Source organism: Triticum dicoccoides, chromosome 1B, assembly GCF_002162155.2.
Source record: "Triticum dicoccoides isolate Atlit2015 ecotype Zavitan chromosome 1B, WEW_v2.0, whole genome shotgun sequence".
NCBI classification, from domain to species: domain Eukaryota; kingdom Viridiplantae; phylum Streptophyta; class Magnoliopsida; order Poales; family Poaceae; genus Triticum; species Triticum dicoccoides.
In genome coordinates this window covers 631,220,450-631,292,538 of record NC_041381.1, presented here as the reverse complement: position 1 = coordinate 631,292,538, position 72,089 = coordinate 631,220,450, and the positions used below count along the sequence as shown (strand labels likewise).

Below are 72,089 nucleotides of genomic sequence, written 5' to 3'. Positions count from 1 at the left end.
CTAAAAACATCAAAAATCAAGATAGATTGGGAGTTCCGCCACCGCAAGCCTCTGTAGCCACCAAAAACCTCTCGGGAGCCCGTTCCGGCACCCTGCCGGAGGGGGGTCCCATCACTGGTGGCCATCTTCATCATCCCGGCGCTCTCCATGATGAGGAGGGAGTAGTTCACCCTCGGGGCTGAGGGTATGTACCAGTAGCAATGTGTTTGATCTCTCTCTCGTGTTCTCGACTTCACACGATCTTGATGTATCACGAGCTTTGCTATTATAGTTGGATCTTATGATGTTTCTCCCCCTCTACTCTGTTATGATGAATTGAGTTTCCCTCTTGAAGTTATCTTATCGGATTGAGTCTTTATGATGAGAACACTTGATGTATGTCTTGCCGTGTTTATCTGTGGTGACAATGGGATTTCACGTGCCACTTGATGTATGTTTTGGTGACCAACTTGCGGGTTCCGCCCATGAACCTATGCATAGGGGTTGGCACACGTTTTCTTGACTCTCCGGTAGAATCTTTGGGGCACTCTTTGAAGTACTTTGTGTTGGTTGGATGAATCTGAGATTGTGTGATGCATATCGTATAATCATGCCCACGGATACTTGAGGTGACAATGGAGTACCTAGGTGACATTAGGGTTTTGGTTGATTTGTGTCTTAAGGTGTTATTCTAGTACGAACTCTTTAATAGATCGATCCGAAAGAATAACTTTGAGGTGGTTTCGTACCCTACCATAATCTCTATGTTTGTTATCCGCTATTAGTGGCTTTGGAGTGACTCTTTGTTGCATGTTGAGGGATTGTTATATGATCTATCTATGTTATTATTGTTGAGAGAACTTGCGCTAGTGAAAGTATGAACCCTAGGCCTTGTTTCCTATCATTGCAATACTGTTTACGCTCACTTTTACCACTTGTTACCTTGCTGTTTTTATAATTTCAGATTACAAATACCTTTATCTACTATCCATATTGCACTTGTATCACCATCTCTTCGCCGAACTAGTGCACCTATAAAATTTATTATTGTATTGGGTGTGTTGGGGACACAAGAGATCTTTGCTATTTGGTTGCAGGGTTGTTTGAGAGAGACCATCTTCATCCTACGCCTCCTATGGATTGATAAACCTTAGGTCATCCACTTGAGGGAAATTTGCTACTGTCCTACAAACCTGTGCACTTGCAGGCCCAACAACGTCTACAAGAAGAAGGTTGTGTAGTAGACATCAAGCTCTTTTCTGGCGCCGTTGCCGGGGAGGTGAGTGCTTGAAGGTATATCTTTAGATCCTGCAATCAAATCTTTTTGTTTCTTGTTTTATCACTAGTTTAGTTTATAAAAGAAAACTACAAAAAATGGAGTTAAGCTTGTCTCATACGCTTCGTCTTTTTAATATCTTTCGTGAGTTTGATGGAAAGGAAAATTGTGCTCAAGTGATAGAAGACGAAATCTATAGAATGTTTGATACTAAATCTTTGAATGATGAGCATGATTGCAATGTTGTTATTATGAATTCCTTGAATATCCATGATGCTAATTATATGCAAAGCCACAAGCTTGGGGAAGCTATGTTTGATGAATATGATATTTTTAGTCTCCCAAGTTTTGATGAGAATATTTATTATGATGAATGCATGCCTCCTATTTATGATGATTATATTGATGAAAGTGGGTTTGGAAGAGTGTCAACTTTAGGAAGTAGTGATCCCACCATTTTGGAGGATGTTGAATCTTAATGTGATGAATATGAAAGTGGATTTGGAAGAGTGTCAACTTTATTTAGTGATGATTCCACTATTTCGGAAGAGGTTCCAATTGATTATGAGAACAAAGTTGCTATCTATGATGATTATTGTGATGACTTGTATGCTATTAAGAATAATGATAACCATGAAACTTGTCATCATGATTTTAGTTTTCAATTGGATTATGCCTCACATGATAATTATTTTGTTGAGTTTGCTCCCACTACTATTAATGAGAAGAATTTTGCTTATGTGGAGAGTAGTAAATTTTCTATGCTTGTAGATTATGAAAATAATGATTTAGGTGCTGGTTATATTGTTGATTTCATTCATGATGCTACTGAAAATTATTATGAGGGAGCAATATATGCTTGTAGGAATTGCAATAATGTCAAGTTTCCTCTCTATGTGCTTAAATTTTTGAAGTTATGCTTGTTTTGCCTTCCTATGCTTGTTGGTTATTGTTCCCATAAGTTGTTTGCTCACAAAATCCCTATGCATAGGAAGTGGGTTAGGCTTAAATGTGATAGTCATATGCTTCATGATGCTCCCGTTATGTTTCAACTCTTATCTTTTATGTGAGCATCATTGTCATCATCATGCCTAGCTAAAAAGGCATTAAAGAAAAGCTCTTGTTGGGAGACAACCCAATATTTATCCTTACTGTTTTTGTGTGTTCACATGATTATGCTACTGTAGTAATCATATTTTATATCTTTTGTTTCAATAAAGTGCCAAGTAAGACCTTTAGGATAGCTTACGGTGATAGTTGTGTTGATCCTGCTGAAAATCAGAAACTTTTGCACCCAGTAAATTAGTTTTTTTAATTCACATAAACTTGCTTCTGATATGATTCTTTATTCTACGGATTGGTACACAAATTTCTTAGGACTTCCTAATTTGGTAGGATTTTTGTAGTACCAGAAGTATACGTTTGATACAGATTACTACAGACTGTTCTGTTTTTGACAGATTCTGTTTTCTATGTGTTGTTTGCTTATTTTGATGAATCTATGAGTAGTATCGGAGGGTATGAACCATAGATAAGTTGAAGTACAGTAGATATTACACAAATATGAATTTAGAATGAATTCATTACAGTACCTAAGTGGTGGTTTTATTTTCTTATACTAACGGAGCTTACGAGTTTTCTGTTGAGTTTTGTGTTGTGGAGTTTTCAAGTTTTGGGTAAGGATTCGATGGACTATGGAATAAGGAGTGGAAAGATCCTAAGCTTGGGGATGCCCAAAGCACCCCAAGATATTCAAGAATAGCCAAAAGCCTAAGCTTGGGGATGCCCCGGTAAGGCATCCCCTCTTTCGTCTTCGTTCATCGGTAACTTTAGTTGGAGCTATATTTTTATTCACCACATGATATGTGTTTTGCTTGGAGCGTCATTTTCTTTTGTTAGTATTAGCTTGTTGTTAGTTAGAATAATGTTTTGCGTCTTTAGTTTCAATAAAAATGTCAAGAATAGACTTTACCATGCTTATTTTGCTAGTATACATGTTGCTGTTTGAAAACAGAAAGTTTACCGCTGTTGCAAAAATTCCCTAGAAAAGTCAGAGAACGTTATAATGTTGAATATTTTTGCATAGTGAGCTCTGATAAATTTATTACAGTGGGAATTTTATTTCATAATTTTTGGAGTTAGGGAAGTTTGATGAATCTTGCTTTCTTTACAGACTGTACTGTTTTGGCAGATTGCTGTTATGTTTGCATTGTTTGCGTATGTTTGCTTGTTTAATGATTCTATTTGAGGATAGAAGTGTTAAATATGCAGAGGCATTTATTATGCAATGTTGAATAATAATTTTAGTGATTTTTTATAGTAGAAAATGATAAGGTTTTGCATTGGTTTATACTAACCTATCTCACGAGTTCTTGTTGAGTTTGTTGTGAATAAAGCTTTTGATAAAAAGAGAAACCATGATATGAAAGGAATTAAGGAGACACAAAAGTTCAAGCTTGGGGATGACCAAGGCACCCCAAGATAATATTTCAAGAAGTCTCAAGCATCTAAGCTTGGGGATGCCCCGGTAGGCATCCCACCTTTCTTCTTCAACAACTATCGGTTAGTATCGGTTGAGCCTAAGTTTTTGCTTCTTCACATGAGTTGTGCTATCCTTGAAATGTAATTTTATTTTGCTTTGCTTGCTGTTTGAATAAGATACCAAGATCTGAATTCTTTAATGAGAGAGAGTCTTCGCATAGTTACATAAATATTTAGCTACTCATTGATCTTTACTTATATCTTTCAGAGTAGTTTGTCTTTTTCTTTAGTACATCATTTATAGAGCAAGGCGGTGGTTTTATTTTCTAGAAATTAATGAACTCTCATGCTTCACTTATATTATTTTGAGAGTCTTAAACAGCATGGTAATTTGAATGAAAACTACCATAGGAGGTGAATTGGATGCTATGATCAATTTGATACTTGATAATTGTTTTGAGATATGGAGGTAGTGATATTAAAGTCATGCTAGTTGGGTGATTATGAATTTAAAGAATGCTTGTGTTGAAGTTAGCAAGTCCCGTAGCATGCACGTATGGTTAAAGTTGTGTAACAAATTTGAAACATGAAGTGTACCTGGCTTGTGCATCCTTATGAGTGGCGGTCGGGGACGAGCGATGGTCTTTTCCTACCAATCTATCCCCCTAGGAGCATGCGCGTAGTGCTTGATTTTTGATGACTTCTAAATTTTTGCAATAATTATATGAGTTCTTTTGACTAATGTTGAGTCCATGGATTATACGCACTTTTACCTTTCCACCATTGCTAGCCTCTTCGGTACCGTGCATTGCCCTTTCTCACCTTGAGAGTTGGTGCAAACTTCGCCGGTGCATCCAAACCCCGTGATATGATACGCTCTATCACACATAAACCTCCTTATATCTTCCTCAAAACAGCCACCATACCTACCTATTATGGCATTTCCATAGCCATTCCGAGATATATTGCCATGCAACTTTCCACCGTTCCGTTCATCATCATCATGACATACTTTACTTTTGTCATATTGCCATTGCATGATCATGTAGTTGACATCGTATTTGTGGCAAAGCTACCATGCATAATTTCATACATGTCACTCTTGATTTGTTGCACCATCCCGGTACACCGCCGGAGGCATTCATATAGAGTCATACCTTGTTCTAGTTTCGAGTTGTAGTTCATATGTTGTAACCAATAAAAGTGTGATGATCATCATTATTAGAGCATTGCCCAAAAAAAGAAAGGCCAAAAGAAAAAAAAAGGCCCAAAGAAAAAAAAGAAAAAAAGAAAAAAAGGAAAATATATAAAAAGGGCAATGCTACTATCTCTTTTTCCACACTTGTGCTTCAAAGTAGCACCATGTTTTTCATATAGTGAGTCTCATATGTTGTCACTTTCATATACTAGTGGGAATTTTTCATTATAGAACTTGGCTTGTATATTCCTACGATGGGCTTCCTCAAATACCCTAGGTCTTCGTGAGCAAGCAAGTTGGATGCACACTCACTAGTTTTCTTTTGTTGAGCATTCATTTGTAGCTCTAGTGCATCCGTTGCATGGCAATCCCTACTCCTCATGTTGACATCAACTGATGGGCATCTCCATAGCCTGTTGATTATCCTCGTCAATGTGAGACTTTCTCCTTTTTTGGCTTCTCCACACAATCCCCAATCATTATTCTATTCCACCCATAGTGCTATATCCATGGCTCACGCTCATGTATTGCGTGAAGGCTGAAAAAGTTTGAGATTATTTGAGTACGAAACAATTGCTTGGCTTGTCATCGGGGGTATAGAAGTTGGGAACATCTTTGTGTGACGAAAATGAAGCATAGCCTAACTATATGAATTTGTAGGGATGAACTTTCTTTTGCCATGTTATTTTGAGAAGACATGATTGCTTTGATTAGTATGCTTGAAGTGTTACTATTTCTTTTATCAATATGAACTTTTATTTGAATCATTTGGATCTGAACATTCATGCCACAATAAAGAGAAATTACTTTGAGAATCATGCTAGGTAGCATTCCACATCAAAAAATTCTGTTTTGATCATTTACCTACTCGAGGACGAGCAGGAATTAAGCTTGGGGATGCTTGATACGCCTCCAACGTATCTATAATTTTTGATTGTTCCATGCTATTATATTACTTGTTTTGAATGATTATGGGCTTTATTATACACTTTTATATTACTTTTGGGACTAACCTATTAATCGGAGGCCCAACCCATATTGTTGTTTTATTGCCTGTTTCAGTATTTCAAAGAAAAGGAATATCAAACGGAGACCAAACGGAATGAAACTTTCAGCATCGTGATTTTTTGGAAGAATATCATCCTGGAGGCTTGGAGATCAAGTCAGAAGACCCTCGAGGAGCCCAGGAGATAGGGGGCGCGCCCCCCCTACAGGGCGCGGCCCCCTGTCTCGTGGACCCCTCGAGCACCCCCCGACCGACTTCTTTCGCCTATATATACCTATGTACCCTAAAAACATCAAAAATCAAGATAGATTGGCAGTTCCACCGCCGCAAGCCTCTGTAGCCACCAAAAACCTCTCGGGAGCCTGTTCCGGCACCCTGCCGGAGGGGGGTCCCATCACCGGTGGCCATCTTCATCATCCCAGCGCTCTCCATGATGAGGAGGGAGTAGTTCACCCTCGGGGTTGAGGGTATGTACCAGTAGCTATGTGTTTGATCTCTCTCTCTCTCTCTTGTGTTCTCGACTTCACACGATCTTGATGTATCGCGAGCTTTGCTATTATAGTTGGATCTTATGATGTTTCTCCCCATCTACTCTCTTGTGATGAATTGAGTTTCCCTCTTGAAGTTATCTTATCAGACTGAGTCTTTATAATGAGAACACTTGATGTATGTCTTTGTAGGACCTTGAGAAGAGGTGTCTAGAGGGAGGGTGATTAGACACTAAGTACCAAAGTTGCAGTTTACTTCTTTAAGTTTAAGTGGAGTTTACGCACAAGTTTAACATTCACAATACATAACAAGCAAGCATGCAAAGAGTATATGAGCAGCGGAAAGTAAAGCACGCAACTTGCAAGAATGTAAAGGGAAGGGTTTTGGAGGATTCAAACGCAATTGGAGACACGGATGTTTTTGTCGTGGTTCTGATAGGTGGTGCTATCGTACATCCACGTTGATGGAGACTTCAACCCACGAAGGGTAACGGTTGCGCGAGTCCATGGAGGGCTCCACCCATGAAGGGTCCACGAAGAAGCAACCTTGTCTATCCCACCATGGCCGTCGCCCATGAAGGACTTGCCTCACTAGCGGTAGATCTTCACGAAGTAGGCGATCTTCTTGCCCTTACAAACTCCTTGGTTCAACTCCACAATCTTGTCGGAGGCTCCCAAGTGACACCTAGCCAATCTAGGAGACACCACTCTCCAAGAAGTAACAAATGGTGCGTTGATAATGAACTCCTTGCTCTTGTGTTTCAAATGATAGTCTCCCCAACACTCAACTCTCTCTCATAGGATTTGGATCTGGTGGAAAGAAGATTTGAGTGGAAAGCAACTTGGGGAAGGCTAGAGATCAAGATTCATATGGTAGGAATGGAATATCTTGGCCTCAACACATGAGTAGGTAGTTCTCTCTCAGAAATAGGATGCTGGAAGTGTAGGTTCTTTCTGATGGCTCTCTCCATGAATGAAGAGGAGGTGGAGGGGTATATATAGCCTCCACACAAAATCTAACCGTTACACACAACTTGCCAAACTCAGTGGGACCGAATTGATAAACTCAGTCGGACCGATTCAGCAAATCTAGTGACCGTTAGGATTTTCGGTGGGACTAAATTACAACTCGGTGGGACCGATATGGTTAGGGTTAGGGCATAACGTAATCTCGGTGAGACTGATTACACAAACTCGGTGAGACCGATTTTGGTAATAAGCTAACCAGAGAGTTGGTCAGGCAAACTCGGTGAGACCGATTACACAAACTCGGTCGGACCAATTTTGGTAATAAGTTAACTAGAGAGTTTGCATTGTAATCTCGGTAGTACCGATTGCTCAAACTCGGTGAGACCGATTTTGGTAATGGACATACACAGAGAGATTACAATTCCATCTCGGTGAGACCGAGATCCCTATCGGTGAGACCGATTTGCCTAGGGTTTGTGGCAGTGGCTATGTCATCTGAACTCGGTGGCGCCGGATAGAAAGAATCGGTGTGGCCGAGTTTGACTTTAGGTTTAGGACATATGTGTGGAAGTGGGAAAGTAGTTGAGGGTTTTGGAGCATATCACTAAGCACTGTGGAGCAAGAAACTCATTAAGCAACACATCATCCCTTCTTGATAGTATTGGATTTTCCTATAGACTCAATGTGATCTTGGATCACTAAAATATAAAATGAAGAGTCTTGAGCTTGAATCTTGAGCCAATCCTTTGTCCTTAGCATCTTGAAGGAATTCCCACATCTTTTAGTCCATGCCACTCCATTGTTGAACTTATCTGAAACATACTAGATAAAAGTGTTAGTCCAACAAGAGATATGTTGACATTAATTACCAAAACCACCTAGGGAGCACTTGTGCTTTCAATCTCCCCCTTTTTGGTAAATGATGACAACATACATCAAAGCTTTAGATAAAGATATAAAGAATAGCAAGTAAAGCTTTGTAAAGACATGTAACAAGCATAGCCTCCCCCTACATGTATGCAATCATGTGAATATGGAATATAGAAGCATGTGAGAGCATAACCATGATAGAGTAGGCAATGTGTTACATGTATCTTGGCCATATGCATCAGAGCAAAGAATATTAAAGGAAATACCTTCATGCCCATGAGTCCTTCTTGCAAAAAGTATGTACATCAGCAAGAATCCCTCATACACATGATTGTGATGCGTATACTTACCTTGTAGTCTTGAGTTGGCTTAGGATGGAATGAACCTGCATAAACAAGGTTAGATAACACAGGTACATCTACTAGCCAGAGCGAACAGAATAAACCACAAGAATACCAAGACTGGGATGACATGTAAAGAGTGAGTACTAAGTACCACATTGGATTAGACATGTCCCCAAGAGTAAAGATATGCAATGAATTTAAATGATTTCTTTCCCTTAGATGTCTTGCTCCCCCTGAATCTAGCATGGGATACTGGGAGAAGATAGGGAACAGAAAATCAGAGCTGAAAGATATAAATGAACAGAGCTAATGCAAACTAATGCAAATAAGCACATATGAACATGTCTTTCCCCTCAAGAAGACATGTGGCATCTCTCCTCTTGAACACCAAGCATCTAGGATCCTTGAGAAATACTTTCTACTTGAGTATTCTCTCCCCCTGGAGATCTCTTTCTCCCCATGAGGAGGTGATACTATCCCTCTCTGATGTGATCTCTCTAAGTGATAAGCTTTGATGTGATCTCTCTCTCCCCCTTTGACATAAATTTCCAAGAAGGGTTTGATCCTTGAGTCACAGCACAAAGCATTTATATAAATGTGATGCTTGTAGAGGACAAGATTCATTGAGTGGAGCTGGATCAGAAGAAACACAGAATAAGTGGCAAACTGTTTTTCCTGTTGTGAAATCGGTGGCACCGAGTGGTATGCTTCGGTTGCACCAAAAGGATTAGGCGGTGAAACCGAGTTCATCACAGAGAAAACACTTGTCACCTCACCTCACTAGACTAGTAGGATCTCACAAAGATTTGCAAGGAATTTACTGAATGATATGCAATGAATTGGATGCAGAAAATGCAGAGCAAACAGAAAGAAATCTAGATGAAGTTTTTTTTGAAAGGGGAAACGAATATGCATGAGACAAATGCAAAAACACAGAAAAGAACACAAGAGAACTTCATCTAGAGATGGTCGGCGACAAAGTCACCTATGTTAGAGTATATTGACTTAGGAGTCAAGTGAGATCACTTGATCATAGGTCATACTCATCGTTTAAGCTCAAAATGGGGTTGCCATTTTTCGTTTAAGCATCTTGATGTATTCACATCTTAATGTATTCACATCTTGTCGAGTTGCTTTAGCTCATGACTTGGAGTAAAGCTCCTCTAAGATGGAATAACATACCTTGGTTGGTGGTGTTGAACATGTAGTTGAACTTGTGTGGGTTGCTCAAAGGTTGATGTAGCTCATCAAGAGTTGGGAGCACCACTTGGAATTTGAGTCCATCTACCTACATGGGTTAGTTCTTGCAAGGAAGAGCACTTGTGTATCCAAAAATGACAATCATGAAGCTCAACATAGAAATTGTCAAAGGATATGTTTGAATGGTTCCGTGCTTCCTTGTCTTCAACCACCATAGTGTAGAGACTTGGTGATGTAGAGATTGCTCAAGATGTGAGTAGATTACAATCTCATGGAATTTGATCCAATCAAGTACCTACATGGGTCATATAACATGCAAGATGCAAATATATCCAAGACATAAGATTTTCATCATAAGAGAAAAAATCAAGGATTAGTCATAAGCTCATGTCTAGCATGTATCCAATGGAGTTTCTACTCCAAGTTTGAAGCATCTATGATGTTCAATTCTCCTCTCAACCTGCAAAAAACTTTCTCATCAAGAGGTTTAGTGAATATATCCGCTAATTGCTTTTCGGTGCGAACATGCTTAAGATTAATGTCACCCTTAGCAACATGATCTCGAATGAAATGATGACGAACTTCAATATGCTTAGTTCGAGAATGTTGTATGGGATTGTGACCAATTTTGATAGAACTTTCATTGTCACAAAGCAATGGAACATGTTTCACATATATCCCATAATCTTTAAGAGTTTGGGTCATCCAAAGTAATTAAGCACAACATGAACCAGCGGCAATGTATTCCGCTTCGGCGGTGGATAAGGATACCGAGTTTTGTTTCTTGGAGGACCAAGACACACGAGATCTACCAAGAAATTGACAAGTACCTGAAGTGGACTTTCTATCAACCTTGTCACCGGCATAGTCCGAGTCGGAGTAGCCAACAAGATCGAAAGAGGCCCTCTTAGGATACCAAATGCCAAAATTTGGTGTATGGATTAAGTATCTCACTATCCTTTTCACGGCCTTAAGATGACATTCTTTAGGAGCAGCTTGATATCGTGCACACATGCACACACTTAGCATGATATCGGGACGTGAAGCACATAGATATAACAATGAACCAATCATAGAGCGATAAACCTTTTGATCAACGGGTTCACCATCTTTGGTCAAGTCAAGATGTCCACTAGTAGGTATGGGTGTAGTCATACCTTTGCATTCTTGCATATTGAAATTCTTGAATAGGTCCTTCGTGTACTTCATTTGAGAGACAAAGGTACCTTCCTTAGTTTGCTTGATTTGCAAACCAAGAAAGAATTTGAGTTCACTCATCATAGACATCTCAAACTTCTCTGACATTAGCTTCCCAAACTTTTCACTAAAATGAGGGTTAGTTGATCCAAATATGATATCATCAACATAAATTTGGCATACAAATAATTCTCCATTAACCCTTTTAGTAAAAAGTGTGGAATCAATTTTCCCAATTTCAAAGCCTTTTTCAATAAGGAACTTGGTCAAGCATTTATACCACGCTCTAGGAGCTTGTTTAAGACCATAAAGGGCTTTGTGAAGTTTGTAAACATGATTGGGTTTCTTAGGATTAACAAAGCCGGGAGGTTGTTTAACATAAACTTCCTCCTATATTTCACCATTTAAAAAGGCAATTTTAATGTCCATTTGGTATAAGGTGATATCATGGTGATTAGCATAGGCAAGTAAGATGCGAATGGATTCAAGTCTAGCAACAGGAGCGTAAGTCTCACCATAGTCCATACCTTCAACTTGTGTGTAGCCTTGGGCGACGAGACGTGCTTTGTTGCGAACTACTTTTCCATCTTCATCTTGCTTGTTGCGAAACACCCATTTGGTACTGATGATGTTGTGGTTGTTGTCGGGCTTCTCAACCAATGTCCAAACTTGGTTTCTCTCAAAGTTGTGTAGCTCTTCATGCATAGCATTTATCCAATTCGGATCTTCCAATGCTTCTTCGACCTTCATAGGTTCAATGCTAGAGATGAAATAATAGTTTTCACAAAAGTTAGCTAAACGAGTTTTAGAGCGAGTGATTCTCCCGGTTTGAATATCATTGTAGATTTGCTCGACGGGATGATCTTTAGCAATTCTTGCTCGAACTCGTGAACGCTTTTGCTTGGTTCTTGGTTGAACTTCTTCTTCATCTTGTTCTTCTTCTTGGCCTTCTTCATTGTTGGCGTTGTCGTTCTCTTGTCGTGGTGGAGAAGGAGGTTGTTGACGTTCATCTTGATGCACTTCCTAGTTTTCTTCATCTTGGTGTGTCCCACTTGTGGATGCTTCCGTATCAACTCTTGGTTCGCCTTGTCGTGAGGTAGAAGCTTCCACTTGGACGGACGAGGTACTCTCCTTCACCTCCGTTGGACGGACCTTGCCAATAGACAAGTCTTGGGTTGCTTCCGAAGGATATTTGTCTCCTACATCAATTGGCAATTACTCTACTTGCGAGCCGTTAGATTCATCAAACTTCACATCTACCGTCTCTTCAACCTTTCGGGTGAAATTGTTGTAGACACGGTAAGTGTGAGAGTTTGAGCCATAACCTAGTAGGAAACCTTCATGAGACTTAGGAGCAACTTTAGAACGACGATGCTTATCAAGAATGTAGCACTTTGAGCCGAATACTCGAAAGTATCCAACTTGGGGTTTGTTACCAGTGAGGAGCTCGTATGCCGTCTTGCCGAGTAGCTTGTGAAGATACAAGCGATTTGTTGCATGACAAGCTGTCTCAATCGCTTCTGCCCAAAAGTGCTTCGGTGTCTTGTACTCATCAAGCATCATTCTCGCCATTTCGATGAGCGTACGGTTCTTCCTCTCAACAACTCCATTTTGTTGAGGTGTGTACGTAGCCGAGAACTCGTGTGAAATCCCTTCTTCGTCAAGAAAGGTGTCCACATTTGCGTTCTTGAACTCCGTTCCGTTGTCGCTGCGAACCTTCTTGATCTTCACTTCAAATTGATTTTGGGCCTTCCTAGCGAAGTTTTTGAAGATCTTTTGGACCTGCGATTTATCATCGAGAAAGAACACCCACGTAAATCTTGAAAAATCATCAACTATAACTAGACCAAAAGAATTTCCACCGAGACTCTTGTAAGAGTTGGGACCAAAAAGATCCATGTGAAGTAGCTCAAGTGGCCTCCTTGTGTTCATGATGTTCTTCACGGGATGCCTTCCTCCAACCTGTTTACCTGCTTGACAAGCACTACAAAGTCTATCCTTATCAAATATGACATCGTTAACACCAAGGATATGATTCCCTTTAATAAGCTTGTCAAGGTTTCTCATGCCAACGTGACCTAGTCGTCTATGCCATAACCAACCTTTTGAGGATTTAGCAATGAAGCAAGTTTCAGGTTGAGCCTTTTTAGTGAAATCAACAATGTACAGATCACCTCTACGTATACCGGTAAAGACCATTTTATGATTGTCTCAACGAAACACTTGGCAATCTACTTCAATAAATAGGACATTGAAACTGAAATCAGCAAGTCTAGATACTAAAAGTAAGTTGTAGCCAAGAGATTCAACGAGCATAACATTCTGAATGGAGCTATCATGTGATATGGCCACCTTACTGAGGCCAACCACCTTACCCTTTGAGTTTTCACCGAAAGTGACATACTTTCGAGGACTATCATTTTCAGCAAGCTCACGAAACATGTCTTTATCTCCGGTCATGTGATTGGTACATCCACTATCAAGAACCCATTCCTTTCCTCCTGACATATATCCCTGAAGATTTGCCATAAGACCAAAGTGTCTCATTGCATCATCAAGATCGAAGTCACTATCATCATCCTCATCATAGTATCCATGTTCAACATCGTCATGTGGTAGATCAAGTCCTAGAGAGGGTAATTCGTTAGAGTGAGCTTGACAATGATCTTGCTTATGAATTCTTATAGCTTCGGAAATAATATCACCAATAATTCCAACATCTCCTTTGGCACGCATAAGATTTGTAAGTTCAAATAGACGATCACCAAACATAGGATCACTAGTATTCATCTTACTCAAGGCAATAGACTTATGGAGAATTTCATCTAGATTTTTCAAGGAATAATTTGGAAAGCGTTCCTCAAGAAATTTCCATATAGTGTAGGCACACTCAAGAGTAGGCAAGTTTCTAATCAAATTTCTGGGCAAGCCTCTAGTGATAAGATTAACAGTTCTAAGATTCCTAATCATGTCAATTGCTTCATCAAGGATAGGATGCATACGATCAACATGAGGTGCACAAGGGCTAGCAATGTACTTGTTCAAATGATATTGATTGAAAATTACAAGCATCTCATTTTTCCACTCATGAAAATACTCTCCATCAAGAATAGGCACTCTATGTCTAAGACTCCCCAAAATAGACTCATCCATCTTCCTCCAATGGTGATTAAACCAAGGCAATGGAGACCAATGCTCTGATACCACTCGTAGGACCTTGAGAAGAGGTGTCTAGAGGGGGGGTTATTAGACACTAAGTACCAAAGTTGCAGCTTTTAACTTCTTTAAGTTTAAGTGGAGTTTAGGCACAGGTTTAACAATCACAATACATAACAAGCAAGCATGCAAAGAGTATATGAGCAGCGGAAAGTAAAGCATGCAACTTGCAAGAATGTAAAGGGAAGGGTTTTGGAGGATTCAAACGCAATTGGAGACACGGATGTTTTTGTCGTGGTTCTGATAGGTGGTGCTATCATACATCCATGTTGATGGAGACTTCAACCCACGAAGGGTAATGGTTGCGCGAGTCCACGGAGGGCTCCACCCACGAAGGGTCCACGAAGAAGCAACCTTGTCTATCCCACCATGGCCGTCGCCCATGAAGGACTTGCCTCACTAGCGGTAGATCTTCACGAAGTAGGAGATCTCGTTGCCCTTACAAACTCCTTGGTTCAACTCCACAATCTTGTCGGAGGCTCCCAAGTGACACCTAGTCAATCTAGGAGACACCACTCTCCAAGAAGTAACAAATGGTGCGTTGATAATGAACTCCTTGCTCTTGTGTTTCAAATGATAGTCTCCCCAACACTCAACTCTCTCTCATAGGATTTGGATCTGGTGGAAAGAAGATTTCAGTGGAAAGCAACTTGGGGAAGGCTAGAGATCAAGATTCATATGGTAGGAATGGAATATCTTGGCCTCAACACATGAGTAGGTAGTTCTCTCTCAGAAATAGGATGCTGGAAGTGTAGGTTCTTTCTGATGGCTCTATCCACGAATGAAGAGGAGGTGGAGGGGTATATATAGCCTCCACACAAAATCTAACCGTTACACACAACTTGCCAAACTCGGTGGGACCGAATTGATAAACTCGGTCGGACCGATTCAGCAAATCTAGTAACCGTTAGGATTTTCGGTGGGACTAAATTGCAACTCGGTGGGACCGATATGGTTAGGGTTAGGGCATAATGTAATCTCGGTGAGACCGATTACACAAACTCGGTGAGACCGATTTTGGTAATAAGCTAACCAGAGAGTTGGTCAGGCAACTCGATGAGACCGATTACACAAACTCGATGGGACCGATTTTGGTAATAAGTTAACCAGAGAGTTTGCATTGTAATCTCGGTAGTACCGATTGCTCAAACTCGGTGAGACCGATTTTGGTAATGGACATACACAGAGAGATTACAATCTCATCTCGGTGAGACCGAGATCCCTATCGGTGAGACCGATTTGCCTAGGGTTTGTGGCAGTGGCTATGTCATCTGAACTCGGTGGCGCCGGATAGAAAGAATCGGTGTGGCCGAGTTTGACTTTAGGTTTAGTACATATGTGTGGAAGTGGGAAAGTAGTTGAGGGTTTTGGAGCATATCACTAAGCATTGTGGAGCAAGAAACTCATTAAGCAACACCTCATCCCTTCTTGATAGTATTGGCTTTTCCTATAGAGTCAATGTGATCTTGGATCACTAAAATATAAAATGAAGAGTCTTGAGCTTGAAGCTTGAGCCAATCCTTTGTCCTTAGCATCTTGAAGGAATTACCACATCTTTTAGTCCATGCCACTCCATTGTTGAACTTATCTGAAACATACTAGATAAAAGTGTTAGTCCAACAAGAGATATGTTGACATTAATTACCAAAACCACCTAGGGAGCACTTGTGCTTTCAGTCTTGCCGTGTTTATCTGTGGTGACAATGGGATTTCACGTGCCACTTGATGTATGTTTTGGTGACCAACTTGCGGGTTCCGCCCATGAACCTATGCATAGGGGTTGGCACACGTTTTCTTGACTCTCCGGTAGAAACTTTGGGGCACTCTTTGAAGTACTTTGTGTTGGTTGGATGGATCTGAGATTGTGTGATGCATATCATATAATCATGCCCACGGATACTTGAGGTGACAATGGAGTATCTAGGCTACATTAGGGTTTTAGTTGATTTGTGTCTTAAGGTGTTATTCTAGTACGAACTCTTTAATAGATCGATCCGAAAGAATAACTTTGAGGTGGTTTCGTACCCTACCATTATCTCTACGTTTGTTCTCTGCTATTAGTGGATTTGGAGTGACTCTTTGTTGCATGTTGAGGGATTGTTATATGATCTATCTATGTTATTATTGTTGAGAGAACTTGCGCTAGTGAAAGTATGAACCCTAGGCCTTGTTTCCTATCATTGCAATACCGTTTACGCTCACTTTTACCACTTGTTACCTTGCTGTTTTTATAATTTCAGATTACAAATACCTTTATCTACTATCCATATTGCACTTGTATCACCATCTCTTCGCCGAACTAGTGCACCTATACAATTTATTATTGTATTGGGTGTGTTGGGGACACAAGAGACTCTATGCTATTTGGTTGCAGGGTTGTTTGAGAGAGACCATCTTCATCCTACGCCTCCTATGGATTGATAAACCTTAGGTCATCCACTTGAGGGAAATTTGCTACTGTCCTACAAACCTGTGCACTTGCAGGCCCAACAACGTCTACAAGAAGAAGGTTGTGTAGTAGACATCAGCGCCCGCCTGGCCTTGGTCGTCATGGCTTGCGTCACGGGAACCTCGCGAGGTACCCCTTGGCCTTGATCTCCCCGCCCCCTCGCGAGCCTGTCTGTTGAGGCCGCTCCTGAGGAGGCCTTGTGTCGTCCGCCCTGCGAGGCTTGGCCCCTCGCGAGGGTCTTGAGCGTTGGTTGATGAAGATGGGCCGCGCTGGGCCACTAGTGGAGCCACGCCATGGGCCGCATGCAGGCAAGTCTGGGGACCCCCATTCCCAGAACGTCGACAGTAGCCCCCGGGCCCAAGGAGCACTTGGACTTGGCTTAGCAGCAAAGCCAGAGGGCAAGTGCGGAGCGCCACGGGCCCCAACAGCCTGCGGCCTTGGTCGACACGTGGCAACTAATTGGACGTGGGCGTCTCCGCTTTCCCATGCTGCCTCGACAACTACCCCACTTGATGAGTCCCTACTGCATGCAAAAAGGGTTATCATTACCTCCGATCGTGGAGGTCGACGTTTGGCCTCCCTTGGGCTATAAATGAGGAGGGGCGAGAGCCTCCGTAGCCCATCTCTTCCTGCCCTGCTTGCTTCTTCTTCCCTGCTCCACCTCCAGTCTTGGCATCGATGGCGCCGATCCATAGATTCTCGGCCGCAGAGAAGGGGAAGGCTCCCCGGGACGGACTCAATCCACTCCTGCCGAAGAAGAGGCCGGTCCACCGCCACCGCGGCGAGGTAGTGAGGCTGGAGATGACGAGGCCTTGGTGAGAGCGGCCACCTGCTGGGTACCCTCTACTCCAATGCGCCCCAGTTGGGGGCTCCAAAGAAAGGGGCGGCGAGCGACGCCGCCCGTACCGCAACCGAGGTCGGCATGCTGTGGTGGCGCGTGCTGTCGCCCCTGGAGTCCACGCCGCGGACTCCTCTCACGAGCTCGTGCTGCATGCGGCGATGCCGCCAAGCACCTGGATCTGCCTTCCTTTGTTCTTCTCCATCGAGATGCCGCCGAGGGGGCCTCTCGAGCTTTGGGTGCAGCACGCCGACTGTAGCGCCCCGGCGACCGAAGCGGAAGTTGAAGTCGTTTCCTCGGGCAAGATCTTCATGACCCGAGGCTGGGGCGAAGTCGCCCGGGTCTGCCGAACGGGGGGTGCCCTCGTGATCCATTTTGAGTACAATGGCGCCTCCGTGTTGTTCTTCAAGGTTTTCGACGCAAAAGGCCGCCGCCTAGAGTGTTGCCCCGGAGGGGGTAGTCGGGAGATCGACGCGGCAAGGGTTGGGCATGTCGTCCGCTCCCCTAATGGCTCCTCCAGCGGCAGCAACGACGCTGGGGAGTCCAGCGACTCTCCTGAACTCTTCGAGACTCCGGAGACGAGCGACGACAGCTACGCACCCCCGAGCTCTCGCCGGGCCCAACGCAAGGCGGCAACATCGAGACGTCGCCGCCGCTGATCTGGATGGGGTCGGCACTGGTCTCCCGTGGCCCACTGTTGACGATGGAGTCGGCCATGGAGGCGCGTGTAGTTAGGGCTCCTCAGAGTTCTCATCTTTTGTTCCCTGCGTGGAATCGAGAAAACACCCCATGGGGGCATGTAAAGGGTCTGCGATGTCTTCTGTTGATGTTATCCTCATTATGAAATCGTGCGAGTGCTTGTCATGTCCCGGCTTGGTTCCCCCTTTCTAAACTCGTGACGACTTGGCGCTCTACGTTGACAGGTCCCGGTCCCCAGGCAGGCTGTAGCCATCTCTGGTATGCCAGGTCGCGATGCCGTGGTCAAGGCCAGGAGGTGAGCGGCCCGAGGTCCAGTAAGAGCCCCTGAGGTGCAATGCTCAGGAGGTCCCCTTTAGCACGCAAGCAGCCGCCGAGAGGTGAGAAAGGAAGGCAATGTTGCCGCCACAGGGCCGCCTCAAGTGAGAGATTCTGCGCTGTAACGATTAGCTGTTCCAGGCGTGAAACTTATCTCGGCAATCTGGAGTCGTTCCCTTGCGTTGCGCCAGACTTGTGTGTCGGCAGCTGTGGTGCAGCTAGGTCAGGCCCGTGCAAGCTTCCCCTTTCTTCCCCACACTCTCCTTCGTGCTTTACGTCCTCAGGTCCCGGCCCTCAAGCGAGCTCAGCCGCCGCTAGTATGCCAGGTCGTGATGCCGTGGTCAAGGCCAGGGGGTGAGGGCTGGAGAGCCAGTAAGAGGTCCTGAGTCGCGATGTTGAGGAGCCCCCCTTTTAATGCGCAAGTGGATCACATGGAAAAGAGAGGGAGCTCGCGGTGCCGCCCGCTAAAATCCTCAGGAGGTTCCTGTAAACTAGCACGAGAAAAGCATGGGTTGCCATTATGATTGCCGGCCGGCCATAGGGTGCTCCGAGAGAGAGGTGAGGGGACTGAGGGCCTGGTGAGGTGACGCGCGCGGGGCTGCCGCGGGCCAGAGCTCGACCACTCAGATTTGTCGGCGTTGTAGGGACGGACCCGTGTGCAAGCATCGTGCCAGCGCGAGCGGCTCTCATGGTAGGTGGCCATCGAGCAGGTGATAATCATAGGCAGGTTAGGCATGAAAGGCAAATCAGCTTAGGTAAATGTAGGATGGATACATGCCATTGGGTCGGACCCAAGCAGCTTGGGGATGATGTAGCCCGAGGGGCGCCCCCAGCAATGTAAGTTAAAGGCATAAGAAAAAGATACATGCCGCAGGGATGGACCCATGCGGCTTGGGAATGATGCAGCATGAGGGCGCTCCCAGCTGAAACGAACTTGGAAGATGTCACCTGGTTCCGTTGTAGAAGGGGGGGTTGGAGCGGCTGAAGACGCGCGGTGAAGGGGCCGACCTTCACGAGCCACCAGGGCCCCGAGCCTCGGGAGGCTCTGGGGGTCCAGGTGGTTCCTTGAGGACCGTCTCCATCTCCACTAGGACCGCGTGATGCATGGCCCCCTGAGCCACCAGAATGCTCTGCAGGTGATGATGGTAGGTGGCAGCCGCGTTCGGCATGCCGAAAGGCATGCAAACGTAACTGTGCGGCAGACCCTCGCAGCGTCCCATGCGCGAAGGCCAGAAGTGCTCCTGAGATGTGGCTCGGTTGAGCCCTGGGACATCAGTGCAGACGTGCAGCCCACCATCCTTGCCTGGATGGGGGTCCACACTAGGCAAGCTACGGTAGTCGCGCATGGGCCTCGCTTCCTGAAGCTCCTGGGTGGTCTTGGTGATGAACTCCTGAATGTTGGGCTTTCCCTGTCCCATGCCTTCCTGAGGGAAACGTGCCGTGAAGCACTCCTCCAAGTGGTGCCTGAGCGCCTCCCTCGTGATGTTGGCGAGGTTTGAGGCCCTCCAGAAGAGAGCCCCTGAGCCCTGCCCGAGGAGGGTGCCAGGCGCGCCTTCCTATGCAATGGAAGAAGGCGTCCTAGGCACGGGCACTGATCCTGACGCGACACCATCCGGGATGCCAACCTCCTGAGGTCTTGTGTGGAGCAGTTGCTTCTTCTTCTTGGGGATGGCCTCAGGAGGGTTCTCGCCCTTGCTGTTCGGGTCCTCGGTTGCTGCAGCTTGGAAGGCACGCTCGAGGGAGCACACCGCATCTCTCTCTTCACAGGGGACCATGATGATTCCGCTGTTGCCTGGCATCTTGGAGATGCTCTTAAGGCCGCAACCAACCAGTAATGCATCCGGTGTGCACGGTGTGTCAGCTGAGAGAGAGGCACTCCCATGCTTCAAACTCCTCAGTACAAGCAGAAGTCGACAAGCGTGCGGCCGGTACCATCCTTGCCTCCGGCGAAGGGCTGAATAATGGGTGGTTTCAGCCGAGCCAGTTGCTTCCTCTGCCTGGGTCTCCCACCGCCTCCTCGGGCCGAACCATGCCGAGCCGTTGCGGCATGAACCTTCGCCTTCGACGAGCTCGCGGGGGCGACCAGGAACTTCAAAGACGACTCATGCATCGTTGGTCAGGAGGCGAATCTCTACAAAGCCTACCTCAAGAGCAACAACCAGGTGGTGACAGTCTTGGGTGGCACACTAATCCTTTCTTTACTCAGTTCCATATGTACCGGCATGTCATGATCGATGAGAGTGGATCATCATACGTATTCGTTTGTAGATCGTTAGTACTCCCTCCATCCGGTAATTCATGTCGCGGCGGTGTTTTTGCAATTTAGCCCTCGACGTTTTCCTGACCAAACCGGCGGTCCTCTATCTCCTTCCTCACTCTTCTTTGACGTCGGCCGATTTGGTCGCGCCTCCCTTGCCCTCACCCCCGCCACCTTGCTCCCCCTCCCGCCGCCTTACGCTGCTCTCCTCCCACCCCCGCCGCCCCACGCGGTGGTTCCCATCCTTTCCGCCCGCCGCCTCATTCCCCTCTGCTTGCCGGCCGTGAAGGTTCGATTTTTTGTAGACCACTATCCGGAGTCCTCACTCTCTTCCCGCTGCAGCCCCACCCCGCCCCTCCCGTGTCATCTTTGGCCGCGGGAGGGGATCATGCCGGCGCAGGTCCGGGCAGCGGTGGTAGAGCAAGTACTTGGCGACGGCGGCGGCATTGAAGGTACGTGGCGACGGAGGCAGAACACTTCCTGGTGGGTGGCAAATCGCGCAGCTTGGCGGCGCCGGCCCCTGGAGACACACGGGCGACAGCGGACGAAGAAGACGGGGGTGGAGAGACTTGTTTGTGATTGTTTTGAAACTATGAGGGCTTTTTTATAAAATTGATAATGAACTACGCCTGCGACATGAATTACGGGACGGAGGGAGTATTAAGCTGCAGCATGCCGTTCGTACTAGTGGACCATCGGAGCAACTCAACAGGGAGTTCCTCGCCCATGTCCTGACGCTGAGCGTTGCGCCACCCGAATGTCGTCATCATTGGCTTCTGCGCGAACGGCCAATACAGAATCTTGGTTCATGAGCACATGTCATTGGGTTCTCTCGAAGATCACCTCCATCTTCATGATAAATTTGTGTTCGGGTCATGCCAAACCCTATAAATTTCGCTCATGATTCGGTCGCTTGAGTTTGTGTTAATTAACCACCGGATCGATCTTGTGCTCCCCTCACCAGTTCGGTCTCCGGCAGGCAAAGCATCGTTGGACTGGAACACAAGGATGAACATAGCTGCCCGTGTGGCCAAAGGTTTAGAGTATCTGCACCACAAAGGTGTGGTGTACCGTAAATCCATGGGTAGCTCGGAGATGGCTACCACCCAAAGTTGTCCCAGCATGGACTGGCAGACCTTGGACGGTTGCTTGAAGAGGATAACAAAGGCTGGTGTACTAATTTCTGGGGAAGCACTACCATTGCCCCCGAGACATGCATTACCGGGAAGGTGACCATGGAGTCGAACGTGTACAACTTCGGCGGACTGCTGCTGGAGATGATCACGGGGTGGAGGCCCATTGACCCCGCCCAACCCACTGCCGAGGATCAGAACCTTGTCGCATGGGTAAGTTCATTACCATTCACATATTTGTAATCTATAGAGTGAATGATGTCATGTTTGCTGTTGGATCAGGCCACGCGACTAATGAAGGACAGGAGCCAATTCCGAAGGATGGCAGACCCGGCGCTGCAGGGTTGGTACCCGTCCATGGATTTGGAGGAGGCCCTGACAGTTGCTTCCATGTGCGTCCACCAACAGCCGACCATGAGATCGCCCATCGGCACCCTCGTCACATCTCTGTCTCGCCTCGCCTATGATGTCGATCCACTCGAATCATCACACCCTGCGACACCTAGTTAACCTAGTAGAGAGACAATCATGCATCGGTCATCGTCAAGTTATATTAGTTCCTTGCTTGTTGTGATATGTGACTGTTGCTTGTTGTGGAATAAGAATAACAAGTGATAGACCTGTATTAATGCATTCAAAGGTTGTCTTGGTTCTAGAGGTCGAAAGGTGTGTGGGCGGCATAAGCAAGATCGGCAAGTTTCAGCTGACCCACCCATCCCGGTATCTTTCATACATTCCAGGAGGCAGACTGATTAAGAGAGAACAGCAAGATTCATTTCAGCCATTTCGCTAGCCTAAACCACCGAGCAGAGGCGTGCGTGGCCGCGGGACCCAAAGCAGTCGCCCGAGAAAGGGATGGCATGCATTCCACGACCGCGATAGGGCTCCGGTGCGATTTCGTCCCAGATCTCGGGGTCCAGCCGGGATTCCTCCTCCGGCGAGGGAGCCGGCTGACCCTCATCAATGCCAACAAGGTGACAGTGGACGCGCGCGGGTGGCGCGGTGACGAGGGGTTCGTCACAGGCCAGTTCGTGCAATTCCCTTGTCACCTTGCACGGGTTGCGACAATGGTGGGGTGGGCCGGTCATGTCTCGAGCCTCGAGGAGAGTAATGGCGATCGGGGGGAGGGGAGGGAGTATTTTAGTCTCGGCATTGCTCCGACCCCTCGCATTTCCCCCTTCCGTCTTCCACTCACATTGACCCCTCGCACGGCGCTGCATCGAGAGCTAGGGTTCCATGACGACCCAGGAGCAGCAGATGGCGGCTCTCACCAGGGACGACGAGATGATGTTGGGGAGGTTGAGGGAGATTGACAGGTGGTTCCCTAAGGCGAAGGCGCTCAACGATGCAACGGATATGGTTTAGGAGCGGCTAAACGAGGAGGAGACCCTGCGCTGCTTCCCCAATTACGACAGGCAGACGGCAATGGGGGTTCTTCTTTGGGCGATGCTCGAGGCAGAATCCCCGATCCAGGAGCAGAGGCACAAGTGGAGGGTATTCAGATCCCTCCGCTACCGCCAGATCCAGCCGCAGGCGCTGCTGTCGAGGGAGGTGGTGATGGGGCTCCCTGCTCTGGGCTCGCGGATGGCGCCGAGGAGGAAGAAGAAGTGGGTGATCAAGACGCTGCCCCGGCACTCTCCGCGCCTCCAAACCCTTTCCCACCTGCAGTAGGGGCCTCACCGGTCAGCGGCCGTTTTTGGCTGTTGGCAGCGGAGGGCTCCGACGAGGAGGGGGAGGGGGACTCCTTCAACTTCTACATGTATGTTAATGGCAAAAAAATTACTCTACTACATCGATTGATGTAGATGAGGATGATTGTGAAAGACAGAGGAGGCTCGCCATTAGCAAAAAATAGAGAAACGATCCAGGAAGAAAATAAAGCTTCAAAATAATGAAGCTGGGGGTGAAAAAAAAGGAGAAAAGGAGACTTTATATAGGAAAATGAGGTTTGATATGGATAGTGATAGGAACAGAGTGAAAGGTGTTGGAGCTAAAATCATTCAAGAGCGCATGAGGCATAGTAATTTCCAGCCCATTACTATATGGTATGAGGAGAAGGAGATAGATTTTGGAGAAATTATTATAAATACAACTCCAATTGAACCCAATGTGGTGATAAATGGAGAATGCAGAAAAAATGAAAAAGGAAAAGAAAATAAGGGATCACCAATTATTTTGGGGGGGCAGTGGGGAGAGATTTTCAGGTGGATATAGATGTGGACCTGGCCTAGTGGGCTAAAAGCGCAGAAGTGGATCAGGCCCACTCCCAGGATATGGATGAAGGGAGTATAAAAAGACAGGGACAGGGGAGGCTGGTGGGCAGAACCTGAGTTTAGGGTTTACCCCTATGCTGCCACCAACCAACAGAGATCCCAAGAATACAGGACAGATCGTGGGAGGTGATAGGAACATGTCCACCTACTCTGAGAGATCCTTTAATTTCCATGGTAGAGGAGGAGGTCGTGGTGGATTTGGATTTGGTGTGGGAAGAGGTAATGGAAATTCTGCTATTCCTACTGGTGAGACTTCAGGAGGAGGAAAGATTTGGCAAGCTAAAGGAGGGAAGAAAGGTAGTGGAAGCAGAAGTGAAGAAGCTTGAAAAGAGACAGATGAAATAATGACCAAAAATGATAGCAAAGAGAGGGAAGAGGGAGTCAACATGGACTCAAGTCAGCAACAGCAATTGCAGAGTTCCTTATTATCACAACTTGTTTAGGGAATGAATAAAGGTGGGCAGTCTGCAGGAGAGAGTGATCTGGGCAAGGGAGTGATGGTTAGTGAAAAAGAAGCAGGAAAAGAGATGTCTGCTAATGGAGATAATATGCATAGGAGGGATAAGGGATATGAAAGTGGCATGGGCAATGGTTTCAGAAATCAGATAAATAGAGGCTCTTGGCAACAAAATATGGGGGATGACAGAAACATAAGTGACAGGTTTAACAGGCAGGTTTGTGGGAAATGCAAAGACCCTAGATACTCAACTAGAGACTGTAAAGTTGGACACTGCTTGATATGTGGAAGAGATAATCATATCACTGGGGAATTCAACTTGCTGAAACAAATGAAACTTGTACCTAAATATGTTGGTTATGCTGCCAAGGGCTTGGGAGTGTTGCTGGTGCAAAGCTATAAAGATGTGCTAATTGCTGAACACATGAATCCATTAGGAGTGGTGGTCATAAGAGATGGTCAGATCAATGAGACTGGGTTAATCCAAGCTTTTAGTGAAATGTTTGATTGGGGATGGCAATGAAGAGTCAAAGAATACAGAAAAAACTGCTATATGATGGGGTTTCTCAATAAAGCAAAACTGGTGGAGCTTGCAAAATTCAATGACTTCAACTTGTTAGGAACTGGAGTAGTAATCAAAGTACAACCTTGGTCCCTTGATCACTTGGCAATAGGAAAAATGCATTCTGCTTGGGTGAAATTTGAAAAAGTGACTGATTGCTTTAGACACTTTTTTGGAATGTGTGAGGTTGCTGCTGCTATAGGGTCAGTTTTAGAAATAGACAAGGACACTATACATGAAGAAACAGTTAAAGTGAAATGTGGAGTGAGAGATATCGGGAAGATCCCATCACATGTAGAGATCACATCACCATATTTGTTGATGTTCAGGATTGGGGCGGAGCTGGGTAAGGTAATTGAGATGGGGTGGTACAAAGAAGAGAAAAGAAAATCTGATGTTGTCACTAAGGTAGATGATGGAGAAGATGAGGAGGAAAAAAAGGAAAAGGACAAAAGTAGATGGATCAGACAGGAGGGGAATGACACTGGCAGCTTATCTCTGAAACAAATAGAAGAAATAGATAGGAAAAATGAAATGGTGAAAAATTCCCTGGATGAAAACATGGGACACTTGAGTAGAGAAATGACTGGAGAAAGAGGGAAAATGCAAAAAGAGGTAGATATTATGTGCAGAAAAATCCGAGGGTTAGAGGAAGAAAAAGCCAGACAAAATGCTCTATGGACCAAAATTGATAAAAGAATAAAGGACTTGGAGACCACACAAAAGAGATTAGAAAATTTGATTGAACAACAACAATGAGTGATCCTGAGATTGTAACAGGAGGCAGCTAATAGAGAGCAATATGATATGGAGCTGGCTAACATAGAGGAGGTTGAGGAATTTGATAAAGAAAATCAGGAAAAGAAAGAAGAGACTGGGTCTGGTAAATATAATGAACCTACTGACTGCAATGCAAGCCAGGAATCAGTGGGGACATTTGGAGAGAAAATGGTTGAAATACATGGTGTGGGGGTACTAAACAAAGGTGAAGAGGATAAGGAAACTGAGCTAAAAAGAAGCCTAAAAAACAGGGAAAAGGAAGATCAAAAAGTGGAGGAGATGGCCAAAATGAGGGCTAAAGAAAGAGATAACTATGGTAAGGAGTCCGTATTAAATTGTGCTAATTCTTCTTTACTGCATATTAGTTCTTTGGTTGGGATAGATTTAGGGTGCTCTATTGAGATGGTTGACAAAAACCTAGAAAATATTAGGAAAATGGAGATGGCAAGAAGAGAAATTTATTTTCAAAACATTGTAGAGGAAGAAAAACAAAAGGGAAAAAAGTGGAGTGAGTGGTGAAGAGAAAAACAACATTCAGTGCATATTGACACTGGAGATGTTGATCTGGAGGAATTGTGCTCAAATATAGAACATTCTGATGCTGAAATGGAAGAGCAACAATATAGGAAACTGGGAGCTATTTTCTTAGGAATAATAATAATAATAATAAGTGCTCACCAACGTTAAGTTGTGGAAAGCAATCAGTTGGGATTGGGGCCCTTAGAAGGAAAAAGAATAAGAAAGAAGTGTAAATTGCTTCTGGGAAATTAGATAGTTTAGGTATTGACATACAAACTATAAATAGAAATTGGGGGGTAAAATGGAGAGGAGTTTTCTGGAACGTGAGAGGACTGGGGTAAGACCATAAGAAAAGATATGTGAGGGAAATGATCAATGATCATAAACTAGACTTTATTGGGATTTCAGAAACTATTAAACCGAAAAAAATTCTAAAAGTGAATTACACAACTTGTGTGGGGGGGAATTATGATTGGTGCTGGAATGAGCCCAAGGGGATGTCTGGAGGGATTTTAGTGGGAGTAAACAGAGATAGGTTCAATGTAGAACACATAGAGAAAGGGATACATTTTGTTAGGATGTTGATATATGATAAAATCATCAAGATGCACTGGAACCTGGTACCTGTATATGGGGATGCTCAGGTGGAAGGAAAGCTTGTTTCCTAGCAGAATTGGCTAGACTGTACGATGATAACCCCTTGCCCTGCTTGGTAGGGGGATTTCCATATTATCAGGAATGAAAAAGAAAAAAAATCTGTTCATAATGAGCATTGGACCTTTATGTTTAATGCTATCATTGAACAAGCTGGGCTGAGAGAGCTACCCCTGAATAGGAGACAGTTTACATGGGCTAACAATTTGGATGATCCCACCTACGAAAAACTAGATAGGGTGTTGATGTGTCCAACTTCGGAGGAACAATATCCCCTGACCATATTACAAGCCTTTGCTAGAGAAGTGTCAGATCACATCCACATTATTCCTAGACACAGTGGAGGGGCAGAGTGATAAATACACCTTCAGATATGAGAATGCTTGGGCTATGAGGGAGGGATTAAAAGAACTTGTATATAAAACATGGAATGAGAGATACTATGGAAATAATTTAGAAAGATGGCAGCTTAGACTAAGAAAACTGAGAAAGAAAACTAAGGGCTGGAACAAAAATGTGGATTCTTGGTACAAAACAATTAAAATTGAGATTATTAAGAGGCTAGATGAGTTGGATAAAAAATTGAGAATGTGGGAATTATTGCTATTGAGAACAGAACAAAAGGAACTAAGAGATCAGCTTAAACAAGTAATGATGCAAGAAGAGATTAAAATGCTTCAGAGATATAAAGACAAGGAAATTATAGATGGAGATAGGAACACTAGATATTATCATGCCAAAGTGAATGGGAGGAGAAGAAAAAATAGAATTATCTCTTTAGAACAAGAAGAAGGTGTGATAGAAGGGGGTGAAAACCTTATGAAATATATAACAAATTTCTACAAAATGCTATTTGGACATCCTAAAGAAACACAGATCTCCATGAGTGATTTGGAATCAAGAAAAATCAATGAGGAGAGGAGAGAGAGGTTAATGGAACCCTTCTCTTTAGATGAAATTAAAGAGGTGGTTTTTGGGATGAAAAAGAACAAAAGTCCTGGAGCAGATGGATTCCCTGCTGACTTCTACCAGGAATTCTAGGATCTGGTTAAATGGGATTTGAAAGCCCTGGTAGAAGAGTTTGCTAAAGGGAAAATAGATATTGTCAGGCTGAACTATTGCATAATCACTTTAGTACCAAAAACTGTTGATGCTAAAAAAATTCAAAAATTCAGACCCAATATGTTTGTTAAATGTTAGTTTCAAAATTATCACAAAAGTGTTGATGAATAGATTGACACAATGTGTGTCCCCTGTCATATCTAGAACTCAAACAACTTTTATCAAAAGGAGATATATTATGGAGGGAGTGGTGATCCTTCATGAAGCATTGAATACTTTCCACTCTGGAAAGCAATATGCATTAATCTTTAAAGTGGATTTTGAAAAAGCATATGACAAAATTAAATGGCCATTTGTGATACAGATGTTAAGAGCTAAAGGTTTCCCTGATAAATGGTGTGACTAAGTAATGGAAACCATTAGAGGGGGACATGTGGGGGTGAAGGTAAATTATGAAATTGGACCATATTTTAGAACACATAAAGGGCTTAGACAGGGAGATTCTATGTCTCCCCTATTATTTGATTTAGCTGTTGATGCTTTGACAATACTGATGAATAAAGCTTTGGAGAATGATTTGGTCAAGGGAGTCTTGGGAGATGGAAATAATAAGGGGGTCAATATGTTACAATATGCAGATGACACAATCTTCCTGATCAAAGAGGATATTGAGTGTGTGAAGAACTTGAAATTTATCCTGTGAGCATTTGAACAAATGTCTGGACTCAAAATTAATTTTCACAAAAGTGAACTAGTGTTATTTGGAAAAGCTAAAGAGAAATAACATATATATCAAGAGATACTGACTTGTAAGATGGGTGTGATTCCCATAAAATATTTAGGAATGCCAATTTCAGATTCCAAACTTAGAAATATCCACTAGAACTGTGTAACTGAGAAGGTTCAAAAAATATGTGGGTGTTGGCAGGGATAATTGCTGGGATCGATTGCAAGCAGAATTACTCTAGTTCAGGCTTGCCTCACTAATATACCCCTCTTTATGATGTCCTTTTATCCAATCCCTAAAGGGGTGATTAAAAAAGTTGACTTCTACAGGGCTACATTAGTGTGGCAAGAAGATGAGGATATTAAGAAATATTACTTAGTGAATTGGAAAACTTGTTGTTTACCTAAAGAAGTGGGTGGTTTAGGAATCATAGATTTAGAATTAATGAACATCTCACTTCTAAATGGTTCTGGAAAAAGGAAACACGGGAGGGGTTATGGCAGGATGTGATAAGTAGGAAATATGGAGGAGATAACTATCTTTCTAGGGCCAAAAAAAACCTGGGGATTCCCATTTTTGGTCCAGCCTGATGAAAATTAAAGAAATCTTCTATAGGTTTGCTAAAAAAGAACTGGGAGATGGGGAAAATACCAGATTTTGGGAAGATGTTTGGATTAATGACAAAACTCTGAAGGAAGCTTATCCCAAGTTATATGACTTGTGTTTTGAGCATAACATAATAGTGGCTGAAGCCATTCATAAAGGGTGTCAAGGGTTTAGGTTTAAAAGAACTTTATATGGGGACACTTTGGGGCTATGGAATAGCTTGAAAAGCAGATGTGAGGAAATAGAAATGGAAGGTGAAAAGACAAAATAATATGGTCTCTTAGGGCTGATTGCAAATTCACAGTTAAATCTTTATACAGAGAGTTGGTAGCCTCTAATCTTAAATTCCCACAAAATTTTCTGTGGAAGATTAAGATACCAAAAAAAAATAAAGTTTTTCTCTGGTTAGTTAATAAAAAAGTATACTTATGAGAGACTCTTTATTGAAATGGTGGTGGAAAGGAGAAAAGAATTGTGTGTTATGTGGCAAAGATGAATCGGTGGACCATCTTTTTTACCTGTTCAGCTGCTTCTATAATGTGGAGCTTAATCAAATGCTCATTTGGACTAAGAAGAACCCCATCTTCAGTCCATGATTGTTTTGGGGGATGGTTAGACACATTTAGAGCAGAGGATAAGAAACTGGTGTTGGTGGGGATTGTTGCAGTATGCTGGGCTCTGTGGAAATCTAGAAATGGGATCATCTTTGAAAAAAAAGAATCTCTGATCCTATGACTTTAATCAAACTGATGACACATTGGATGGTGGATTGGTCTATTTTGCAGATAAAGGAGCAAACAAAAAAGGCGTTGGAGCTGGGGGCAAGACTGTTAGAGCGGGTAGCAAGTGAGGTTTATGCAGCTTCTCAAGGGTGGAGAATCAACGTGGCGCGGTTGGAATGAAGATCTGCTCGCTTTTGTTTACCTGTTTTTTCAGTTGTTTCCCCCGTCTTTTGGGATTTGAGGCCCTTAGCCTGGATGAATGTATGAACTTAATATATAACTCAGGATTGATGATGTAGTAGGTTTGGTTCGCGTGGTCGCTTAGTCCTGCTTCCCAGTTCTGCTGAAGCTGAGGAGCAGTTTGTCGTTGGTTTTTTCTTTTTTATCCTTGTAGCTCCAGAACTCTATGGTTTTCGTTAATGGAAATCAGAAGGGTGCACAGACCTTCTTTTATCAAAAAAAAAAGACTAATTAAGAGAGAAGGAAACAAGTTAAACTCGAGTCTGAAGTTGCTTGCATATTCATGTCCTTGAGCTGGCTGTGGAGCTACCTCAAAGATGGCTTTATTTTTCTTTGTGCTCGCAGCAGCAGCAAGTCTAGAGGATGAAACCGAATAACAGCTTATTGCAACATTAGACAGGTCAGCACAACAATTGACCAAGAAACGTTGTGCTGGCAGCCAGAAAGTAAAATATAGTAACATAATTAATCCTACAAGATATATGTGGACTAGATCATGCTAGTTGTTGCAGCACGGAAACATAATTGAAACCATTTTAGTTCCGCGCCCATCAGGATATTACAATCATGAAACAACATAGTCAGTGACCCCATGGCCATGATCAAACATACAACACTTGCAATGGACATGCATGCGCCCATGGCAGGCATAGGGTCAGCTAGGATCACCTCTAGTCATCGGACAGGACAAACATGTGGCCCTTCAAAGAATCTGAACACTGAACATCAAACATACTGCTACTGTTATGTAACACATAACTGAAGGAGCGTTTTAACATCTGTTCATTCAGGTTCAGAGGTACTTGCAAAACAGATGATTGAATATAAAATTTGACGCTGCCAAGAGATATATTACACGGAACTGGGAATCATTTAGTTAATCACATTCGAGGAAATGCCAAGTCAGATGCAAGGAAAAAACAGATCTACTGTCCTGCAACTCGTCGGTGCACCGAACACAAGACAGGCAAATTAACACGCTCTTCGTTCTGGTTCAGAGGGAACAGATTAAATTACTGGATTACGAAATTTTGCATTCGAGGGCAGGCGTATAAGGAAAAAACATGGACTGAAATCTGAAAAGCACATGTATGAGCACAGATATCCAACTTTTCACTTGCTGATGACAAAAGGATGTTACCATCAGACCACGCCATTAAACGCAGCCACCACGGCAAGAACAATGTAACTCTTTTTTTTAACCGGGCTGAACGCTTTTCCATTGCAAATGAACAGAACAATGTAACTTACTACAGCACCACGGCATTTCCACCACTCGACACAAACTGACGACCTAGCACATCTATCCACCCGCAGGCAACTGCAGTACTGCAATGAGAGATAAATAAAATCATGCTCATGCAGAAGTTTCAGCATAAGAGCATACATAAAAGGAGGTCCAGCTTCCTGTATCCTAGTCAATTTCGTCATCATTGTCAGGAACTTGAGGTGGACTGAAGAAATTAAAGAAGCCTCCGCTGTTTTCGATTTTCGTGATAGGCTTGCCGTTTATTGGCCCCCTCTTTGACTTCTTTTTAGCGCTTTTTGTGTCAAGCACTTCCAGGGTACCATTCAATTTCAGTACTTGAAAATTACCAGAACATAGACATTAATGGAACAATCGATAATAGGAAATAGAACATGTGAGTTTCAAAAGGTAACTAAACAACGGCGCTCTCTAAGATTGGCTCGTCTTCATCGGTCATGTGATGCATTTTTGTAAGCACTTCGTTCTCAAGCTTGTAACCCCTTTGCCTCACTAATTCTGTACCTTGGGATACTTAAGAGTTAGCTCGCCCGTCTTTCTTGGACCTGGTACATGTAAACGATAAAATAGGTGCCAAACGAAAGTTATATGCAGATGGATCTTAAGATATGTAGAGCAAAAACATGTTCAACAGTTCATAAGAGAAGGAATTTCTATTGCAAAAAACAGCAGTGTCTCACCTCAGCTAGGATTTCATGGTTCTTCAATTCACTAAACCAGAAATCTGGCATGCTTTTTTCCTCTGCAGGTAAGCAGTGATTATGAACGAGACAAAGACTGGCCTACATTCCTTTTCATTACATGATCTTTTTCCAGCATAAAAAATTGCTCAACAGATCTTAACAAGCCAACATATGTTCACCTTTCTGATCTGCAGCAATATGAGTCATCTTTGGTTACAACACATGCAACCGAAAAAGATTACTGGTGATTGCGAATTTACAACACATTAGCTATAACTGACAGAAAATTCACGAGTTGGTGTAATGAAATGCTTCAACGACAGGCTCACAAACAATGAAAAACAGGCATCAATGGACACAGATCTTAGAACAGACATGAGAGCAAGGACCCATTGCAGGCATGAGACACAAGGCACTGCATAATGTAAATGGTACTTTACCGGATATAAGAAATCTCCACATGACACCACCAAATCCAGCAGGTTTAGCTGCTCTATCCGCACAACCAGTAATTTTTACTTTCTCCCACACAAAAAAAGATTTTCTTTTACTGGCTGTATTTGCCTTGTATATCATCGGCATTCAAACCCATCTTTTGGGTCTTTGTGTGTGTTTTTCTACGTTAATGAACGGCCACGGACGAGAATAAGCTAATTTGTGTGTTCATCACTCCTTCCCCGCCAACGTATAACTCGTAAGAATTCGGTTTTCACTTAGCTACGAGTTTTACCCCACCAAGCAACTAAATGCACTGCGGGCATCAACGTCCCTCCCCCCAACTATCAACCTCCACCTAACCTCTGAAGTAGTACAATACTATATTTTTACTAGCTCATGTGGTTAAATTCCATCCAGCCGCTGTAGTAAAAAGGTACTCCCTCCGTTCCAAATTACTCGTCGCAGAAATGGATGTACCTAGAACTAAAATACATCCATACCTGCGACAAGTAATTCGAAACGGATGGAGTACTACGTGGTAGGGCAGCCATCAATTAAACGGAGTGGCCATGTTTGGTTTCCTTCACGGCGCCCCAAACAGATATATACACATAGGGCGTGTTTGGTTTCCTGGGTGCATCCAGCCTGCATCGTATGAGGGAGCTTGGCTGGGGCTGGCCTGGTTCATCTGATGCAAGATGGAGTCGAGATGTGTGTTTGGTGTACTTGCATGATATGGGCCAGGCTCACCTCAGATGTTGTTTGGTAGGCTGCATGAGGCCAAATATATGATAAATGTGGAATTTGATTCTAGGTACTTGTACATGTATGCAAAATAATTAGAAGACTGTTTTGGTGACATGCACTCCAACTCAGATATCTTTGATGATTGAAGTAAACTAATATTATCAAATACATATAAGAAATCATAATGTCTGCAATTTCATATGAAATCCTTGGAATCAAAGAGGCAGCTAAACAGGGAAAGAAAACAAATGAAAATTGATGTACTTCTGTGTATTCCATTGTCAACATTCACAAGGTCCTATATTTTGCATACATACACAGAACAGCTCTGAAGGCACCCTTTACTGTCTATAATATCTACTCTAGCTAGCTGATCTCTTAATCCCAACAGCACAAATACAAAACAAACTAGCTTGTCTATCTTCTTCTTCTTCCTCTAGCTAGCTGATCTCTAGTTCTTCTTTATCCTGGTCAAATCAAAAGGAACATATACAGAAATTATTCATGAAGTTAACAAAAAAATATGCAGAATCATCTCTAATCCATAGGATCTCACAACCAGATCGGGCCTCTACAAGGCCAGCGGCCGAATCAAACAGGAGATCAAGCTGCTCAATGGCAAGGGCACATCCCGTGCTTGCTCACATGCGTGGATCTAGTTGGCAGCAGCTCTCACAGGCAAATCAGGCGGCCGGCCGCGAGTGCCAGGCCGGTGCACGCGCGCCCGTGGTCTACGTGCCGCCGAAGTCCCGTGGTTGCTCTCACGACCGGCCGGGCGGCCGCGAGCGACGGCGAGCAGGTGGCCAGAAGCTGGGGATGGTAGGGAGGGACTAGAACTTGGGACAGGAGGAAGGGGAGAGAGAGAAGGAGAGCTTTACCTTGGCACCGGTGAGGAGATGCGACGGCGAACGGTAGATGCAGCGAGGACGACGAGATCCAAATGCGTCGCATCAGAGAAGAGAGCGGCGGGGAGCGGGGGAAAATGCGAGCCGACAGGACCGGAAGACGAGACATAGCTCGCGACTTTGCACGCGCGGGTGCAGGCGCGGGCCTGGCTCGCGGAAACGACCGATCCCTGCGTTTCCGCTCAGCCTGGCTGGGAGCCCAATTTTGCATCCGTCGGGCCTGGCCCAGTGAGACGTGCAGCCTACCAAACATGATGAAAATTGCATGATGGATGCGATGCAGGTGCAAGACAAGGAACCAAACACGCCCATAATATTTGCCTGCATGCATGGTTGAAGCCAAGAGAGAGGCCAAGTGATGAAGTGAGGCGCAACTACACTCCTCTAGTCTCTGCCCCGTTGCGGTGCCCCTCCCTTTCAAACTTTCTCGGTTCATCAAGCACAAGCTGGCTGAATAATGGGTCGTTTCAGCCTAGCGAGCTGCTTCCTCGGCGGCCTGGAGGCAAGCAAGAAGGAGGCCCTGCCGCCTCGCCCTGCCGATCCGCACAGCCGCAGCAGTGTCGCCGCCACGGCACCAGCCTTGGCCTTCGACGAGCTCGCGGCGGCGACCAGGAACTTCAGAGACGACTTCCGCGTCGTTCGGGAGGGGAGTCTCTACAAAGGCTACCTCAAGAGCGTCAAGCAGGTGACGATCCTTTCCTGGCTAGCTAGCTCATCCTTTTTTACTCATCAGTTTGATGTGAGGGGGAAATTGATGTGTGAGTGGATCCATCACATTCGTCTTGTAGGTCGTTGCTATAAAGCTGCAGCATGCCGTTGATCCCAGTCAACATCTTTTTTTGCGAGAGAAATTTTCAATCTATTCATCAATCATGGCAGTACAGAGAACACAAGAGGTAATAAAAATTACAACTAGGTCTATGGACCACCTAGGGACGACTACAAGCACTGGAGCGAGCCGAAGGCGCGCCGCCGTCATCACCCCTCCATCACCGGAGCCGGGCAAACCTTGTTGTAGTAGACAGTCGGGAAGTCGTCGTGCTAAGGCCCCAAAGGACCAACACACCGGAGCAGCAACCATCGCCGATGAAGAGAGTTGTAGATTGGAAAGATCAAACCTGGAACCACACGAACGAAGACAAACAAAAACTGGATCCAAAGAGATCCACAGAAGACCAGCACCGACCGAATCCCATGAAATCCGACGGAGACACACCTCCACACATCCTCCGACAACGCTATTCGCACCATCGGGGCGGAGATAGGACGTGGGAGACATTATTGCTACGGAGGGACATCGCCGCCGCCAAACAGCCCCAACCAAGACGTTCAACCTAGCAAAAACAAGAACGGGGTCCCTCCCGCCGGCGGGGGGCCGAGATCCTCCGCACCTCCATAGGCCAAAGGCCATCGGAGGCGGGGCGGATCTGCGGCGGCGCCGACGGGAGGAGGAAGGAGACGTTTCTTGTGGAGGAGGAAAGGGTTCTCTAGTCAAGCCGTTTCGATCCCAGTCAACCATCATCAGAGCAACTCAACAGGGCGTTTCTTGCCCGTGTCATGACGCTGAGCGCGCTGCGCCACCCGAATGTGGTCAACCTTGTTGGCTTCTGCGCGGATGGCCATCACAGGATCTTGGTTCACGAGTACATGCAATTAGGCTCTCTCCAAAATCACCTCCATGGTACTTATTGGCACTCCAAAGTCCAAACCGTAGTTTTGAGAGCACTCATGATTCGATCGCTTGAGTTTGTGTTAATTAATTAAGATCTTGTGCTCATCAGATCGGTCTCCGGGCCAAGCACTGCTAGCCTGGAACACAAGGATGAACATAGCTGCCGGCGTGGCCAAGGGTTTAGAGTACCTCCACCACAAAGGTGTGGTGTACCGCAGATTCATGAGCAGCTCGGACATCTTGCTCGGAGACGGCCACCACCCAAAGCTGTCCCAGTATGGACTCACAAACCTTGGTCGGATAGTTGCAGAGGATGACGAGGAATTGTGTATCGATGTCACCAGAACCGGTACTATTGCCCCCGAGATAGCATTTACAGGGAAGGCGACCATGGAGTCGAACGTGTACAGCTTCGGCGGCCTACTTCTAGAGATGATCACGGGGCGGAGGGCCTTCGACCGCGCCCAGCCAGCCGAGGATTCGCACCTTGTCACATGGATAGGTTAATTAGCCAAGCTGGTGGTTCACATATTTGTTGTTTCTTGTTAATTTGGCCGTGAATGGTGTGAAGCTTGTTGTTGGATCAGGCCACACGATTGATGGACAGGAGCCAGTTCCGCCGGATGGCAGATCCAGCACTGCAGGGCCGGTATCCGTCCATGGATTTGCAGGAGGCACTGAAAGTTACTTTCATGTGCATCCACCAACAGCCGGACATGAGATCGCCCATCGGCGCCGTCGTCGCAGCTCTATCTCGCCTTGCCGCCTACGACGGTCATCCACCTGAATCATCACACCGTGCGGCGCCTCGTTAACCTAGGGGAGAAACGACGTATGTCGGCGTCATCTCCAGACGCATGGATCATCATCAAGTTATATTAATTACTTAATGTAGTTGTGAACTTGTGATTCTCACTTGTTGTGGAATAAAAGTGCCTGCATTGTTTAGATGGTTCATCACTGCACATGTTAAATTGGCCCTTATTAATGGATTTAGAAGTTGTCTTGGTTCTAGAGGTGGAAATTAAGGTGCGTACGGTGTAAGCACGATCAGGAAGTCCATAGAGATCACATAGATTGAATTTACAAAAGTAAATGTGATAATACCTTATGGGTATCACGGACACGGATACAGAAGCTGTGGACTCCAAGTTTGAGACATGTAAAAGTACGTGGGAGACAAGGTAATGGTGTTGAGTTGTGTGTAACGGGCTTTGATGCATGCCCATGTAATGAGGATCACGGGCCTGCGTGCCCATTGACTCGGGCTGTGCCCGCTGTATATATATGTACACTTGAGGAATAAACACACAGAAATATTCTCCAACTTGGTATCAGTTACCAGGCCCCCGTTTCTGTCGCCATGACCCTCCCCGGCTCCTCTTCCGCCGCCGGCGACACCTCCACCTCGCCAGGATCGCTCTCTTCGTCAGCAACTGCTCCGGCCACATCCTCGGCGACGTCCCCGGGCTCCACTCCCTCCCTCTTCTCCGGTGCCTCCGGCAGCTCCATTCCTTCCCAGTTCGCCCCTCTGTTCACCTCCTCCCCACCTGCGCCGCCCGCCCCAGCTCCTCGCCACCCCATCTTCTTCGATCACATCTCGAACCACATCAAGTTCCTCCTCAATCCGGCGGAACACAACTACCACAAATGGAAATCCTTCTTCCTCCTCGTTCTCGTTCGCTATGGCGTCACATATCTCATTGAGCACCCCCCACCACCCAACGCCGATGCCCAGTACAGAGAGCTGGACGCCCATGTGGTGCTTTGGATCTACGCCACCCTCGCCGATCCGCTCATCGACCACGTCGTCGGCGCCACCACCACTCATGCCCTCTGGACCAAGATCCAGGATTTCTTCCTCGCAAATCGGGCTGCGCGTTTCATGGTCCTCAACCGCCAGTACCGTAATCTCAAGCAGGGCGACCTCTCCGTCACCGAGTACGCTCGTCGCCTGAAGATGCTCACCGACGGCCTCGCCGACATCGACCATGCCGTCAAGGAGGTGGACCTCACCACCCAATTTCTTCACGGCCTCGACAAACGGCTTGACACCATCCGTGTCGTCCTCGGCGACCAGGCATCCACCATGCCCTTCGACACCGTGCTTTCCCGCGTCGTCCTGGCGGAGGAGTCCCAGGCCCAGCGCGCCGCCGAGGAGAGCGCCTCCGCGTTCGCTCTCCCTCCCGCCCCTTCTGGCGGTGATCCCTCCGGCTCCAGCTCGCGCTCCCAGGGTGATCGCGGCGACCGCTCGGGCGATCGCGCCTCCGACCGGACTCAGGCTCCGGCTCCACCCCAGCAGCAGACCCGCGGCCGTGGTGACCGTGGCGACGGTGCCGACCGTGGCCGCGGACGCGGACGAGGGCGCGGTCGTGGCCGCCACGACTCTGCTGGCCGCGGCAACCCGTCGCAGCCCGCTCCGTTCACAGGCTACTTCGCTCCTTACGGGATGGCGCTCCCTCTGCCTCGCCATGGTTGGGTGCCGCCCAACTCCGCCGGGGTTCTCGGCCCCCGGCCCGGCTCCCACGCTCACGCCTACCAGATGTACCAGCCGGCACCGCCTCCGTCCTCGCCGTACTACCCGCCTGCACCGCCATCTTGGGAGCATCTTGCCATGTTGAACGCTGCCTACAGCAATGGCGGCATCCCTCCCGCTCCGTCGACGGACTGGTACCTCGACAGTGGCGCCTCCTCCCACATCACCGGCAACCCAGGTACACTCACCTCGTCCAGTTCTTCTTTAAAGCATGTACCTACTAGCATTCTTGTCGGCAATGGCCAACACCTTCCCGTCACTGCCACTGGCTCTGCCCTCTTGCCGCACGATTTTCGTCTCTCCAATGTCCTTGTTTCTCCGCATGTAGTCACTAGCCTAATTTCCGTTCGCCAGTTTACTAAAGAGAATTCTTGCTCAGTTGAGTTTTACCAATGTGGTTTTCTTGTGAAGGATCTTCGAACACGGCGGGTTCTCATGATCTCTGTTAGCAACGGCGGCCTCTACCCATTCACCGGCCATAAAGCGTCTCCGGCGTCTGCCCTCCTAGCCACCGCACCCTCGGACTTGTGGCACCGCCGGCTTGGGCATCCCGGTGCTCACACGCTATCTACCTTAGCTAAAACCTTTCTTCCAGATTGTAATAAAGAGGCTCATTCGCCATGTAACGCTTGCCAACTTGGCCGCCAGCCTCGCCTTCCTTTTTCTTCTTCGTTTAGTAAATCTTTTGCACCTTTTGATCTCATTCATTGTGATTTGTGGACCTCACCAGTTGTAAGTTTCTCTGGCTACCAATATTATCTTGTTGTGTTGGATGATTATACTCACTATTCATGGTCTTTTCCCCTACGCAACAAATCTGACACGTCCAACACCCTCCAACGTTTCTTCTCCTTCGTCTACACTCAATACAATGTCGTGATCAAAGCAATGCAATGCGATAACGGTGGCGAGTTCATCAACACGTCTCTACGTACGTTTTTCTCCTCGAACGGCATTGTCTATCGCTTTTCCTGCCCACACACATCTCCCCAAAATGGCAAAGCAGAACGCCTTCTTCGCACAACCAATGATATTGTTCGCTCCCTCCTCTTCCAAGCGAATCTCACTCCTCCATTCTGGGTCGAGGCACTTCACACCGCCACATACTTACTGAACAGGCGCCCCTCTCGTGTTATAGCCACAGTCATGCCATATTTTCTTCTCCATGGCACTCATCCCACGTACGACCACTTACGAGTGTTTGGTTGTTTATGCTTTCCCAACACCACGTCAACCATGGCCCACAAACTATCCCCACGCTCTGTCCGCTGCATTTTCCTCGGCTATCCCCTCGAACACAAGGGGTATCGCTGTTTTGACCTGGAGTCCCGACGCGTGATTGTGTCCCGCCACGTCGTTTTCGACGAAACCTGTTTTCCGTACACAACGCCGCACCACACCACGTCCACAGAAGATCCTGCCCACCAAATCTCTGCTCCCAGGTCTCTGCCCAATCCGGATACCTCGGACCCGTCGCTATCCGCTGGTCCCGATCCGCCTCCCTCGGATCCCGCACCTCCGGGTCCCACCCTCCCATGCAGAACCACGCGCGCCCGTCGCGACCCATCCACCCAGCCTGGCTCCACCACGCGCACTCCTCCTATTGGCCGCTCCCGCCGGTCCCCCACTACCGCCCAGATCGCGCCAACCTCCACCCAATCATCGCCCCCACCTGCCCACTCCCCTGCGCCCAGCTCTACCTCGCTCCCTGCGCCCCGCGACTCGGATGCGTCCGCTGCCAGCCCCACCGAATCTCCCTCGGGGTCCCCCCCATGCACGCCTCCGACTCGTGTTCCACGCCACGCCGTTCCCATTGCACCACCACACAATGCACATAAAATGGCCACTCGTGCCAAATCGGGTTTTTGCATGCCCCGTCGCCTTTTTCTCGCCGATTCTTCCTCCGTTCCCATCTCACCCATCCCACCCACATACAAGACAGCCCTCAAAGACCCACATTGGCGACAAGCTATGTTAGATGAATACAATGCTTTAATGAATAACTCTACGTGGTCTTTGGTGCCTAAGCCTGCAGGTGTTAATGTGGTCACGGGGAAGTGGATCTTTCGTCACAAGTTCAACGTGGATGGCTCCTTGGCACGCTACAAAGCTCGGTGGGTGGTGCGCGGGTTCACACAACGCGAGGGTGTGGACTATGATGAGACGTTTAGCCCGGTGGTCAAGCCGGCTACTATTCGTGTGGTGTTGAGCATAGCCACATCTCACTCTTGGCCAATCCACCAATTGGACGTCAAGAATGCCTTTCTCCACGGCGATCTCAACGAGCTCGTTTACTGCTCTCAACCATCCGGTTTTGTTGACCCCTCTCGTCCGGATCATGTGTGCCGTCTCCATAAGTCTCTTTATGGTCTCAAGCAAGCGCCTCGCATGTGGTTTCTCCGCTTTCAGGCTTTTCTCCTCTCTCTTGGGTTTCATGGCTCCAAGAGTGACACTTCCCTCTTCATTCTTCATCGCGGCACGTCCATTGCATATCTACTTGTGTACGTTGATGATATCATTTTGACCGCCAATACCCCTCAAACACTTAGCGCCATCATTGCTGCCCTCAAGGCCGAGTTCTCCATGACAGATATGGGCCCTCTCCATCACTTTCTTGGTATTAACGTCACACCAACCTCCTCGGGGCTTTTTCTCAGTCAGCAACAGTACACCCTGGAGATTCTCGAGCGTGCCAACATGCTCCATTGTAAGCCTGTATCCACCCCCATCGATACGAGCTCCAAACTGTCCGTCTCTGCCGGTCAGCTTCTCTCCAACCCCACGTACTACCGCAGTCTTGCCGGTGCCTTGCAGTACCTCACCTTGACTCGCCCGGACATCTCCTATGCCGTGCAACAGGTATGCCTCTTCATGCATGAGCCACGGGATAGTCACATGCAGCTAGTCAAGCGCATCCTTCGCTATCTTCAAGGCACATCTCACTACGGTTTACAGTTCTTCAAGTCCTCCACTACCGATCTCATCGCCTACACCGACGCGGATTGGGCCGGGTGCCCCGATACACGCAAGTCCACTTCAGGGTTTTGCGTTTTCCTTGGCTCCAACCTTGTCTCTTGGTCCTCCAAGCGACAGGCCACCGTGTCACGATCTAGTGCGGAGGCTGAGTATCGGGGTGTTGCTAACTGTGTTGCTGAGTCTTGTTGGTTACGCCAACTCCTTCACGAGCTCAAGTGTCCACCACCGCGTGCCACAGTCGTCTATTGTGACAACATCAGTGCTTCTTACCTCGCCTGCAATCCGGTCCAACACCAACGCACCAAACACATCGAGATAGATCTACATTTTGTCCGCGATCGTGTTGCTTTCGGTGATGTCCGTGTGTTGCACGTCCCGTCGAGTTCTCAGTTCGCTGATCTGTTCACCAAGGGCTTGCCATCTCCGGTGTTCCATGAGTTCCGTTCCAGCCTCAACGTCCAAGCAAATGGAGTTCCGGCTGAGGGGGGGTGTTGAGTTGTGTGTAACGGGCTTTGATGCAGGCCCATGTAATGAGGATCACGGGCCTGCGTGCCCATTGACTCGGGCTGTGCCCGCTGTATATATATGTACACTTGAGGAATAAACACACAGAAATATTCTCCAACTAATGGCTGATAGGCACTTTATACAATTACAAGGTAATGGCTGCATTTTACCGCGACTGCTGGAGCCAGCGCTGCGCGCCGCGCCAAACCAGGCGATCGGCACGCTGCAAACTGATTTTTAGCGCGCCGCGTGTTGGGCGGCTATTGGAGATGCTCTTGCAGTCAAGTCTGAAGTTGCTTTCACATCCACTGTCATATTCTTATACTTCAGCTGGCTCTGGAGCTCCCTCAAGCCATGGATTCATTTTTCTTTGTGCTTGCAGCAGCAATTGTCTACTAGTAGAAGATAAAAACGAACACGAGTTATCACAATATTAGAAAGATCACTACAGCAATTCCTTTAGAAAGATTGACGAAGAAATGCAGTGTTCAGAGACATAAAGAAAATTGGGAATGACTTATTATACACCATAGCGAAAGGTTACCATTGTTCACAGCCACACAACATTACAGTGACTTTACTTCTTCATTCAAGAGTAGATTCACAAAATAATAATAAGAAAATACAATGCTAACATAATTAATCCTACAAGATCTCTATGGACTAGATCATGCTAGTTGTTGCAGCACAAAAACATAACTGAAAACATCTTAGTTCAGCGCCCATCAGGACATTATTAATCATGATTCATGAAGCAAAAATAGTCCATGACCCATGAACAAACATACAGCAGTCAACAAAACTGCATCGGCCATCCAAACACAAACTGGAGGCACAGTGTCAGCTAGGATCGCCTGTAGGCTGAAGCCATCAGACAGGGCAAGCGTGTCACCATCAGGAGGCCCTTCCAAGAATCTGCGCATTGGACATCAAACATACAGGTACGGTTATATATCAGGAAAACAAGGAAGGGTACAAACATGAAAGGAGAATACACTGGCTCCTATATAACTTACCTACATTTACATTTCTTGTGCAAAGCCCTCGCTAACAAGCATTTTTTGTTGGTCCAAGGAACAGCTACCTGATTCCTGGACATCTGAGCTGAGTAAGGGTAGTGAAAAATCAGATAAGGTTCGTCAATCCCAAGCAGTTTTTTTTTACTCTTGAGAGTACTGCAAGTTACGAAATGGCGTCTATCGTAGCAAACTTGGGAATTGACTTACCCTACAGTAGACCCCTTTTATTTCTGAATGTGGCTGGTATGTTACACATATTTTTCTTGATTGGAGCTAAATGGTGAACGTGCAGCATTCCTTCAATTCCATTTTCATGATCATAAGGGTGCAGGATTATATAAGTGCCTCTCAGTTTCTCTTTAACAACATATAGGGTGCTATTTGCATCTCTGAACTCTAACCTCTTTTTCAGATATGTTGTAGTAGTGATAACAAAAGAGAAAGGGGCATAATTGCAATGCAAGTTATAGTTTCTGAATTTTGAGGGATTTGCCTTGTAAATTTGATGCCAAAGAGAGAATCTAAAGTGCTCTTCAGATATCTGCATGATTTTCAAACTACTTTTGATTTCTTTTTCTATACATGTATTTAAAGGCACCAAAGTTTTTTAGAGCCAACTCATATACTCCCTCAGTTTCTAAATATAAGACTTCTTAGAGATTTCAATGCGGACTACATACGGATGTATATAGACATATTTCAGAGTGTAGATTCACTTGTTTTGCTCCGTGGTAGTCCATACTGGAATCTCTAAAAAGGCTTATATTTAGGAACGGAATGTGTTTATTCTGCAAAAGGTACTAGCTGAGACTTTCATGCTGGTCCGCAATATGTCTATTGACAATAGTTTCAAGTTACTATACAGTTTCTTGCTGCGTTAATAATCCGTTCTAACAGGAATAGTCAATATATGTAGTCTCTGACCCTTCTCGACTGTGGAAGGCAATTCTTTAGTTGAGAAGCAGTCTACTGAAGAAGAAAAAAACAAGCAGAGGGCAAATAAAGAAGAGGTGTTGCGAAGTATTTTTGTTATTGTGTAAGATAATAAGAACATTTGAATGTTGGAAAAACTGTATGGCCAATAAAGCATCAAATTCAGGTCCTAAAGATCTCTTTGGACCTGTCTAACCCAAACATGCATTGATGGATGGATATGTTTAAACCTTCCCTTCAAAAGAACGTGTTTATCCGCAGGATATTTTGAAACCCAAAAATTTTGAAAACATTTTCAGCAAGAAATCTTCCAGTGGGATATGGATAAACCAAAACGTTTGCTGAAATCAGGAGACACCGAGACAGGCATTGATTTTTAAGATCAGACTGTTACTTCCCGTACGTTCACTCCTCACTGATACAATGCAGTTGAGCTGTTTATTTACTTGTTATAGGTATATCATTCTTTGACCCCTTCTTTGGCTTCTATTTTAGCACCTTCTGTGTCAAGCGCTTCCAAGGATAATTTCAGTACTGGAAAACCGCCAAAACAGAAAAAATAGTGGGAAAAATAATACAAATAGAGCATGTGAGTTCAAATGATAAATTACCTAATGGCTTTCTCTAGTACTGGTTCATCTTCATCGATCATGTGATACTTTTTTGTAAGCAATCCATTCTTTAGAGCTTCATCATCACTATCGGATCTGGATGCATGTAAATTGTAAACTACTAGATGCCAACAGAAATATGTGCAAATGGATCTTAAGACATGTTAGAGCTAAAAACACGTTCTAAAGTTCAGAGGACCTTCTGTTACAAAAACATGCAGTATCACACCTCCTCAGCTAGGATCTCATGGTTGTCGAACCTTTTTGCTCTGCAGGGAAGCATTAAGATCTTAACACAGGCGAACATGTGTTCACCTTTCTGATCTGCAGCAGCTTCGCCTGCATCATCTTTGGTTACACCTTCTGCCTCAACTACGCTGTTGACAACACCATGAAGCTGTGATTTGCAGGTGCAAGAAATCCATCAAGATGGATCATGGCATGCGACACAAAATTTGATAGTTTTATTGAAGACAGTATGTACAGTATGAGCAGTGCAAAATAGAAACATCTCTTGTCTAGATCCTAATTTACCAGTTGTTAGCATCATGGTACAGGTGAGTTGATTGCAGCAGTCACGGGGATCAAAAGGAAATACAGAATAAAACAGCCAGGCTAAAACAACATAAAGCAGATGGACACACAAAACTGAATGAGCCAAGGTTGTTCATTCAGGTTCAGAGGCAATCAACAAAATTACTGGTGATTACAAAACTTAATGCAGCCAGAGGCACCGTTTAAGCTAAAAACTTGAAGCAATTTATGACACAGTAGCATAAACCGGCAGAAAATTTCACGAGTTGGGATAATAGAATGCACGATTTGGTCACTCACGATCACTGACAGGCTCACATACAAGCAAAAACAGGCATCAAAAGGCACAGATCTTAGAACAGATAGCCAACATTTTTCATTTAAATTACTGATGACAGCAAGATGGTGACATCAGATCAGGCACACTACATTTCCACCGTTGAACACATCTGGCTAAGACGACGACGAACAGAGCTTAGGCCCTCTCGCCACGGATGCGGCGTGCGAGCTGGATGTCCTTGGGCATGATGGTGACGCGCTTGGCGTGGATGGCGCAGAGGTTGGTGTCCTCGAAGAGCCCCACCAGGTACGCCTCGGCGGCCTCCTGCAGGGCGGAGACGGCGGAGGACTGGAAGCGGAGGTCGGTCTTGAAGTCCTGGGCGATCTCGCGGACGAGGCGCTGGAAGGGGAGCTTGCGGATGAGCAGCTCGGTGCTCTTCTGGTACTTGCGGATCTCGCGGAGCGCGACGGTGCCGGGGCGGAAGCGGTGGGGCTTCTTGACGCCGCCGGTGGCCGGGGCGGACTTGCGGGCGGCCTTGGTCGCCAGCTGCTTCCTCGGCGCCTTGCCGCCGGTGGACTTCCTCGCCGTCTGCTTGGTGCGGGCCATGGCGATGCGCCGGGGGGAGGAGGTTCTGGTGCTTGAGGAGGAGGGATTGGGGTGAGGAGGACGGAGGGGAGGGAGCTGTGCTAAATAGGCGGCGCGCGCCGAGTGGGCGGGGTATTTTCGTGAGCTTTGCTTTTTGGGAGGGAAGGGAAGGTGGGAGTGGACCGTTGGATTTTTGGTGCGTGGACGGTCCAGATCTGGTATCGAGGTAGCGATCCGTGGGATGGTGGTTCGCGTGCTGTGATTGGTTCGCTACGAGTGGCGCGGATCGTGCAGGCGTGCGTTCCTGCTGGAGTGCTGGTGCTGCTGATAAAAAAAATTATTAGGGGACTGGTGCTGCTGATCTGCATGTGGTGTTGGGCTGTTGGCCCGAGATGGATATTCGCAACGCCAAGTGGGCCGGCCCACAGACGGAGCGAGCAGTAAACTGTCTCGCGGAAATCTGGTAGAACGAGGACTAGAACACACGACGCTACACAGCGGAATTTTTGAGCTAACCATAAGAACCATAAGAGCCGCGCTATTTATTGCACAGAAAAATACGGTTTACTTTATAACTTGGATTTGCGAATTTTTTAAATATTGTACGTTTTAGTTTATATCTTGAACAAAAGTTCATTAAATTTGAAAATAAGTTCATCAAATTTGAAAAAAGTTCATAGATTTTAAAAAAAGTTCATCGAATTGGAAAAGGTTCATTGATTTGAAAAGAGTTCATCCTGTTTTTTTTAAATCATGGCATTTGAAAAAAGGTCCACAAACTTGAAAAAAAGTTCATCAATTTTGAAAAGTGTTCATCCCGTTTTTGAAAAAAAGTTGCGCATTTAAAAAAGGTTCACAAAATTGAAAAAATGTTCACAAATTTGAAAAAAAAGTTCACCGAATTTGACAAAGTTCATCAAATTTGAAAAAAATTCATCAAATTTTTAAAAAAGTTCATCGAATTTGAAAAATAGGTTCACAAATTAAAAAAGCACGCATTGAAGAGAACAAAGAAAGATGAGAAAAAAAGAATAAAAGAATAAAAAAGAAACCGAACTGAAGAACGAGTAAAAAGAGAAGAAAGAACTAACTAGTCCATTCCGGGCGGATGCCCTGGTGGCTACAGCCGTGCGCTTTAGACTAAGAGATCGCGGGTTCGACTCTCCATCACCTCACACTTTTGCGTTTGAAAACCAGGAAAAAAGAACGAAACGGGCCGGCCAAGTTAGAAGCGCCTGCAGGCGCCAATTGGCGAACCGGCGCATCAGCGCCAAATAGGATTTGCCCGCTAACATCCGAAGTCAAAAATGTACTCCTTAGACCAACTACCTCATTTCCGTCCCCATGCTACGGCCTAATGTGTGAGAGCAAGACCATAACTTGTCCGTCTCATGTCCGCCTCGAGTCAAATCCAATGTAAACTAGTAGAACGCCCGTGCGTTTGCTACAATGCGTGCATATAAATGAATCAAACAAATAATTAAGGATGTGTGCAAGGTCAAAGCTGAATTTAGTATGTTAGGTGCACGTGCATTGCCATAAGACATCGCGTGAAGGACCTTGTCTTTTGAAGTTGCCCGTGCGCTGCCATAAAAAAACAAGGTCCTTTAAACTATTTTTTTTGGACATCGACATAACTCATCTCCATCTCTCTCATACTCTGTAAAACAAACATATATATAAATACACCTTTTGTATTATCATGGGCCAAGGAAGATGATCCCTCCAGACATCTCAGCCCCTCTCAATAGAACAAGTTAAAATGTCCCTTTGTGGTCCATTTCACTTCATGATCAAGCAAAAATGTGCAAATCCTCACAGTTTTTCAGCAGTTGAAGATTCTTATTGTTTTTAAAAGTTTGACAACTTTGTTTAAATGATTATCATATCCTTTACAAGAACTGGAACCGGGAAATAAGGGGGTGATTCCCCTAGACCTCTCGGGCCCTCTCAATAAAACAAAATCAAGCAAGTTCATGTGAATCTACATTTGCTTCTCGCTCCCAGTGCATAATCCTCGCCCTTCCAAAGCTTGTCATCAAATTCCGGCAATCATAAGTGACAACCGCCTTTGAAGTGTGGTACTCCATCTTCACGGCTTAAATAATTTTCAATGAGTCTCTCCACCGCAAGGGAGTAGATGCCCAATTTTCTGCTAACTGCAGGCCCATCAGTATCCATCGATGGAATGTCCAACCTTGACTATTTGTACATGCATGAAGCAACAACTAAGCCCCCAAATGAGTCATGATGAATAGCCCATAGGCACCATTACCTCCATCAATGTGAAACGAGGTGTTCTTGTTGAGCTTGACACTGCCGGACGTAGATCAAGTCCATTTATGAACTTGTCGTTGGTGCGCGATCCTCCCAAGCAATGGAGTTTGTGACTATCGTCCTCATGCTCATCGATGAGTTTGTGACTAATAATCCACTTGATCATCTCAAGTAACAAACTACTGACTAATTAGCCATGCGTCAAGAAAAGCAGAAGTTGTTCATCTCAATAAAAAAGCAGAACTATGTTAGTATTGTTGAGAGATTGCACTAGCAGAAGTATGAACCCTAGGTCTTATTTTCAAGCATTGCAATACCGTCTGTGCTCACTTTCGTTACTTGCTACCTTGTTATTTTTGTATCGTTCGTATTAAACATATCAATATGTACTATCATTACTATACTTGTATCACCATCACTTCGCCGAACTAGTGCACCTATATAATTTACCATTGAATTTGGTGTGTTGGGGACGCAAAAGAATTTTTGTTATTTGGTTGCAGGGTTGTTTTAGAGAGACCATCCTCATCCTACGCATCCCACGGATTGATAAACCTTAGGTCATCCACTTGACGGAAATTTGCTACTGTCCTACAAAACTTTGCGCTTGGAGGCCCAACACGAGTTTACAAGAATAAAGTTGCATAGTAGACATCAATGGTCCATATATTAGGGAGTGCCAACACCCTGTCACATGCATTGCTACAAAAGCATCAAGATATCTTGAATGCAATGTCATGTGTGAAGTCAACAAGGAATGATCTACAACAACTAAGAGATAATGGGTGGGAATCACTTTTGGAGAAGGTATATTTATTTTGTGCAGAACATGACATTCCAGAACTAACATGCATCATGAATATGTCAATCGACATAATACACGAAAAAGAACCAATATAACAAACCTACATCATTATCAAATAGAGTGTCTTAACACTATTATTGATTGGCAACTTTGAGATTTTGATGACAGATTCAATGAAGTAAATTTTGCAATGCTTATTCACATGGCTTCTTTCAACCCAAAAACCTCTTTTGCTACTTTTAACTTGGAGAGTTTGTTGAAGCTAGCTGAGTTTTATCATAGGGACTTTGATTCATCAAAATTGATGGATCTTGGACACTACTAGGAAATACCTTATAGATAGTGTTGGGAACATAGTAATTTCAAAAAAAATCCTACGCACACGCAAGATCATGGTGATGCATAGCAACAAGAGGGGGAGTGTATCTTCATACCCTTGAAGATCGCTAAGTGGAAGCGTTTATCAACGCGGTTGATGTAGTCGTACGTCTTCAGGATCCGACCGATCCAAGTACCGAACACACGACACCTCCGAGTTCTGCACACGTTCAGCTCGATGACGTCCTTGCCTTCTCGATCCAGCAAGACGGGCGAAGTAGTAGGTGAGTTCCGGCAGTACGACGGTGTGGTGACGGTGTTGGTGAAGAACAATCTCCGCAGGGCTTCGCCTAAGCACTACGGAAACTATGACGGAGGATAAACTAGAGGGGACGGGGTTGCCGGCACATGGCTTGGTGTTTCTTGATGTCTCTTTGGTGCTAGCCCTGCCCCTCTATTTATATGTTGACCCTTGGGGTCGAAACTTGGAGTAAAAGCCTCCACAAAGTCGGTTTCACCCGAAAGGCAGGAGTCCTTCTCGGACTCCAGGGCCAGACACCAGGGTTCCCGGCGTCTGGACCCAGACGCCAGGGACCCTGGTGTCTGGCCCCTGGACTCTGCAAAACTTCCTTTGCGCTTTCCAAAAACCTTGTGGGCTTTCCCCTTTGGCCCAAATAACGTGTTCTCGTACCCAAACATTTCGGGAAACATCCGGAACCCCTTCAGGTGAATTCCGGAACCCTTCCGGAGATCAAACACTATTATCCCATATATCAAACTTTATCTCCGGACCATTCCGGAGTTCCTCGTCATGTCCATGATCTCATTCGGGACTCCGAACAACATTCGGTTACCAACATACATAACTCATATAATACTATATCGTCAACAAAACGTTAAGCGTGCGGACCCTACAGGTTCGAGAACTATGTAGACATGACTGAGACACGTTTCCGGTCAATAACCAATAGCGGGACCTGGATGCCCATATTGGCTCCCACATATTCTACGAAGATCTTTATCAGTCAAACCGCATAACAACATACGTTGTTCCCTTTGTCATCGGTATGTAACTTGCCCGAGATTCGATCGTCGGTATCTCAATACCTAGTTCAATCTCGTTACCAGCAAGTCTCTTTACTCATTACGCAATGCATCATTCCGTAACTAACTCTTTAGCTACATTGCTTGCAAGGCTTATAGTGATGTGCATTACCGAGAGGGCCCAGAGATACCTCTCCGACAATAGGAGTGACAAAACCTAATCTCGAAATACGCCAACTCAACATGTACCTTTGGAGACACCTATAGAGCTCCTTTATAATCACCCAGTTACGTTGTGACGTTTGGTAGCACACAAAGTGTTCCTCCGGTAAACGGGAGTTGCATAATCTCATAGTTGAAGGAACATGTATAAGTCATGAAGAAAGCAATAGCAACAAACCAAACGATCAAGTGCTAAGCTAACGGAATGGGTTAAGTCAATCACATCATTCTCCTAATGATGTGATCCCATTAATCAAATGACAACTCATGTCTATGGTTGGGAAACACAACCATCTTTGATCAACGAGCTAGTCAAGTAGAGGCATACTAGTGACACTATGTTTGTCTATATATTCACACATGTATTATGTTTCCGGTTAATACAATTATAGCATGAATAATAAACATTTATCATGAAATAAGGAAATAAATAATAACTTTATTATTGCCTCTAGGGCATATTTCCTTCAGTCTCCAACTTGCACTAGAGTCAGTAATCTAGTTCACATTGCCATGTGATTCAACACCAATATTCACATCTATATGTGATTAATACCCATAGTTCACATCGTCATGTGATCAACACCCAAAGGGTTTAATAGAGTCAATAATCTAGTTCACATTGCTATGTGATTAACACCCAAAGAGTACTAAGGTATGATCATGTTTTGCTCGTGAGAGAAGTTTAGTCAACGGGTCTGTCACATTCAGAGCTGTATGCATTTTGCAAATATTCTATGTCTACAATGCTCTGCACAGAGCTACTCTAGCTAATTGCTCCCACTTTCAATATGTATGCAGATTAAGACTTAGAGTCATCTAGATCAGTGCCAAAACTTGTATCGACGTAACCCTTTACGACGAACCTTTTGTCACCTCCATAATCGAGAAACATATCCTTATTCCACTAAGGATAATTCTGACCAATGTCCAGTGATCTAATCCTAGATCACTATTGTTACTTCCTTGCCAAACCAGGGCAGAGTATACAATAGGTCTGGTCCATAGCATGGCATACTTTTATAGAACCTATGACTGATGCATAGGGAATGACTTTCATTCTCTTTCTATTTTCTGCCGTGGTCGGGATTTGAGTCTTACTCAATTTCATACCTTTGCAACACAGACAAGAACTCTTTCTTTGACTGTTCCATTTTGAACTACTTCAAAATCTTGTCAAGGTATGTACTCATTGAAAATCTTATCAAGCGTCTTGATCTATCTCAATAGATCTTGATGCTCAATATGTAAGTAGCTTTACTGAGGTCTTTCTTTGAAAAACTCCTTTCAAACACTCCTTTATGCTTTCCAGAAAATTCTACATTATTTCCGATCAAAAATATGTCATTCACATATACTTATCAGAAAGGCTGTAGTGCTCCCACTCACTTTCTTGTAAATACAGGCCTTCCCAAAAGTCTGCATAAAACCATATGCTTTGATCAACTCATCAAAGCGTATATTCCAACTCCGAGATGCTTGCACCAGTCCATTGATGGATTGCTGGAGCTTGCACACTTTGTTAGCACCTTTAGGATTGACAAAACCTTCTGGTTGTATCATATACAACTCTTCTTTCATGAATCCATTAAGGAATTCAGTTTTGACATCCATTTGCCAGATTTCATAAAATGTGGCAATTGCTAACATGATTCGGACAGACTTAAGCATCGATATGAGTGAGAAAATCTCATTCGTATTCAACACCTTGAACTTGTCAAAAAACCTTTTTGCGACAAGTCGAGCTTTGTAGATAGTAACACTACTATCAGCGTTTGTCTTCCTCTTGAAGATCTATTTATTTTCTATGGCTTGCCGATCATCGGGTAAGTCCACCAAAGTCCACACTTTGTTCTCATACATGGATCCTATCTCAGATTTCATGGCCATCAAGCCATTTCGCGGAATCTGGGCTCATCATCGCTTCCTCATAGTTCGTAAGTTCATCATGGTTTAGTAACATGACTTCCAGAACAGGATTACCGTACCACTCTGGTGCGGACCGTACTGTGGAAGACCTACGAGGTTCTGTAGTAACTTGATCTGAAGTTTCATGATCATCATCATTAGCTTCCTACTAATTGGTGTAGGAATCACTGGAACTGATTTCAGTGATGAACTATTTTCCAATTCAGGAGAAGGTACTATTACCTTATCAAGTTCTACTTTTCTCCCACTCACTTCTTTCGAGAGAAACTCCTTCTCTAGAAAGGATCCATCTTAGCAACGAATATTTTGTCTTCGGATCTGTGATAGAAGGTGTACCCAACAGTTTCCTTTGGGTATTCTATGACGACACACTTGTCCAATTTGGGTTCGAGCTTATCAGGTTGAAACTTTTTCACATAAGCATCGCAACCCCAAACTTTAAAAAACGACAACTTTGATTTCTTGCTAAACCACAGTTCATAAGGCGTCGTCTCAACGTATTTTGATGGTGCCCTATTTAAAGTGAATGCTGCTGTCTCTAATGCATAACCCCAAAACGATAATGGTAAATCGGTAAGATACATCATAGATCGCACCATATCCAATAAAGTGCGGTTACGACATTCGGACACACCATTACGCTGTGGTGTTCCATGTGGCGTAAGCTGTGAAACTATTCCACATTGTTTAAAATGAAGGCCAAACTCGTAGCTCAAATATTCATCTCTACGATCAGATCATAGAAACTTTATTTTCTTGTTACGATGATTTTTCCACTTCACTTTGAAATTCTTTGAACTTTTCAACTCTTTCATTCATCAAGTAGATATACACATATCTGCTCAAATCATCTGTGAAGGTCAGAAAATAATGATACTTGTCACGAGCATCAACACTCATTGGATCGCATACATTGCTATGTATTATTTCCAATAAGTTAGTAGCTCGTTCCATTGTTCCGGAGAACGGAGTTTTAGTCATCTTGCCCAAAAGGCACGGTTCACAAGCATCAAATGATTCATAACCAAGTGATTCCAAAAGTCCATCTTTATGGAGTTTCTTCATGCGCTTTACACTGATATGACCCAAACGGCAGTGCCACAAATAAGTTGCACTATCATTATCAACTTTTTATCTTTTGGCATCAATATTATGAATATGTGTATTACTACGATCGAGATCCAACAAACTATTTTCATTGGGTGTATGACCATCGAAGGTTTTATTCATGTAAACAGAACAACAATTATTCTTTGACTTTAAATGAATAACCATATCGTAATAAACATGATCAAATCACATTCATGCTCAACGCAAATGCCAAATAACATTTATTTAGGTTTTACACTAATCCCAAAAGTATAGGGAGTGTGCGATGATGATCATATCAATCTTGGAACCACTTCCAATACACATCGTCACTTCACCCTCAACTAGTCTCTGTTTATTCTGTAACTCCTATTTCGAGTCACTAATTTTTAGCAATCGAACAAGTATCAAATACTCAGGGGCTACTATAAACACTAGTAAGGTACACATCAATAACCTGTATATCAAATATACCCTTGTTCACTCTGCCATCCTTCTTATCCACCAAATATTCAGGGTATTTCCGTTTCCAGTGACCATTTCCTTTGCAGTGTAAGCACTCAGTTTCAGGCTTTGGTTCAGCTTTGGGCTTCTTCGTGGGAGTGACAACTTGCTTGTCATTCTACTTGAAGTTCCCTCTTTCCCTTTGCCCTTTTCTTAAAACTAGTGATCTTGTCAACCATCAACACTTGATGCTCTTTCTTGATTTCTACCTTCGTTGATTTCAACATCACGAAGAGCTCGGGAATCGTTTTCGTCTTCCCTTGCATACTATAGTTCATCACAAAGTTCTACTAACTTGGTGATGGTGACTTAGAGAACTCTGTCAATCACTATCTTATTTGGAAGATTAACTCCCACTTGGTTTAAGCGATTGTAGTACCCAGACAATATGAGCACATGCTCACTAGTTGAGCGATTCTCCTCCATCTTTTATCCATAGAACTAGTTGGAGACTTCATATCTCTCAACTCGGGTATTTGCTTGAAATATTAACTTCAACTCCTGGAACATCTCATATGGTCCATGACATTCAAAACGTCTTTGAAGTCCCGATTCTAAGCCGTTAAGCATGGTGCACTAAACTATCAAGTAGTCATCATATTGAGCTAGCCAAACGTTCATAACGTCTGCATCTGCTCCTGCAATAGGTCTGTCACCTAGCGGTGCATTAAGGACATAATTCTTCTATGAAGCAATGAGGATAAACCTCAGATCATGGATCCAATCCGCATCATTGCTACTAACATCTTTCAACACAATTTTCTCTAGGAACATATCAATATAAACATATGAAAGCAACAACGCAAGCTATTGATCTACAACATAATTTGCAAAATACTACCAGGACTAAGTTCATGATAAATTTAAGTTCAATTAATCATATTACTTAAGAACTCCCACTTAGACAGACATCTCTCTAGTCATCTAAGTGATCACGTGATCCAAATCAACTAAACCATGTCCGATCATCACGTGAGATGGGGTAGTTTTCAATGGTGAACATCACTATGTTGATCATATCTACTATATGATTCACGCTCGACCTTTCGGTCTCCGTGTTCCGAGGCCATATCTGTATATGCTAGGCTCGTCAAGTTTAACCTGAGTATTCCGCATGTGCAACTGTTTTGCACCCGTTGTATTTGAACGTAGAGCCTATCACACCCGATCATCACGTGGTGTCTCAGCAGGAAGAACTTTCGCAACGGTGCATACTCAGGGAGAACACTTCTTGATAATTAGTGAGAGATCATCTTATAATGCTACCGTCAATCAAAGCAAAATAAGATGCATAAAGGATAAACATCACATGCAATCAATATAAGTGATATGATATGGCCATCATCATCTTGTGCTTGTGATCTCCATCTCCGAAGCATCATCGTGATCACCATCGTCACCGGCGCGACACCTTGATCTCCATCGTAGCATCGTTATCGTTACGCCATCTATTGCTTCTACGACTATCGCTACCGCTTAGTGATAAAGTAAAGCAATTACAGGGCGTTTGCATTTCATACAATAAAGCGACAACTATATGGCTCCTTCCCGTTGTCCATAACTCGGTTACAAAACATGATCATCTCATACAATAAAATATAGCATCACATCTTGACCATATCACATCACAACATGCCCTGCAAAAACAAGTTAGACGTCCTCTACTTTGTTGTTGCAAATTTTACGTGGCTGCTACGGGCTGAGCAAGAACCGTTCTTACCTACGCATCAAAACCACAACGATAGTTCGTCAAGTTAGTGTTGTTTTAACCTTCGCAAGGACCGGGCGTAGCCACACTCGGTTCAACTAAAGTTGGAGAAACAGACAAGCACGTCGGTAGAACCAGTCTTGCGTAAGCGTACGCGTAATGTCGGTCCGGGCTGCTTCATCCAACAATACCGCCGAACCAAAGTATGACATGCTGGTAAGCAGTATGACTTGCATCGCCCACAACTCACTTGTGTTCTACTCGTGCATATAACATCTACGCATAAAACCTGGCTCGGATGCCACTGTTGGGGAACGTAGTAATTTCAAAAAAAAAATCCTACGCACACGCAAGATCATGGTGATGCATAGCAATGAGAGGGGGAGTGTATCTTCATACCCTTGAAGATCGCTAAGCGGAAGCATTTATCAACGCGGTTGATGTAGTCATACATCTTCACGATCCGACCGATACAAGTACCGAACGCACGACACCTCCGAGTTCTGCACACGTTCAGCTCGATGACGTCCTTGCCTTCTCGATCCAGCAAGACGGGCGAAGTAGTAGATGAGTTCCGGTAGCACGACGTCGTGGTGACGGTGTTGGTGAAGAACAATCTCCGCAGGGCTTCGCCTAAGCACTACGGAAACTATGATGGAGGATAAACTAGAGGGGGCGGGGTTGCCGACACACGGCTTGGTGTTTCTTGATGTCTCTTTGGTGCTAGCCTTGCCCCTCTATTTATATGTTGAGCCTTGGGGTCGAAACTTGGAGTAAAAGCCTCCACAAAGTTGGTTTCACCCGAAAGGCAAGAGTCCTTCTCGGACTCCAGGGCCAGACGCAGGGTTCCCAGCGTCTGGACCCAGACGCCGGGGACCCTGGCGTCTGGCCCCTGGACTCCGCAAAACTTCCTTTTGCGCTTTCCAAAAACCTTGTGGGCTTTCCCCTTTGGCTCAAATAACGTGTTCTTGTACCCAAACATTTCGGGAAACATCCGGAACCCCTTCTGGTGAATTCCGGAACCCTTCCGGAGATCAAACACTATTATCCCATATATCAAACTTTATCTCCGGACCATTCCGGAGTTCCTCGTCATGTCCATGAGCTCATCCGGGACTCCGAACAACATTCGGTTACCAACATACATAACTCATATAATACTATATCTTCAACGAAACGTTAAGCATGCGGACCCTACGGGTTCGAGAACTATGTAGACATGACTGAGACACGTTTCCGGTCAATAACCAATAGCGGGACCTGGATGCCCATATTGGCTCCCACATATTCTACGAAGATCTTTATCGGTCAAACCGCATAACAACATACGTTGTTCCCTTTGTCATCGGTATGTTACTTGCCCGAGATTCGATCGTCGGTATCTCAATACCTAGTTCAATCTCGTTACCGACAAGTCTCTTTACTCATTACGTAATGCATCATTCCGTAACTAACTCCTTAGCTACATTGCTTGCAAGGCTTATAGTGATGTGCATTACCGAGAGGGCCCAGAGATACCTCTCCGACAATCGGAGTGACAAAACCTAATCTCGAAATACACCAACTCAACATGTACCTTTGGAGACACCTGTAGAGCTCCTTTGTAATCACCCAGTTACATTGTGAAGTTTGGTAGCACACAAAGTGTTCCTCCGGTAAACGGGAGTTGCATAATCTCATAGTTGAAGGAAAACATATAAGTCATGAAGAAAGCAATAGCAACAAACCAAACGATTAAGTGCTAAGCTAATGGAATGGGTCAAGTCAATCACATCATTCTCCTAATGATGTGATCCCGTTAATCAAATGACAACTCATGTCTATGGTTGGGAAACACAACCATCTTTGATCAACGAGCTAGTCAAGTAGAGGCATACTAGTGACACTATGTTTGTCTATATATTCACACATGTATTATGTTTCCGGTTAATACAATTCTAGCATGAATAATAAACATTTATCATGAAATAAGGAAATAAATAATAACTTTATTATTGCCTCTAGGGCATATTTCCTTCAGATAGATGCTTAGTAGTAGTGAGGGGTATAAACCCCGCACTACTAATAATAGTAGTAGCGTGGGTTATAAACCCATGCTACTACTAAGTTGATAGTAGTAGCACGGGGTATAAATCCCACGCTACTACTAAGAGGTCTCCACCGTGCCCCCCAGGAAAAGCCGTAGTAGTAGCGCGGGTTATAAAGCCACGCTACTAATAAGTTGATAGTAATAGCGGGGAGTATAAACCCCACGCTACTACTAAGTGGTCTCTGCTACGTCTCGAGCTTGCGTTGGATTTCCCTGAAGAGGAGAGGATGATGCAGCACAGTAGCGTAAGTATTTCCCTCAGTTTTTGAGAACCAAGGTATCAATCCAGTAGGAGACCACGCGCAAGTCCCTCGTACCTGCACAAAATGATAGCTACTCACAACCAACGCTTAGGGGTTGTCAATCCCTTCACGGTCACTTACAAGGTTGAGATCTGATAGAGATAATATTTTTGGTATTTTTGGTATAAAGATGCAAAGTAAAAAGTAAAAGCAAAAGCAAGTAAATAAAGTGATGGAGATTGATATGATGAAATAGACCCGGGGGCCATAAGTTTCACTAGTGGCTTCTCTCAAGAGCATAAGTATTCTACGGTGGATGAACAAATTACTGTTGAGCAATTGACAGAATTGAGCATAGTTATGAGGTTATCCAGGCAATGATCATGTATATAGGCATCACATCCGTGACAAGTAGACCGAAACGATTCTGCATCTACTACTATTACTCCACTCATCGACCGCTATCCAGCATGCATCTAGAGTATTAAGTTAAAAACAGAGTAACGCCTTAAGTAAGATGACATGATGTAGAGGAATAAATTCATGCAATATGATAAATACCCCATCTTGTTATCCTCGATGGCAACAATACAATACGTGCCTTGCAACCCTTTCTGTCACTGGGTAAGGTCACCGCAAGATTGAACCCAAAGCTAAGCACTTCTCCCATTGCAAGAACTACCAATCTAGTTGGCCAAACCAAACGGATAATTCGAAGAGACTTGCAAAGATAACTCAATCATACATAAAAGAATTAAGAGAAGAATCAAATATTTTCCATAGATAAGCTGGATCATAAACCCACAATTCATCGGTCTCAACAAACACACCGCAAAAAGAAGATTACATCGAATAGATCTCCACGAGAGAGGGGGAGAACATTGTATTGAGATCCAAAAAGAGAGAAGAAGCCATCTAGCTACTAACTATGGACCCGAAGGTCTGAAGTAAACTACTCACACTTCATCGGAGGGGCTATGGTGATGATGTAGAAGCCCTCCGTGGTAGATGCCCCCTCCGGCGGAGCTTTGGAACAGGCCCCAAGATGGGATCTCGCGGATACAGAAAGTTGCGGCAGTGGAATTAGGTTTTTGGCTCCGTCCCCGATCTGTTGGGGGTACGTAGGTATATATAGGAGGAAGGAGTACGTCGGTGGAGCGTCAGGGGGCCCACGAGGCAGGGGGCGCGCCCAGGGGGAGGGCATGCCCCCCACCCTCGTGACTGCCTCTGGCACTTCTTGGAGTAGGGTCCAAGTCTCCTGGATTAGGTTCGGTGAGAAGATCACATTTCCGAAGGTTTCATTCTGTTTGGACTCCGTTTGATATTCCGTTTCTTCGAAACACTGAAATAGGCAAAAAAACAGCAATTCTGGGCTGGGCTTCCGGTTAATAGGTTAGTCCCAAAAATAATATAAAAGTGGAAAATAAAGCCCATTATAGTCCAAAACAATAGATAAAGTAGCATGGAGCAATCAAAAATTATAGATATGTTGGAGACGTATCAGTCTCCACCGTGCCCCCGGGACAACCCATGGTAGTAGTGTGGGGTATAAACCCAACGCTACTACTATCGACCCACCAACACATGTATACACATAGCACGCGGAGGCCCAAACCCAGACCCAAACTCTCTCAATTCCCCTTCTCCCTCCCACCTGTGATGCCCTTCCTCACCCACCGCCATTGTCGGCCTTGCATCTCGATGTCTCCCCCAAATCTGGTGACCTCCTCAGCCCCCTCTCCCGCCCCTCCTTCCTCCTTCTTCTCCACTGCTGGAAGGAGAAGGAGATCCAGCAGAGCGTCGTCCATGGCGATGGCCGGATCTACCTTGGACATGACCACTTGCACTTCCTCATCGGGACAGGGCCTCGTGAGGACATGAGGTCCTAGGAAAAGTAGTAGCAGGTCACTAGGCGTCGTCTAGGGTTTCAGGCGTCGGCTCCAACTCCGACGGCCACCGGTAAGTTGCTGCTCCTACTCCTCTCTATCCATCTCTTCCTCTTATAATCATTTTCTCTTTTTTGTAGAAGCAGCAAAGGAGAGTGATGGTGTCCTGGACTAAGGGGTACTCACCACGTCGTCTCCCAATCAGTGGGATTGGGCCAAGGACCCCCATGGTCGTTCACTCATGGGCCAGTTCGGACAGCCGATGCATACACGAGGAAGATTCCACAAGACTTGGTGATCAAGACAAGGACTCCTCTCCACAAATGTATTTGATTAGGATTCTTGTTATCCTAGGCCTCTGGTACATTATATAAGCCAGCGCCAGGCTAGTCGGAGGATTATGACATTATTCATCATACCCTTAGGTTTTAGACCACAACATATGATCTCGATGTAGACCAACTCTGTAATCATACACATTGAATATAATCGAGCAGGAGTAGGGTTTTACCTCTTAGAGAGGGCCCAAACTTGGGTAAACACCGTGTCTCACGTCTCATGTTACCCATCGATCCTAGGACACACAACTTGGGACTCCCTATCCGAGATCTGCCGGTTTTGACACCGACAATGGTGCTTTCATCGGGAGTTCCATGGTGAGATCGACAAAGGATCAATGGCCAGCCTACAGATCAACTGCGACATCGACATCTTCATCACCGGCTCGACCGGTCACCTTGGCTCGATCGAGGACTGCGCTACACGTCAAATCATTATGTTCGGATGACAGCGTTCATCAACATCAAATCTGATCTCTGTCAAGATCATGGATGAATCATTCATGGAGCTCGAGGGCTCAACGTCAACATTGCCCTTGAGCGACCGTGTTGTTTTTCTGTTAAGTGGACTTGTTTTCGCTGCCACCGCCTCCTCGGAGGTCGATTTGATGAACCCTTTGGTGGAATTGTGCGGAGTCGAGTATACAACAACTATGTAAAATTTTGCCGCCTTCCGATGGAGGAATCTCCGGCGATCTATGATATACTGGAGACCTGTCGAGTCTGGACAAGAATCTGGACGAGTTTAGGGAGTGGTGTCCACAACCTAGCTCAGAGGTCATTTGGAAGATCCAATCGTTCATCTTCTACGAAATTTCCATATCTACCACTTCTCAAAATTTCAGCTCAATCCGACCGTTCAAACTCCAGGAACCTTCCGATTAGTGCATCACTTTTCAGATCTATTTTCTACATGAATAGAAATCCGACCTGAGTTCATCATTCTTCGTGAATGGGATATTGGATAACCTTTTTGGAAAAAATCTCTTTCTAGGGTATTGTGTTTTATTTCCGAACACATGCTCACAAATTTTGCTCCTCTTCGGAGGTAATCTTCACCGTCGTGTCAGTGTCAAACCAGCCCTTGCTCCATGTCTGCCGACCTACGCTAGATAGATCATCGCTTCATCGAATCGAGCCCAACCTTATCGGATCATCAGCTCAGCAAGCCAAACAAGAGTTCAGCATCACCAAGGCTAAATTATCTCCAGCACCATCGCCTACGGATTGCACGGGTCAGGCGCACCGACATCGCCACTCGGTCACTTCATCAATCCGGCATTGACCGCGTCACAAGTTATGACTAGCATCGACATGGCTGAGCAGTAGCTTCTTCAAACTAATGCCTGCCACGCCGAACTGCTTCAACACCTCGGCTAGCATGGCGGCTGCAATGTCACCTTACTGACCTGCTCCATCACCTCGTCTGGACCGGGGGCTTCGCCATCTCTTCATCAACCTACTCCGGAGACTTCGGCGTCACCAGCCGATCAGCTTCGTCACGTTAACTGGACCGGGGGATTTGCCTCGACAAACCAACCTTTGCCAGCATCGCCATGCCATTGCTTCATCGTCCATCAGGTAACGGGTGTGCAGATCGAGTCCCAATTTTGGGAGTAACCTTTCTTGAGATTACTACAACAGATAAACCAGGTGCTATTAATCCTAGTAATTTTTTCTTGCTTGGGTTTATTTTTCCTGAGGAATTATTACTCTGGTTGGTTCCATCATCTGTACACAGGTCTGTCAAATAATGACCGTATTAATGATGGTTGCGTGATGGTTCGGTCAGTTTCCCGGCCGCAGTTTGACGAACGCCTCATCAGGGACTCCGACTGCCCTGTGAATACAGGCTTTGTAACGTCGGCGCCCCGCACCGACATTGGCTTCAACGCCATGCCAATCTCTTTTAAAAAATTACTTTGCGTAAATTAAATTATGCGAGGAGTATATATATATATATATATTATCTTTTGGACTGCACTATTTTACATATGTAGGTAATCAACTTCGACTGCGTCACGCGGTCACTTCGGCAAGCCGATGTCATCATCCTAATCGGCGTAAATCGGCTCGCGTGATCACCTTGTTGGTCGAATTGCCATACCGACATGTTCGGTTGCCTCGGGGACTTCGGCATCACTGAGAGAGCTCTACCTCATCAAGTGTTCGGCACACGCGCAATATTTATTTTATTGCTCACTTTGCATAAATTATTTATTATGCTATGATCTTTTTTAGAATTTATTATTATTACTATTATCTCCGGCTTGCACTATTTTCTGTGCACAGGTAAATTATCCAGGTTGGGCAGCACTGTCACCTTGGCGTACCGACGTACCACGTCACCTCGGCTGGACTAGGGGCTTCGTTATCATTTCATTAACCCACGCCGAGGACTTTGGCGTCATACTGTCGGCCTGCTCCATCGCTTCGGTCGGTTGGGGGTTCCATCTCGACACATTGGCCGTGCTATTTTGCCACTTCGAAGTGTCGAGCTCTTCGCTCCGCCACCTCGTGACCGTCTTGGGGGCCGGGACCTTGTCCGTCCGTAAGCTTAGGTCGCGCATCGACACCGAACACATTAACCAGCTAAGTCACTTCCATGCTCAGTTTAAAAAAAGTCTTGTTCGGTTCGACCAAACATTATATTTGTGTTAAAAACTTAGTTTGTCAATAAACGTTGTTTGTTAAAAACACTTCCTTACCCATGTTTTTTTGAACTATCAACAGTAGGAGTACCTCCTACTGCATTAGAATAAATAAAGAATAAACAGACTGTACATGAGTTTTTACAACCACCTCACATTTTGTGGGTGGGTAGGAAGAGAGCCTTTTAGATAGAGCTTAACAAGAAGGAAATAAAAGGTTTATGTTTGTCCTTCACTCTATGAGTGAGGAGACCAAAGTCCTCCCTAAACCTATCAAGCCAAGCTTGCCTTGAAGGAGCAATTCCTCTGAAGTGTTTATTGTTTCTTTCCTTCCAGATGCTCCAAGCTGCCAACAAGAAAATTTCCATGAACAATGGTTGGCTCCAACTGGTTCTGGTCGAGGAGATTTTTTGCAATCTAGACTCATTTGGATTCTAGGTGATACGCAGGGTCGGCTAACATGATGAGCTGAAGGAGCAATCAAAGAAGAGGTTCTCAAGTTTTTCCTCAATGGGGAGACCACAAAGAATGCAGTTATGGTTGTCTCCAATATTATAGTGGCGTCATTTCAGTATGTTCCTTGTGTTTAATCTATCTGAAAGCAGCAGCTAACCGGAGACTTTAATCTTCATCGTTGACTTGGATTTCCACAACCATTTGAAGCTCCGGTGCACATTGGAATCCCGAAAGTTGTGAGATTTGTATTCAGTTGTTCTCCAAACATAGGTCCATTTATCAGTCATCGTGTCGATTGCATCAAGGGTGATGTGGGAAAGCTGGGCTTGCATCTGACGAACCTCTACATGGTCCTGAACAGATAGGGGTAGGTGAAAGGGGGCGGTGATGTGATCACCGACCACCAGCAGTTGGCTGGGATGTTTTGGACTGACTTCAATCAAAGAATGGGCCAATCAAAAGTCATACAAATGGGTTTTGATCTAGACACATTAATTTCTCGGGTTGATGGTCTAGTGGAGTTATCTTTACCATTCACAAACTCTGAGGTGGATGCGGTAATTAAGAACATGCCTACTGATCGTGCCCCGGGACCGGACGGGTTTACTGGTCTTTTTTTAAAAGAAATGTTGGTCTATTTTGAAGGAGGATTTTATGAAGCTTGTCCAAGAATTTTATGATGGGAAATGCAATTTGGAATGTCTGAATACATCTCTTATCACACTCATTCCCAAGAAGTTGAGCCCTGAATATGTTGGTGATTTCCGGCCCATATCATTGACAAATACTTGCTTAAAGTTTTTAACTAAACTTTTGGCTAATCGTCTACAGGGTGTGATCTTGAAATGTATTCACCGCAACCAATATGGCTTTCTTCAATGTCGATCCATACAAGACTACCTGGCGTGGTGTTTTGAATACATTCACCAATGCAAAGCTTCCAAAAGGCCCATCATCCTTCTTAAACTTGATTTTACGAAGGCGTTTGATACCATTGAGCATGAACTGATTCTCAGGATCTTGAAATGTAAGGGTTTTGACAATCGTTGGACAAGTTGGATTGAGAGCATTTTGTCCACGGGGTCTTCTTCGGTTCTATTAAATGGAGTGCCTGGTAATCATTTTGTCTGTCGTTCGGGTGTTCGTCAAGGAGACCCACTATTCCTTTGTTATTTGTGATTGTTGTTGATTTACTTCAATCAGTTGTAAATGAAATGTGCTCAAGGAATATTCTCACATTACCTATACCAACATCTTCGATGGATTATTTGATTGTTCAGTACGCGGACGATACCCTAATTGTTCTTCCTGCTATTGACAACCAACTCATTGCTTTCAAGGACATGCTTGAGGTATTTGCTCAATCAACTGCACTGAGGGTCAACTTCAGTAAGTCCTCTTTGATACCAATCAATATGACCGATGATGAGGGAAAACGTGTTGCTGCTCTGCTTGGGTGTGATGTTGGTTCCATGCCATTCACTTACCTTGGATTACCCATGGGTACCTCTCGGCTAACAATTTATGATTTGTTGCCTTTGGTGGATCGTATTGAGCGATGACTATCTGTGTCTTCTTGCCTGTTGAATCAAGGGAGCTGGCTACAACTTTTAAAGTCTATTCTTTGTTCTATGCCAATATAATTCTTGTGCACTCTCTCGTTGCCACAGGGCATTTTGAAGCACATTGAACGTATCATGCGGCAATGTTTGTGGAGAGGGAACACTAATACACCACAACAATCATTGGCGGCTTGGGATTTGGTCTGTCGCCTAAGAATATGGGAAGCCTTAGCGTTCTTGATCTGAGTATACAAAATGATGCCTTGTTGATCAAGCATCTCTTCAAATTCTTCAATAATATGGATGTGCCATGGGTATCTCTCATTTGGGACACATATTATGCCACAGCGCCACCCCAAGTCACTCAAAGCTGCGGTTCTTTCTGGTGGAGAGATGTGCTGAAGTTGTATGATAAGTTTTGCAAGTTGGCGGTCCCACAAGTGCGGACAGGGGATACGGTGACTTTCTGGCTGGATCTATGGCAGCTTGGTAGCAATGTGGTTCTCATGCAGCAACGATTTCTGAGGCTTCACTCTTTTGTCATTGATGACACGCTTACCATCAAGGATATGATGGAACTACCAGACCCAACCGACAATTTTCATCTACCATTGTATGTTGAGGCCTTCGAGGAATTTAATCAGCTTCAGGCTTTGCTGCCATTGGTTAATCTTCAGGAGGGGGAAAAGGATGTCTGGAAATGGCCATCAAAATTTGGAGATTATCATTCAAGGATTTATTACTTGCCTTGCTTTTCGGACATTGTGGTTGATCCCATATCCAGGTGGATCTGGAAATGTTCTTGCACTCTCAAGTTTAAGGTGTCTGGTTGGCTCCTCTTGATGGATCGTCTCAACACTAGGGACATGATGCAGCGGCGGCATTGGATAATCTAGGATGACATGTGTGTTTTGTGTCTCTCTGCCTCTCATGAGGAAAGAGCTCATCTTTTCTTCGCTTGCAAATTCAGTCAACGTGTCTGGAGTTACCTGGGCATTTCATGGTTTGTTCAACCTAACCAGACTACTTATGAGATGGCTTCAGCTGCTAGGAAGGACTTTGGTTACCCATTTTTTCCAGAGGTGGTCTTCACTGCTACTTGGAATATTTGGACACAAAGAAATGGGAAGATTTTCAAAAATGAGCTGCCTTCTTTCAGATCCTGGAGGAGAAATTTTCTTCATGACATTTCTCTTTTAGCTCATAGAATCAAATGTAAATATAGGAATAGCCTAACTTCTTGGATAGTTGCCTTACCTTAAACTCTCTTTGTAAGTAGTCTCCCCTCCCTTTCCTTGCTTTCGTCTTGTCACTTTGTAAATATTTGTTCCTTTGCTTTAATAAAGGACTGTGAGGCTGTTGCCTTGCAGTATATAGTCAAAAAAAATCCCGAGCAGAAATATCTTCATCTATCCCAAAAGAGAAAGCTCTTGGGAAGGAATCGGCCAGAATAGAATCCGTCCAAAGATCTTTCCAAAACAACACATTTCCCCCATGCGATACATTGACCTGTGAAATCCCTCTATAGATCGGCATTAGGTTAGTGACATCTCTCCACTAGAAGGATCCACACGGATCAGACACATGTGGAATTTTCTCTTGGTAGTATATGTTTCAAATGAGTTCAACCCAGGGCAGGTCCTAATGGTTGTAGAATTTGTGCAAATATTTCAACAAAAGAACTTCCCCTTGAATTTTGAGATCAAGAACCCCTAGGCCACCATTGTCTTTGGGTCTACAAACCATGCTCCAAGCAGCAAGAGAGTTGCACTTGTCGCCTTGTTCAGTTTTCTTTGTCCATAGGGCTTTACGTCTGATTTTGTCGAGCAACTCAATGATTTTCACGGGGAGTCTCAGGGTGCATAGAGCAAAGATTATTAAAGAGGTGATCACCGAGTTTAGGAGGGACAGCTTGCCACCATAAGATATCATGTTGAGGGTGGCCGATAATCTTCTTTCAACCCCGCAAACCAGGGGCATTAAATCTTGCACAGTTGGCCTGGTGGTTCCGAGGGGGAGGTCCAAGTAGGTGAAGGACATTTTTCCAATGGTACATCCAAAGATATTGGCCAGTTCTTGGCATTTGGTCATCTCACAATTTAAAGGAACCACCGTGGACTTATGAAAGTTGATTTTTAGACCAATGGAGGAAGCATAGTCAGCTAGAATGTTTTTGACACGTGTTGCTTGGAGTGGGCATGCCGGGAGTACGAGGATTGTGTTGTCAGCATACTGAATGACCGGGTAGTCCTTTTGTGTCAGACATGGGAATGGGAGTTGAATGTGTCCTTGCCTGAAAGCATCATTTATGGCTGCTTGAAGTAAGTCTGCTGCGAGAATGAAGATGAGAGGGGAGAGCAGGTCCCCTTATCGTACCCCTTGCTTGCAATGAAATTGTCTCCCTAGGGTCCCATTGAGAAGGACAGATGATTTGCTCGAGGAAAAAAATGCATTTTACCCAGTTTAGCCATTTGGTATTGAATCCCATACTTTCCATGATTGCCAACATCGCTTCATGATCTATGGTGTCAAAGGCTTTAGCGAAGTCTAATTTTAGAAGAATTATTTCTTTTTTGGATGCCTGGCACTGGTAAATATATTCAAATGCCCACACGAGACAATCTTGAATCGATCTCCCCTTGATGAATCCGTATTGATTTCGATGAACTACCTTCAAGATAATTTTTTGGAGACGGTTGGCAAGGATTTTGGTGATTACCTTGAGACAACAGTTGAGCAACGTGATCGGTCTGAAGTCATTCACTGTGGTTGGGGAGTTTATTTTTGGGATCAACGTGATATACCCTTCATTTATGCTTTCCAGGTTAAGATTGCCTTCAAAGAATTGGTCACAAAGTTTGTAGAAATCCTCCTTAATGATGGGCCAGCAAGTTTTAAGGAAAACTCCAGTAAATCCATCGGGACCAGGTGCTCTATCCGCAGGCATGGAGTTGATCACCCCATCAATTTCTTCTCTTGAGAAGGGGACCCAGCACATCTCTTAATAATCCTTGACAAGTCAAATTTCATATCATGATGTGTAGAGGTACCAAGCCTGTCCCTAAATGCTTGAAATATAATGGACTCTTTTCCAGTGTGATCCTCCACAATAGTTCCATCTGTAGTGGCAAGAGAAGCTATATTGTTCCTTCTATATCTTTAAGAAGCCATGGCTTGAAAAAAACTTAGAGTTCTCATCCCCAAATTTAATCCATCGAATTGTGCATCTCTTCTTCCAGTATAGTTTCTGGTAAGATAATAGCCATATTAAATGGGTTTTGAGGATAGCTCGAAAGTTCCTCTCAGGTGTTGAAAGAGATCTTTTGTTCTCAAGGCCGTCCAACTCATTAAGGGCTCTGTTTGAATTTTCAATGGCAACCGCAAGTTTGGAAATATTCTTGCTCCAACGTTTGAGTTCATGGCGAAGGGTTTCGAATTTCCTGGCTAGGGTCGTTGCACAGTTTCTAGTATTGACTGGTTTTGCACAAGAGTTTTGCACCAAATCAAAGAAACCAGGGTGATGGGTCAGATTCAAATCTGAACAGTTTTGACCTGGGGATTGCCGTTTCAATATTCACAATGCACGAAGTATGGTTTGAAACCGGTTTTGCCAGAGGTTTTATCGTGGTGTTAGGGTATGATGAGGTCCAGTTATTGGTGGTAAAAAACCAATCAATTTGTTCAAGAAGTGGATCCAACTACATGTTGCTCCAAGTATATGTGCAACCTTTGATAGGTAGTTCAATCAAACTTTGGGACCGAATGAAATCATTGAAAATGTTCATATCAGAAAAATTTCCACCAGGTTTATTTCTGTTTTCCGGTCCTCTGATGAAGTTAAAGTCCCCAACAAATAACCAATCTTCATTAGGTGGGATACCAAGGGAAAAAACTAGTTAACAAAATTAGTGCGTTGTTCACCTTGGCAAGGCCCATACACGTTAACTAGCGTCCAAAATTGCACGGACTGAGTTGATTTGAATCGTGTCACTAGTGCAAATTCCTCAGTAGCAATAACATTAGCCATGAACAGGGAGCTGTTCCAGATTGTAATGATTCCTCCCTAAGCCCCTCTAGACGGAATATATGTGAATTGATCAAAGTTACGAGGACAACAAGATTTAATAAACGATAGGTCGAAGGAGGTTTTTTTTGTTTCTTGCAAACAGATAACCGCACACCCGCTAGAGGTGATCGCATTAGAGAGCGCTAATTGTTTATCATTCGAATTTAGGCCGCGGACATTCCAACAGAGAACGTTCCAATTAACCAAAAGAGGCATTGCAAAAGAAGTAGAGAGAGTAATTACTGCTCCAGAGAAGCAGTCTCAGTTGAGCCAGCCATCAGTGCATCTTCAGAGAGCTCAGCAGCTGGGATCCCACAATATTGGTGCCAATCATCTGAATCACCGGGATCGGAGTTGGAGGAGGAATCTCATCTTGTGTCTCTGCATGATCATCAGCAAGTTCAGTAATCGAGATCGAAGATTGAGCAAAAGGCACCTTTCTGGGCTTGACTTTAGACAGTTTTGGCTTGCTGTCAGACACTGGTGGAACACGAAAGCCATCATACTTATTAGTCCGTGAGCTCCTGCGCAGCCGCAGAGAGGATCCATGGACAACAGCTTTACCCTTACGGCGAGAGTTGGAAGCCAGATCCCTGTTTACATTGCCTGGGGCTGGGTCCATCAATAAAATCTAGTCCAAAGTGTTCAAAGGAGCACTAGAAGGCAAAGGAGGTCCCTGAACAAGTTGATCGCCAGACTGACTATTATGACAAGCAATCGGTAGCGGAGCAGTGCCAATATCAGTAATGTTAAATGGTAGGAAATGAGACATAATGCTCGAAGAGACTGAATCAGTGCTTTGAGTGATAGTTTGGGTAGCAGAGTCAACTGTGAAAACTCCATCTCTTTCTGAAAGTGTGATCTGAAACTGAACCAAGTGGTTTCTGAATCCATAACCCGAGCTCCAGGGCCCATAGGAGGCTACAATTGGCATGATAGCAGCCTTGAGGAAAGTATTCAACCTGAGCATTGGAATGCACTGATTCAGAAGCAGAGTGGGGATCATGTTACCTTGAGAGGAAACTTCCAAGTGCATCCCACTGCTTGAAATCACAATTGAGATGTCCACAGCATTGACCGGAGTAACTGGCGGTGCAGCAGAAACAATGTTACCAGCCTGCCACAATTGATTGAGGATGTTCACTGGGACCAGAACATAGGTGTCAGAGATAGTATCGCTCAAAGGTGAGCTATCTTGAGCAGAAATTGAGTCGTTCCAGGCCATTCCTGGGCTGTCAAGCAGATTATTAGGGGGGAGAATACCATGATGCACCTGTAAGCCCTCAGAAGCCAGCCATTCTTGAAAGTTGTACATAGCATGGGGGTATGGGGTGGAGATGGAGGCCACTCACCCCAAACAGGTTGAAACTGAATTCCCACCTCCTGATCAACTACAACATCGTCATTGGCATGGTTGGTCGCATTAGCTGCAACATTTTGAGCCATCCAGTTATGCAGCTGCTGCTGATAAATCTGCTTTGCATTCAGACCTGGGCCATGGAGCGGGTGAGGAATGCCGTCTGCAGGTGGTGGATCTTCCCCAGCTGGTGAAACTTCCGTGAGATGTGCGTTCCAGTCACTACTTCAAAGCATCATAACAGCCACAGTCCAACAGTGTCGAGGGCCACCCAGATGCCTCATCACAATGCTCTTAGGAACCAGGAGTAAGCTGATGACTCTAACTTTGATCAAAACAAACTTGCGTCCACCTTTGGGATTATTCCAATCAACTAAATTGCCAAAACTATCAAAATATTTATGTATGTAGTGTTGCGTCTGATAGTCATAGGGAAATCCAACATACAAAATCCAGATCTCAGGCCCAAAAGAGGTTTGTCTCATGTTGAGAGCAGCATCATGAGGTACAAACGAGATTATGGTGTGCTCTTCAACTTTTTCCTCATCTAACTCAAAGGTGGTGCCAACAACAGTATCTCTAGCAAATGAATCCACAAAGCCAAATATGCCTATTCCAAGTGGATGGTCATCAACTTTAGTAGGAAAGAAATGAGACTCATGGAGCAAACCTTCCATAATGTGAAGCAGCTATGCCTTGTAGTGGTGTGGAACGAATCTGTTCGCCTCTGCGATCGCCAAGAAGTCATGCTGGAGAGGACGCACTGGGTTCACCACCATATCAGTGGGAACCATGCGGTTCGCCGGACTGAGCTCCACTTTGAAAGTGCAACTATCCCTAGGTGGTTTTGGTAATTCATAACAACATATAGCTCATTGAGCTAATGCTATTCCAAGACTATTGTTTCAGGAAAGCTCAATGAATGGCATGGCATGGATGATGAAAGTGGATCCCTCAAAATACTAAGGACAAAGGATTGGCTCAAGCTCAAAAGCTCAAGACTCTTCATTTTACATTTTAGTGATCCAAGATCACATTGAGTCTATAGGAAAAGCCAATACTATCAAGGAGGGATGAGGTGTTGCCTAATGTGCCTCTTGCTTCATGTGCTTAGTGATATGCTCCAAAACCCTCAACTACTTTCCCACATCCACAAATGACCTAAACCTAAAGCCAAAATCGGTCACACCGATTCTTTCTATCCGGCGCCACCGATTCCAAAGTCATAGCCACTACCACAAACCCTAAGCAAATCGGTCTTACCGATAGGGATCTCGGTCTCACCGAGATGGGGTTGCAATCTCTTTGTTTCCCTTCGTAACATTTTGGTCTAACC

At 44.8% G+C, this 72,089-nt stretch overlaps 1 protein-coding gene, 1 long non-coding RNA gene and 2 pseudogenes across 2 annotated transcripts; 2 read left to right on the top strand and 2 right to left on the bottom strand.

The window, feature by feature from the left end:
• The first annotated feature begins 21,170 nt into the window (after positions 1-21,170).
• Positions 21,171-22,425, top strand: LOC119350748 (annotated as a pseudogene).
• An 11,402-nt stretch (positions 22,426-33,827) lies between these two features.
• LOC119310568 lies at positions 33,828-34,708 on the bottom strand. The gene is made up of 2 exons (XR_005150724.1): positions 34,531-34,708; positions 33,828-34,119 (listed from the first exon to the last, which is right to left on the bottom strand). It is a non-coding gene; the product is annotated as an uncharacterized LOC119310568 (long non-coding RNA).
• Positions 34,709-35,014: 306 nt separating this feature from the next.
• Positions 35,015-37,016, top strand: LOC119350747 (annotated as a pseudogene).
• An 8,680-nt stretch (positions 37,017-45,696) lies between these two features.
• On the bottom strand, positions 45,697-46,300 carry LOC119349238 (histone H3.2). The gene has a single exon (XM_037617269.1). The coding sequence runs from the start codon at positions 46,229-46,231 to the stop codon at positions 45,821-45,823; it is 411 nt and encodes a 136-aa protein (XP_037473166.1). The 5' UTR covers positions 46,232-46,300; the 3' UTR covers positions 45,697-45,820.
• Positions 46,301-72,089: the final 25,789 nt, after the last annotated feature.

What these genes read in the sequence shown, in the direction of transcription:
- LOC119349238 (XM_037617269.1), bottom strand. Translation starts at nt 46,231, where the DNA reads ATGGCCCGCACCAAGCAGACGGCGAGGAAGTCCACCGGCGGCAAGGCG.